The following is a 72089-nucleotide window of genomic DNA, read 5'->3' on the forward strand; positions in this document are numbered from 1 at the left end:
GGTTGACTGACATTCGGATAATTGACGCTCTACTGTATTTTGGAACACTCGTCAGCTCATAGTGGTAAACTCTTTTAGCAAGTTTCCATTTGTGGTGTCTATCAACTCTACCATGTCACATAGCACCATTCAAACATTGTCCTCCATATTTTGCATAGAAGGTTTGCCAGAAGCACTTGTGTCAGACAATGGACCACAGTTCACTTCACATGAATTTGAATAGTGTTGTGAATAAAATGGCATTCGTCATCGAACAGATGCTCCATTTCATCCCCAGTCCAATGGAGAAGCAGAACACTTTGTACACACTTTTACACAACAGATGGCCAAGCTTCACACCACCCACACATGGCAACAGGCACTGCAACCCTTTCTCACCTCCAGTCACTCCAAACCACAGGATGGACAATCACCAGCCGAACTTCTGCATGGCTGCCGCCATCGGATGCTGCTCTACTTGCTACACCCACCACAGCATCCGGCTCTTTTATATACTTGATTCCAGGTCCCGATGGTTTACAGTGCTACTACCAGAATGAAATTTGTACATGTCATTTGACCCATGACAGTGCTGCTTTTCTTCCCTCAGATTCATGGCCTGACATGATCGCGTGGCCTTCACAGATGCTCAGTAGTGCCACCAGGGCACCCCAGGAGGAGTGGATGGTGATGTGCCCTCACCCCTACTGTTCCCACTCTCTGATCCAGTAGATGAAGACCTGTCATCGCTATCGCCATTGTCATCCCAGGACATGCCCTGAGGTCTGGATGAGTGTACTGCCAGCAGTTTTCTGAGGGATGTTCCTGTTGCCTCATAAGCCTGATGGCGAGGTACAGTTGGGAGTACGCCATCCTCCACAGTCATGGCTCCCAGCTTGTTCCTTCCTCCTTCCCTTTTGTCATTTGCATTTTTCCTACATGACAATGGTGTGGCATTTCAGGGGGAGCCGCCAGCACACCAGTCAGCAAAGACTTAGGAACTGGATCAAGTGTGCCTATCATGAGAGAGGCCAGAGACTCACTGATAAACAACACACACCAAGCCCTTTCGGCAGCAAGTATTTATGCTGCCACCACTGACCGGAGGACCTCACTGACTTACTCGGTCATCCAGTTGGCATCTGGCAGTTACTTGCAGATTACGACAGTATATTGCAATCAGATTAGTGAGTATAATAGGAAGATTCCCAATAGTGTCTGCAAGAGGACTATTACTGAAGAGCTTTTACCACAACACATGGACTCTATTCAAGATAAGTAATTGTGCAAGTTCTTGTAAATAAAAAACCATATTAATCTACATGTGCATTTATATTGTAGAAAGAGTATACCATCCACACAACAACCTTCTCTCCCTTGCTTCCTTGGTACAAGACACTATAATAACGAGTTTTTTTTTTTTTCCTTAAAAAATGTGGAATGTTATGTTGACAGCAGACAACAATGGATTATTTGTTTTTTATAGACAGCCCTTTATTAATTTTTTTCTTATTCTGCATTTTGGCATTTCTGTTGGCAATGTATACAGGCCATTTGACTTTTTTTATATTGAAGCAGTTGTTACAGGATCTATCTTAATTATGGAAATTTGTATTGTGCCCATCTGATCATAAGTAATTTCTATCAACAGTAAATTTTTGTTCCAATGAGAGATGAATTATGTATATTGTGTAGACTTCTTCAGTTTCTTCTGTTACAGTATATTGCCATTTGTACTATTTGTATATATTATTATACTACATTATTATCAATAATTCATAGCAGAATGCTGTGTTGGTGACAGACAGCTATGAATAATTCATGTTTTGTGGGTGGTCCTTTATTAATTTTCTACTTCTGTTGCATTTTGGAGTTTTTGTTATCGATCTACATAGGCAGTTTGGCAATTTTATGTTGAAGTTATATGAGGTATGTCTAAATTATGGACGTTTTTGTTTTGTGACATTCTGATCAGAAGCAAATTGTGTAACATAGTTAATTTTGGTTGTGATGACAGTTGAATTATATGTGTTGTCTACACACTTTCTATACTTTACAGCATATTGGTGTTTTTATTATGATCTGCAGCCTAGTGACGTCTAGATTAAGTAAGAATACAACAGTTCGACAGTGAGCTGGAAAAGTCCATGAATGTCAAAGCGGAAAAAACTGGATGTCGTGACAAACTGACCTGTAGTGTAGCCTGAGGGCTAGTCCAGGTTGGAAGGCAACAGTTTTGTTGTTAGGTGGCAAAGCCAACAAATGTGAAGACTAGAAAACTGTTTATGTTATCAGACTGATGTCTGGCATAGCCCAGGATCTATGTAAGAGTGATGTCTCACAACATTTAACAGTATTGGCAGTGACAAATAGGTACTAATGTGAGTTCCATTACAAGTTTTTCAGTGTAGCAGAGATTCTTCTGATCAGACCACATTGAAAGCAGGTGTGTTTCCATACTCGGCATTGCTTAACCCTAACCCAAAGAAAAACTTTACTCAAGTGTATTTATTTTCAGAGATAATTTTCTGACCTGAGTTGTTTGTCTCTAATCACCTTAATAAGACAACCATGGATATTAATGCTACGTTTGGTGTTCTTGTAAGTAGCCAATGAGATAATGAAACAGATGGCTTCAGCCTCTATTGAGCAGACAATTTGATTTGCTCAATGCGTTTACAACTGTGGCCCCCAAACAAGTTCATTACAGAGTCCCTGTCCTTATGGAACATGAAGTTAATGTAGTTAACAGGTGTATATCACATGGTTTTATAGCCAGTAATGGAAAGTGTCTGAAGTGTGGTGGGGATATGAGCCTTATTTCTTGTACAAAAGATACGTATGGGGTGCTGTGGATCTGCAAAAAGGCTACAACAGAGAGAGCTGCAGCATTAGAAAAAGTTCATAGTTCGAGGGAAGCAAGCTAAGCATCACAAAAATTCTACCATTAAGTTGTCTCTGGGTCAAAAGGTGCAGAAACGTTTTTTTAAATCACCCGTGAATTACAGTTACCTGAGAAAACAGTAGTGAACTGGAAAAGCTTCTCCAGAGTATTATGTACTGAAATGTGCTTCATCAAAAGTAATAATCTTGGTGGCAGTAGTAGGACGAAGTATGTCCTTGGACAGATAATTTATTCAAAATGACAGATGGCCTGGAAGCAGCCTCCAGCATGTCCAGACATGCAGCACTACCAGCAGCTGCAGAGACCACCAGCTTGATAGAACCTGCATCACCAGTGGTAGTGGCAACAGACCCTGTAGCAGAAGTAATCAGCATGTTGGAGCAGGACAATGAGTTGCTTTTATCCATCCCACTCATTGATTTGTGTAACAAAGATACCCAGACAGTTCGCAACCCCCAGAAGAAGTGTGCTGGGGGTCTGGTCTCTGACATACGCACCATCCAAGAACATTCCAGTGATACTGCAATGACATGGCATAGATGTTGTGGATCAGAAGGTTCAGATTCCTCCCAGCGCACAACTGCTTTTCAACTCAACATATAATTTAACTCCTAGTGGCCCAAACGGCATAAATATTGTCATAGAAACAGCAACAAATAGTGACTAATACGTGTTGATGGAGATTGAAAATGTCACGAAGAGTGTTAAAGCGCAATTTATGGAGATGCAATCAGAAGAACTGTTATGTTATACTATACATCAATGTGCATAAGACAGCTGAGTATTACCCATCTTGTTCATCCCCTGATATCCATTGTACTGATCTGACACTATCCGCTACAACAATGTGAGTGACACTGTGCTCTGGGTGAAATTAGGAGACCTGTCCATTTATTTACACACGCCTCTGTTATGAACTTATATAGACTAAATATGGTGTCCATCCCTTGTGCTGAAGAGACAAATGCTGGCTGCCATGTATTCAAGCTGTGTGTAACGATGTGAACTACTTCAGGTGCATAGTGTACATGTAGATGGTTTACCACTGTGCTCAATTCATGTATCAAATCAGTGCCAAAGTAGACTCTGATAAACATAGAAACCATCAATGCTAATTCTGCTGCTAGACTATGTGAGTATTATGATGCATTCATTGCTTTGAGGGAAATACATGTAGAATTCTGTGCATACAAGAAACCATTATTTACTAAATACTGCACAAGTATGAAGATAGTGTGTGTGTGTATGTGTGTGTGTGTGTGTGTGTGTGTGTGTGTGTGTGTGTGTGTGTGTGTGTGTGTGTCACATTACAGGCAACATTATCTTCTTCACAACAGTAGAAACTTTCAGGTGTTTCTAAATAAAGATATGAGTGGGTAAATTTCTGATTAGAATGTAGCCATTGTAGCTCAGAAAGCGACTGCACCATAATGCCTACAAATATTATCTATAATTGCCCATTGCATGCCAATAACTGATGTAGATGGTACCATAGCAGGATGGTTGAAGCATCCTTGATATAAAGACTTTGGTAAAAGTGAGTGGTCCAATGATGATGTGGAAAAAGACTGGAGGAAGAAGAAGAAGAAGAAGAAAAAGAAGAGGAAGAAGAATGGGTTATTCCTTCCTGATAATATATGAGGTATAGTTGTAGGTCCATACAGTTACTGACTGAATCTCTTGGGGAACTCTCGGTGAAACTGCACGATGACAACAATGATGCTACAGCTAATTTCATTAACAATCACAGTCCTTGTATGGTATTGCTAACTACTTCCAACTGCCATGGACACATTGAATTCAACACAAGATCCCTTGATTTTTAAATTGGAAAGCTTGCATTCCTCTCTCATCTTCCCTTGGAATATAAACCTCCAGCAAAAGAAAGCCAATGCCCATTCTATCCATTCAAAAACTTATGGTAAATTTGTAAGATGTTTCCAAACACAGCAATGCAATCAGAAACCATAGTTAAGTGGCAGTATTGCAAGGAATAAACTTTGTTTCTACTGTGTACTATTTAGAACTTGTGTTGTGTATATAGTTCCGCGTAGTCAGCACGTACACAACTTTCCCACTAGAGCGCGCCCCGCTAAGCACAACAGCGAAGGCGCAGCACTCGTCCGTCTCCGCACTATGAGATGGCGCTGTCTTAGAGCCGGACCAAATTCTGCTTCCGCCGATCCACATATTAATATGTAACGCAGCCAATGAGATTGCTGCTAATGTAGAACCTTTTCTCCTCACGGATCACACTCGCGCAGTGATACCTGAACACGCGAGATATTATAACTAGTGTACAGACCTCCGATAGGTCAGTCTGCATTTGTCTGCACCAGTCTGCGCCTAATAAGATTATCATATTCCTGTACATAGCCAAAAAGATAAATTTACAGACACTTTGTCAAGTATCAGAGATATGTGAGAATAAGATTAACGTACCAAGACCAAAGGAACTTCAGATTGTCAATTGTAAATAGCATCCAGAAATAAGTTAAGTAATGTTTATGCTGGTTAATAAATGTGTGTGAAAATTAATCAAGTTCTGTTTAAAGCTGGTCACCATCAATCTGCTACTCTAAGCATGCAAGTGGCATTTCTATCATCTGACCTAACGGCAGAAGATAAACACACCACAATAAGACCACGAGACATATGGGTGACACTCGCCTACTGCGTTAGATCGACAAGTCAAATAATCTGATGGTGTGTGTACCGAAGGTCTTACAGTACGCACACCACAACTGGTAATGGCAGTTTTGAAAGGTGCAAGTGTGATTAGGTAAAGAGACTTCAAAATTTCCTTTCTAAACTAGAAGCATGAATGTTCCATTTCACACATCACAGCAGTTGATAAACATCATCACCTAGGTGCACTAAGAATTGACCATGCTCTTTCGGAAGCAACACACTTGGCAGCAATGAAACATATTGAGAATGTTGAGTGTAACAAACATATAACAAAGACACTATTTTGATAAGCGTTTTCTTTTTTTTTTTTTTTTTTTTTTTTTTCTTTTTTTTTTTTTTTTTTTTTTTTTTTTTTTTTTTTTTTTTTTTAAAAAAACATAGCAAGAGTTAGCTCTTCAAGGCCATGATGAACCTGAGGTGTCAGTAAATAAAGGAAATTATTTAGATCTTTTGGATTTCTTGGCAGGAGAAGAACCATACTTGAAAGATTATTTAGCATCCAATGGAATACTTAAAGACACTTCCTCTGACATACAGGATGATTTAATGGCTTCTATTATGGATGCTGTTAAAGACCAAATTTCAAAGTGGAACTGGAAATTGTACTTTGGCAGCAGTACAAGCCAATGATGCAATGGACATCTCAACTGGAACTAAATGTATGAATTTTTCTATTTGTATAAGAAAAAATTCATTGATTGCGTAACAAATCAGGAGAAGAAAAAGAGAAATTACATGGGTTTTATGACATATTCAAAGACTGGAGTGCACAAGACATAGCCACCATTTTTTTGAGCATGCTATGCAGTTAGAATATTGGTAGAAACAAATTTGCATCACAAACGTACAATGGCCACAGTGCAGTAACACAGAAGAATTTTGGCATCCATTCTATTGTGAAACAAGCACATCCTTGTGCTCATGAGTTATACTTAGGCTTCCTCTATCGTTCTAAAAAAAAAAAAAAAATTATACAAGTACAGATTTTTTCCGGCAAATCCATCAGGATTTCATGCATTTTTAGCCATTCCAGAGAAAAAGAAATGAACTCCTGAGGGAAAGGGTGTTTGAACTACCAAGTGCTTATGAAACAAGGTTGAATTCTAATTCATGGGTTGTACAAATCATCATTCTTCACTATATACCGGTAGGCCTGAAAGCAGCATTTAACAATGCGATAAACAATGATGTGTAGGATGATAATGCCTTACATCAAGCAATCTAGTTAAATAATACTCTGGATGATTAGATTTTTCTTTTTCAACTGCTGCTATACAGTTCCATTTTACAGCATACAAGTACCTTGTTTGACATCCTGCAACAGAAAACTGTGGATGTAAGACATTAGCTCAAAACTGGAAGCTACATTAAGGCTGTTCAAAGACTGAGGTGTGAGAAAGATTCTGAAATGCTTAGTGGAAGCTAAGAGCCTTACAAATTCAGCGGGAGTATCTGTAATTAATTTAGTGAAACAGAAACAAGTACTCAGAAATTAAGAAGGCTAGCATTCCAAATAATTGACACAGTAACAGTAAACATGGAAATTACGTTCGAGGGCTTTTAAGAAACAATCTTTACAGAACTTGTTAATGGGCAAAAGTTGTCAGGTTACAGTAGGCCAAACAATGTCCCAACATGTTAAGTTGTATATATGCTTAAAATGTATCCCTTCTTTGACAGCGAAAACTGAAAGGAGAACTTAAGTTTACTGGCAGCAGTGAGGATAATTATCTGCAGCTTTGGGCTCTCCTTAAATCCATTGCAAAAAAGATTAAAAAAAGGTGTTCTCTGAATGTGTGAAATTGCTGTCATTGGTTCGTGCAATTCCAGTGACCATGGCTTCTTATGAAAGAAGCATAAGCATATTAAAACTTACCTTCACAACACAATGACAAATGACAGACTGTCAAACTTGGCCAGAGAGACTGGAATTGTAAAATCTTCAACCAAATAGCAGTTCATATCTCATGTTATTGATGTCTACACCCAGAAAAAGGGCTGGAGGGTAGCACTAATTTACAAAAAGATGTAACAGTGAGTTACTATGCATTATGTTTTTGCTAATGTGTAGTCATTTAATATTTTATATATTCATTTATAACAATTTCTGTAGTAGTTTAATGCAGTCTTAGCAGCAACATTTAACAAAGTCACAGTCTTTCTATTTTACAAGTTCTTGTTTTAACTTTATTTTTGTTTTTTCAAAATTCATAATTCCATGCCTACCCCACAAAAAATGCCATGCTTCACCCATGAATGTCACATACTGTGAGTGTAAAAGAATGGTTGTCAGTATTACACACAAATTACTTTGCACCGATTGATTTAAGCAATGAATAGTGGAGTACTGTGCTGACTGGACTGGTGACATACAACATGATTCTGAATATCACAGAGGCTAACAATAAACTTCATCTGGAAATTAATGGTGGAAAAGAAATTGTGGAAGTAGAACCTCGTGCATATGACAGTGATTTAAACAAAGTTTTAAAATGGTCTGGAAAAGGGATTGCACTATGTGAAAACATTGATACACTTAAATCTGAAATAAAGACATTCAATGCAATGACTGACTAACCAGGAAGATTCAATAGGAAGGCTACTGGGTTTCACAAAAGAACGAGGTTTGAAGAAGGAGCCTAATAAATTTTACAGGTCAGAACAGTCAGTGGATATACTTCCTGGCAGTACAATCCACGTCAAGTGTAGCATTGCAACAAACTCTTATCTCAACAATAGTTTAGCTTATGCGATTTACAGATTCTTCACAATAGTTGGGACAGGCTATACGATCGTTGAGATACCCACCAATGCTATTTTCCTTTCAAACACTGGACTATCTGGAGCTGCACATTGTGGTCAATGATAACCAACTCGTTGACTCTTGTGGCAAGTAAATCGTTGTACAACTACATCTAAAGTGGAACCAGCAGTGACCGCAAACATTCAGAAACCTGGAAGCAGCAGTGGTGTCCTCTGATCACCCAGGAACTGCAGGGGTTGTTCGACCAGTCCTCTCAGCAAAACCAACTTGAACTCATGGCAGCCAGCAGTATTTCCCGTGCTAGTGGTCATGTACTAAGAAAAATCAACAATGGGAATCAGATGCACAAACATGCATAGCGCACTGTGGGGCACTTCAGAACAGGTAGCAAGGTGATAACACGTGCAAACTACAAGTTTCTTAAATCACTACTTATGAAACCACACAATGATGTCATTAGACTTAGCTACCCCTGCAGAATATGACAAGCTTATTATGTGCCTGGAATACTTCTTGCATAAATCTTACACTTCCACATCATTCAACAATAATGACTAAACTAGGATTGTCATCCACCACCAGGACAATGTCTCCTACGGGAAACTTTCATACTTCTGGAAGGATCATTTACGAAAAGTGATGGTACCTCTACAGTGGCATCGAAGCTTACACATAGCGCTTTAGCATTCCTATTGCATGAGATACAATATGAACTTAATGGGGTCAAGACTGACCATACACATAATGTAGTTATAATGACACCACCTAAAACATATGTCTCTGGACCACCATCAGATTTATTTAGAAAATACAGAATGGTTTGTAGATGAAGCAGAAGGTAGAACTGTTGAAGAGTCAAGGAGATTTACTGCATGTATACTTCTAAAAATGCTTATGGGCTACTTTGAAGACATGCAGCATATTACTATGAATGATAAACAGGACCTTATCCTGGCACAGAAGGCAACAAATAACTGATACATTCAAGGAGTTGATAAAGAGAAGGAAACCACCATGAATAAAATAATATAGAAAATGCCATGCATCTCTGTACCTGATGAGCAGTGCTTAAAGTTTTTATAAGTTCCGAATGCAGGCATGTTTCTACCACAAAATTTCCTTTCACAGGGGCTTTCTGAATACCCCGTGCTTCCAACTGCAAGCAGACATACATGGGCGATTAAAACGGCTGTTCGAGTCGGGTCGCCTAAGATTCACCATACCTGTGTTTCAGACCAACAGAAGAGGGAATATAACAAATGATTCCACTATATATGACTATTGTGGATTAACTAATGCTAGATTATACCTGAACTGGGAGTTCTGCCGGTATGATCTACAGTGGGATTAAAATGTGTACAGTCTAGCATTTTACATGTACACAAGGCTCCATGCTTCTTACTATGAAGAGGAAGGGCATCTACTCTGTCCATGGGAGCTGGCACCGATCATCATAACAGACTGCTCAAAACAGAATGAGAAGTCTGGTCCTACAGATGTATGAATTGAATTGAAAGCTTCAGCAAATTTCCAAACTCCCACTGCACTGTATGCTCTAGTTCTATAGCACTGTGATCAACTATTGACCACTCACTGGTCTTGAGCAGTGAGCAGTATAAACTAACTAATGTTATGTGATACCAACAGCATTTCAAAATGGCATCTCAAGGTGTGATCATCACTACAGATGCTCAAGGTTTCTACAATGAGCATAGACAATTCATATATTAAGACATTGCTTTTATAGCATACAAAGATGATGCTGGTATAACAGACACATTCTCAGAAAATGTTGCATTGCAGAGATCTTTCAAGGATATGAAGAGTGTTGAAGCAGTTAAACACGTTTCTATTACAGAATTCATTAGGACAATCCTGGTATACCCTATAAATATATGGTGATATCATTCAGCTATCTGATGTCATCAATACCATCATCTGTGTCAAAGGCAAGGAGATCACATGGATGTGTTGAATCCTCAAGTTTGCAGCTCTTCAAGACATAGAATTCTATGTGTATCCTGCTCTCCATCGACTTGGAAGATGTGTGAGAAAAATAGTGTTGTGTCTGCTTTTGAAAGTGTAAAATTAAGTTGGATGAGAAATAAATGAACTTTTTACCACACATTCTGCATACGCTTTTTCATTATATAATTTTGTCCAGATACAAAATCTATGGTTTTCCTCAAGCACAGGTAATATAATTTTACATGTGTTTGCAATATGTGTATGGGAGTGAACAGTCTTGCCACCTGCTCCCGTAACAAAATACATGCTGCATGATAGGCATACTTCCATGCAATCATTACATGTATTTTGTTATTTTCCATATTAAACCTGACAGTGGCACTCATATTCAGAAAAACTAATGTCATTTTCAGGTCTTGCATACCATCTATATACACAATGCAATGGGGGTAGGTTTTCTGTAAACAACATTTGGTTTCAATGTTTTTTGTTCGTACAATTTGATTTTTGAGATAATTTGGCTCTTTTAGATGGACAGATACAAATGCATGTCAATGTTCAGTGATTCAATTTGGTTCTTTTCTAACACATTGGTTCCTGAGAGACAATTCACAAATAGAATTTGATTCTTTGTAATAGAGATTATAAAATAAATAAAATAAAATAAAATAAAATAAAATATTAGTTATTTTTATCTGTATGTTTGTCTCTCCTATGAGTCGTCAGGTTTTGATTATTCGGTATCAGACGCTTGACAATGGCTTTTTCGTAAAGGCAATGTTACTCGTAGTTGACCGTGAAATAAAACTGAGATAATCGGACTTCGTAATTAAATCGTTTCCAAAGACTGCTGCGGTAGGTGCGGACTCATAAACTAAATCTCAATATTACAATAATTTGCCAGCCATGCCAAAACGTCGTACAGAGGTGATTGTCTACTAAACAAAAAATTACACAGTTAGTTAAATCAGATATATTCAATGAATAAGCCCACAGTTCATAATCCTACTTACTTTTATAAATATAAATTCTTTACAGAATCGAGTGCCTAGTATGGTTGCAACTCGCAGTAATTTTCTATATCATGAAATATGGCGGTGTGCCAGACAATAAACTAAAATACGTGCTTCTCGCACCACATCAACGAGAACTCTCTTTTCTTAATCAAACATACGACTAACGAAAATGTACTTTTGTTTTATCAGCGACACAGCGCTGCAGTTGTGTGCCATAGGCTTTATTTATTTGTCACTGATTATTTATTTAATTAATATCTCGCGTTTCCGAGGAAACTCACGCTCGGCATGCAAATGTGCCTTTATATTGCCCCCTGAATTGCGAGGCGAAAGGACACACCTGCAGGCGAGCAATTCACCTAAAGGCACAAGAAAATCTAAGTTATCTACAACTATTTACATGACTTACATTATACTGTATATTATACACAAAATTTGAATGACGCGCGTGCGCCGAAAAAGTTCTTATGTTGGCAAAACAGAGTGCGCGCATGCGCAGAAGCGTCTGTGTAACTACGGCACTGCCGTTATTTCGTAAATTTAGATCACGCGGCACAGTATTGCAGTTCATATTGTTCGTGTGCGCGCGCATTTCTTAGTCGTTGCACAAAGAAAATATTCCACCAAGATTACATATGAAGACTACATTCTATGACAGGTAACTTAGTTTTAAAATTACAATATTTGTTATAATACAATACAACTTTAGATTGTTGAATGTTCTTAGTTACATAGCATTGCAATGAAATGCTTCAAAGAAAAATGTCCGTATTTTTCAGGTGCGTTGACCTATACACATGGTGTCGTTATCACAGTTCATATTCATCTGCTGCACAATAATTTTTTACAGGTTAGTATCGTCGTGGTAAAGTTTTTTTGATCACAGTAACATCGTTGTATAACAACGTGATTGATACATAAGCATGTCCATTTCCTATTTCCATTATAGTCGTTGTGATGCAGTTCGTTGTGACAAAAAGCATTGTTTATTACAGATCAGACGTGACCCGTCGAGTAATTAGTCCATATGCAGTTCGTTTTCGATATTCCGTGGAAGCTTGGTTGCAGAACCTCGGACGGCACATAGCTGGCGTCGATCCTTGGACAGTCCAGGTAAGCGTGTCCGTCACATTTCGAGAACATTTCATTCCCTGAAGTTCCAACCAAAACTCTTCCACCCGTCGTGTTGTTTTCTGGACAGGCACTTTGTGTCCATTTAATCCAGTTAACATCTTGAAGTTGGGTACTGTAGTAATGTCGCTAGACGATGCACGAATTATGCACTTCACATATTCAGTTTTTTTTTAAATATAGCTCACCTAAATGTTCGTGGTTACTCATCGAAGAAATCGTTCATCGCGTTAACAAAGGTACGATGCATCATGAATGTCATTAACAGTTTCTTTCACATAGGTTTCTGCGTAGTTGCAGACTTAGTAATGTACGTTGATGTCCGTGAATAGTGGTTCACTACGCAATTTTTTTTTTTTTTTTTTTTTTTTTTTTAAAAAAGTTTTTCACATTTTGGCACTCGTTATCGTTCAAATTTTCACACAGTAACAGTTACATTATACATCAGTTTAAAAAAAACATAAGTAATAATACATACACACGTCACATATTTTCTTAGCATAAACATAATACAGTTGCACATAAACATGTTTACATCATCATTACATAGCTATAGGTTATTACATTGTGTCATATTTGATTACATGAATTGCAGATATTTACATCCTCTTTAGCGGTTTTGCTGGGATATTATCGATGTTTTTTGTGATGTCATCTGAAATTAAGATAGGTTAGACACAACATTCATTACATCAGTAGGCAAGACCAGGCGTTTTCACTACTCAATAAATATTCAAAATAGTAAGAGAGAGAAAATGTTCGATTCCTCGCGTTTTGTGCGTGTGTGTAGTGTGTCTGTGTGGCCTTGACTACTGGTAGATGCTTTTCTTGCTGAGAGATGTGCGTCTAATCTATTTCTCGAAGTAAAAGATCGCTTCACAGATGACGTCTGTCGGTTCGTCAGGTGTCATAGCAAGTCAGTGGTACCTACAGTCACAAATATTCCGTGAAAAATTTATATATCATTCACTGCTACGTAATCATAAATTTTACTTTAATATTCAGTCTTCTCGGTGGAACCGCGGCGTTGAAAGAAAAGTTCTTCTGTCTTCAACTGCGACTCTGGAACGCTGAAATGAAAATTTCTATACTACTTATTATCTGTGTTGTAGCAACAGAGTTTTTCGAGTTGCTTAGCAATATTTTGATGGGTATGACTTTTACATTATTCAGCATGAAATGCTCTAAGATCTCGGTGTGCGTATAGCCCAATAATTTTGTTAGTTCTACGATGTTGTAACAGATACGCACCAGGGTGCGGTATGTTAACAATTATATAAGGTCCTTCATATAGCAGACGCCACTTAGCGTTGCGTCGTTTGAGTGCAACAGATTTATGATGAGTACGAAGTAGTACAAGCATTCCTACCTCGAATTTTTGTTTTCTTTTTATTATGTTTCTGTGATGTTTGTTTCGTATCTGTGCGTGATGTGTCAGCGTAGTCAATACTTCTTTTATTTTCTGTTCAGGTGTGATTTCCTTGTCTGACAACTTAGGTAATGGTTCTATCCACTGATCGTTCTGTTTGCAATTGAACATGATCTCGTTAGGTGTGTAATTTGTATCGTAAATATTTAAGTTATTGTGTACGTCTTCGAAAAGACTTAGGTAGGACACCCAATTAGTATGTTTTGATGAAATATAGGTCCTCATGAATCGATTTAATTCTCGGAAAAGTCTCTCAGTCGCGTTACATTGTGGACTAAACCTCGAAATAAATATACTTTTAATGTTATTGTCCTTCAAGAAATTTCTCCATTTGTACCCAGAGTAGTATGCTGCATTATCTGACAGAATTGCTTTAGGTTTTCCCACGTGCGTCAGGTAATCACTTGAGAATCTTCGTATTATAGCATTTGCAGTGGCGGATTTTAAAGCATAAAGTTTTACGTGTTTAGAAAATATATCGTAAAAAGCTAAGATATATTTGACGCCTCCAGAGCTTGCTGGATGCGGTCCACTAATGTCAGTACACAGAATTTCCAGTGGTCTACCAGGTAAAATAGAATGTAAATCTGTTTTTGTGGATAAATTCTGAGGTTTTGATTTTTGACATATGACACATGTTTTTAGTTCCCTGTAAATTTTTCTTCTCATATTGCTAAAATAACAGTATGTACTGAGCTTTGCCAAACACTTTTTCGTCCCATAATGACCCCAAACTAAGTGTGTGTGCCAAATTAGATTACGTTCAGACTCTTTGGGAATGCATACACACCAGTTAGTAGCATTTGGATGTCGGCGGTAAAATAACACATCATTGTGTAACTTGTAATACTGAGTCAAAGGATGGTTGTGTTTTTCTACCAGTAATGTTATTATCTTATACCAGTGAGGATCAGATTTTTGTAATTCAGCCATGTTTCTGCACATATCAATATAATATTGGTGATACTGCTTGTCTTGCATTAAGAGAATCCTGTAGTCATTTATATTTTCTAAGTCACTGTTGGTATCATTCATACCTTGTGGAAGTCTAGACAAAGTGTCTGCAATGGTGTTGTCCTTACCTCTTATGTACTTAATTTCAAAAGAGTAGTTCTGAAGTGTAACTGCCCATCGTGATAGTCTAGGATGTACAAGTTTACAAGTTAACAAAAATGTCAGGGCCTGGTGATCGGTGTAAATTACCGTATGTTTTCCAAATAAATAATAATTGAATTTCTTGAATGCCCATACTATGGAAAGTGTTTCTAACTCAGTAGTGGAGTATGTACGCTCACATTCAGTTAGAGTGCGACTCGCAAACCCAATAATTCTTATCTGTTCCTCCTCTTTATTCTTTACAACTTGAAATAAGCAACAGCCCAAGCCAGTACGTGAAGCGTCACAAGTCATACAAAAATCTAAATTGAAATCTGGATGGCTCAAAATGTTAGCATTCACTAAAGCATGTTTAATTGTATTAAAGTCATTCTGGCACTGTTCCGACCAGATCCAAACTTGATTCCTTCTGAGTAGATTTAGCAGATGTTTACTGTTCAAAAGTGGTTGTGGCAAAAAACGTCTGAAAAATGAACATAGCCCAAGGAATGATTTTAACTGCTTTTTAGTTCGAGGGCTAGGAAAGTTTCTGATAGCATCTAATTTACTGGGATCCGGACGTATGCCCTGTGAATTAATGATATGTCCTAAATACTTTATCTCACTGCAACCAAATTTTGATTTTCTTAGGTTGGCTGTGACTCCAGCTTGTGCAAATTTTTCTAAAATTCTTTGAAGTGTGTCAACGTGTTCATTCCAGGATTGTGTAGCTATCAGTATATCATCTACATAGTGTGTGACTGTCTCAACTAAATCGTCGCCAAGCACGGTATCCAGGGCTGTAATGAATACCCCAGAGCTGACATTCAGTCCGAAGGGTAGAACACAAAACTGATAGGTTCGCCCCCCGAACATAAATGCAGTATATTTCCGAGAATCAGGAGTGATACCCACCTGCCAAAACGAATTAGCGAGATCTATTGTGGAAAAATATTTTGCATCTAGAAATTTCTGTAATTGCTCTTCTAAATTTTCAGGTTTTGTGTGAACCGGTAAAATTATTTCATTAATAGCTCGTGCGTCTAACACTAACCTAATGCCTCCATTTGATTTTTTGACAACAAGTAGAGGACTACAATAAGGTGAGGTGGATGGTTCAATGACCTTCCAGTCTAACATTTGTTTTAATTCTTGCCACACAGCAGGTCGTTGAGATAACGGTACGTTATATGTCTTATGGCAGAAGATCTTGTGAGGCTTAACTTCAATCTTGTACACATACGTGTTGATAACACCTAATCGTTTGGTAAAAACTTGTAAATATTTGGATAACACTTCCTGTAGTTTTATACATTCATGTACACTGAGAGCTGTAGCTTCACTTATCTTATGATCAAGCAATGTTTTCAAGTCCATTAGCTCTCTGTCAGATGAGTGTGTTTGCATGTCTTGAATGTCTTTGTCAAGTACTAACTGTACCTTGTACCCTGTACAGTGTTTGTCATGCTTTAGAGTTCTCCTGTCCAAATCAATAATAATTACACTGCCTTTATCATTTAAAATACATTTACCTTTGGAGAAGTCTATAATGCAGTCCTTCTCGCTCATAATATCTATTCCTAATATGCAATTTGTCACAAGGTTTTGTACAACCAGGAATGGCCATTGTACGGTTCCATTACCTATTTTAACGTTTACAAAAACTTGCTTCGTAACCCTACATGACTTATTACCTAGTGCAGTAGTTATTTTACAGTTTTGGGCAGGAAACTCAGGCACAGGTTCCAATTCACACATCTTTTTATAAAAATTAAAAGATAAAACGCTCACAGCTGCACCTGTATCTAGGATAATAGTAGTTGGAATCCCACCTACTACACCAGTAGTGGATGCTAAAACAATTTCATTTGTGTTTAAACGACATTGTGTACTGTCTTGTAAAAGTTCATCTGATATATTGTTATTGTGGTTGTATCTTATAAATAAAACAGGTAGTTTTTGTTTAGAATTACTCGGCATATCATTATTCTGTTGTTCAAGTGTGGTGTCAAATAACTGATTAACATTGAAGCCGCCCCCCAAGGATTCTTCAGCCACGACCTGGGGCAAAGTAGTGACTGTTTCTAGTTTGTTGGATTATCATTTGTACTAGGTACTGACACAGATTGAGGTTGTGCATCAGGTGTCATTTCTATTATATTCACATTCGGATATTGCCTATTATGATCTCCAAACTTTTGCGGTTGTTGTTGCTGTTGCGCATTATAACTTACCTGTCGGTCGTAAGGTATGCTCCAATTTTGACCTGGTGGCTGCTGTGGTAAAGCAGAGTTTGAATGAAAGTACTGATCGTTACGAGTCCAACCTTGATGCTGTCTTGGCTCGTAGTTATTATTATTTCTATTTCTGTTTGTGTTTTTGTTATTACCTTTGTATCCGTTGTTACCGTTGCAGTTATTACCGCGGTGCCTTTTGTATGGATTGCCGCATGAAATGTTATTACTGTTGCAACTATTGTTCGTATTGGAATACGCGTGTTGATTTTGATTTCCGTACTGAGACGGCATGTGAGTTTGCTGTTTTTGTTGTACCGCGTATCCAACTGTGGGCGCGCCAGAATTGTGTTGGCAAGCCTGCATGTTTTGCATACCACTAGTGTAAACATTGTGGCTGCTGTTTTGCCGCGCGAAGCGCTGATCTTCAAGTAACATGTCAACCGAATCTAAAGCTGTTAAAAAATAATCTGAATCGTCATCCGGGATATGTAGGAGTTTTTCTTTAATGTTGAAAGGCAATTTGGCCTTCAACGCTCGGAGTATATCACGTGTTGCGACTGGTTCGTCTAAAAAATGTCCCATGTTCAAGTATTTTTCAAAATATCTGCGTAAGTTACCATTTTTACTGTTAAAACTTTCAGGTTCTAAGATTTGTCTTCTGAGTCGCTCCTGGACGGATTGCGACCAGAATTTGTTCAGAAAAGCACGCTCAAACTCACTGTACGTGGTACATACGTCAGCTTGACTGTATGCCCAGACAGCTGCATCGCCTTGGATGTAACCGACAATATATGAAATCTTTTTCCGGTCACTCCAAGTGCGTGGAAATGCGTTACTAAAAGATTTAAGAAAAATCACCGGATGAATGGTTCGTTTCTCTGGGATAAAAGCCTGAAATTGCCTGTGTTTTATTAAGCTTTCTTCTTCCTTTGCATTATGATATGGATTTGTTCCACTGTAATTACTGCAATGCTCAGCTGGCGAGTAATTACGATAATGTTGCTGTGGTTTACCATGATAATAGCTTGTGTTTGTGGTTGCACGTCGTGGTATGTGTTGTAGTCGTGGTGTGTTTTGTTCTTGTGTGTTTGTGGTGTGCGGTATGTGTGCGTCATACTCGAATGTATATTGGTTTCTGAACTGTACATTTTGACTGATATTTTCGTTACATTCAGACTGTGGTTGATCGGTGAATTGTCTCATGGGTGCAGTGACGGATTGTACTGCGTCACTAATCAGCTGTTTGTTATTAGTGATGTATTCCGCTACGGAGTCGTGCACAATTGTTGGTAAATTTTCACGTATGCATCTATCAAAATGTTTGTCTTTGTTCTCTACCCAATCATGAAATTCTTTATTAATATTTTGAAAATGAGCTGTGGCATCAGATTGTAAGATGTCAGTCAGGTGTTGTTCAACATCGTCAAATTTATTCTGCACGTCAGTAATTCGTTTTTCAAGGTTGTCGTGTACTGAAGGATATGTTTGAATTTGTTCAGTAAGAGCTTCACACGTGACATTAAGGTTTTTTAATTGTTTCTGTAAAAGTGCTACGTCATTTGTAGTCTTTTCTTGTCTCGTATTAAGCTTGGAAAATTTCGTACTGAGTTCAGTCATCTGTTCGGTCAGTGTGGCGTCTATAAGTTCCACACGTTTACACAAAGTGTCATTACATGCCTTGATTGCTATGAGATCAGATTTAATTTCGTCATTTTGTGTCTTTAACTGTTCATTTTGTGTCTTTAAGGTTGCCATGTTTTCCGCGTTCTGCATCCTTAAGGTTGCCATATTTTCTGCGTTTTGTTTCATTAGCATTTGTAACATGTTGGCAATGTTTACTGTTTGCAAGGTCTCTGCCCCCGCCGCGTCATTAGACGTGACGTCATGTATTAACATGGGCTCTGACTGAGACTTTGAAATTTTTGTGGTGGACGGCCTATTGTCAAAATTTCCGTTGACACTTGCGTCAATATTTGATGTATCGTCACTACCGGTTGCTGTCGTAAAGTCATTTTCTAACATTTGTCTCTCGTCCGAGTCGGATTGCGTCTGAATAGTACGTCTTTGCTGTTCCATTTTTGCGTATTGTTTTCTAGTTATTACCATGCCACACGTGCTATATATTTCAAGAAATTAATGTTTGACACTGGTTTTAAAATAAAATGCAGTTGAGCATGAATCGGTCGTAGCAACAATGGCTGTCTGTTAATTTAAAAATATAAACTGAATTTGAGATTATTGGTAATGGCTGCTGGCCATGTTACATGATATCGTACAGAAGTCGGCCATATTGTACACTCGTGTATTGGTATTGTTGCATACGTTATTGTTTAAGGAAAAATACTGAGAATGGAATTTATCACTGAAACTGTTATGCGGAAAAGAAACACTACAGAATTTTACTGAAAAGCTAATACACTGAATTATACGTCTGGTCAAGCCTGCTAATGCAAAGATGCTGCGTCTTACCTTATTTTGCTGGAAGCTTCTTTGCGTCTTCCCGCAAAATTTTATAATTGGCAAATATCTTCTGATTTTTTTTTTATTTCTCATATAGTCAAGTCCAGGACCAGAAGGTTGATTTTTCACATGAAACAAAGAGAACAATGTAACAAATGACAAAATAACAAGTCCTGTCACAGTCGCCAATATAAAATAAATAAAATAAAATAAAATAAAATAAAATATTAGTTATTTTTATCTGTATGTTTGTCTCTCCTATGAGTCGTCAGGTTTTGATTATTCGGTATCAGACGCTTGACAATGGCTTTTTCGTAAAGGCAATGTTACTCGTAGTTGACCGTGAAATAAAACTGAGATAATCGGACTTCGTAATTAAATCGTTTCCAAAGACTGCTGCGGTAGGTGCGGACTCATAAACTAAATCTCAATATTACAATAATTTGCCAGCCATGCCAAAACGTCGTACAGAGGTGATTGTCTACTAAACAAAAAATTACACAGTTAGTTAAATCAGATATATTCAATGAATAAGCCCACAGTTCATAATCCTACTTACTTTTATAAATATAAATTCTTTACAGAATCGAGTGCCTAGTATGGTTGCAACTCGCAGTAATTTTCTATATCATGAAATATGGCGGTGTGCCAGACAATAAACTAAAATACGTGCTTCTCGCACCACATCAACGAGAACTCTCTTTTCTTAATCAAACATACGACTAACGAAAATGTACTTTTGTTTTATCAGCGACACAGCGCTGCAGTTGTGTGCCATAGGCTTTATTTATTTGTCACTGATTATTTATTTAATTAATATCTCGCGTTTCCGAGGAAACTCACGCTCGGCATGCAAATGTGCCTTTATATTGCCCCCTGAATTGCGAGGCGAAAGGACACACCTGCAGGCGAGCAATTCACCTAAAGGCACAAGAAAATCTAAGTTATCTACAACTATTTACATGACTTACATTATACTGTATATTATACACAAAATTTGAATGACGCGCGTGCGCCGAAAAAGTTCTTATGTTGGCAAAACAGAGTGCGCGCATGCGCAGAAGCGTCTGTGTAACTACGGCACTGCCGTTATTTCGTAAATTTAGATCACGCGGCACAGTATTGCAGTTCATATTGTTCGTGTGCGCGCGCATTTCTTAGTCGTTGCACAAAGAAAATATTCCACCAAGATTACATATGAAGACTACATTCTATGACAGGTAACTTAGTTTTAAAATTACAATATTTGTTATAATACAATACAACTTTAGATTGTTGAATGTTCTTAGTTACATAGCATTGCAATGAAATGCTTCAAAGAAAAATGTCCGTATTTTTCAGGTGCGTTGACCTATACACATGGTGTCGTTATCACAGTTCATATTCATCTGCTGCACAATAATTTTTTACAGGTTAGTATCGTCGTGGTAAAGTTTTTTTGATCACAGTAACATCGTTGTATAACAACGTGATTGATACATAAGCATGTCCATTTCCTATTTCCATTATAGTCGTTGTGATGCAGTTCGTTGTGACAAAAAGCATTGTTTATTACAGATCAGACGTGACCCGTCGAGTAATTAGTCCATATGCAGTTCGTTTTCGATATTCCGTGGAAGCTTGGTTGCAGAACCTCGGACGGCACATAGCTGGCGTCGATCCTTGGACAGTCCAGGTAAGCGTGTCCGTCACATTTCGAGAACATTTCATTCCCTGAAGTTCCAACCAAAACTCTTCCACCCGTCGTGTTGTTTTCTGGACAGGCACTTTGTGTCCATTTAATCCAGTTAACATCTTGAAGTTGGGTACTGTAGTAATGTCGCTAGACGATGCACGAATTATGCACTTCACATATTCAGTTTTTTTTTAAATATAGCTCACCTAAATGTTCGTGGTTACTCATCGAAGAAATCGTTCATCGCGTTAACAAAGGTACGATGCATCATGAATGTCATTAACAGTTTCTTTCACATAGGTTTCTGCGTAGTTGCAGACTTAGTAATGTACGTTGATGTCCGTGAATAGTGGTTCACTACGCAATTTTTTTTTTTTTTTTTTTTTTTTTTTTAAAAAAGTTTTTCACATTTTGGCACTCGTTATCGTTCAAATTTTCACACAGTAACAGTTACATTATACATCAGTTTAAAAAAAACATAAGTAATAATACATACACACGTCACATATTTTCTTAGCATAAACATAATACAGTTGCACATAAACATGTTTACATCATCATTACATAGCTATAGGTTATTACATTGTGTCATATTTGATTACATGAATTGCAGATATTTACATCCTCTTTAGCGGTTTTGCTGGGATATTATCGATGTTTTTTGTGATGTCATCTGAAATTAAGATAGGTTAGACACAACATTCATTACATCAGTAGGCAAGACCAGGCGTTTTCACTACTCAATAAATATTCAAAATAGTAAGAGAGAGAAAATGTTCGATTCCTCGCGTTTTGTGCGTGTGTGTAGTGTGTCTGTGTGGCCTTGACTACTGGTAGATGCTTTTCTTGCTGAGAGATGTGCGTCTAATCTATTTCTCGAAGTAAAAGATCGCTTCACAGATGACGTCTGTCGGTTCGTCAGGTGTCATAGCAAGTCAGTGGTACCTACAGTCACAAATATTCCGTGAAAAATTTATATATCATTCACTGCTACGTAATCATAAATTTTACTTTAATATTCAGTCTTCTCGGTGGAACCGCGGCGTTGAAAGAAAAGTTCTTCTGTCTTCAACTGCGACTCTGGAACGCTGAAATGAAAATTTCTATACTACTTATTATCTGTGTTGTAGCAACAGAGTTTTTCGAGTTGCTTAGCAATATTTTGATGGGTATGACTTTTACATTATTCAGCATGAAATGCTCTAAGATCTCGGTGTGCGTATAGCCCAATAATTTTGTTAGTTCTACGATGTTGTAACAGATACGCACCAGGGTGCGGTATGTTAACAATTATATAAGGTCCTTCATATAGCAGACGCCACTTAGCGTTGCGTCGTTTGAGTGCAACAGATTTATGATGAGTACGAAGTAGTACAAGCATTCCTACCTCGAATTTTTGTTTTCTTTTTATTATGTTTCTGTGATGTTTGTTTCGTATCTGTGCGTGATGTGTCAGCGTAGTCAATACTTCTTTTATTTTCTGTTCAGGTGTGATTTCCTTGTCTGACAACTTAGGTAATGGTTCTATCCACTGATCGTTCTGTTTGCAATTGAACATGATCTCGTTAGGTGTGTAATTTGTATCGTAAATATTTAAGTTATTGTGTACGTCTTCGAAAAGACTTAGGTAGGACACCCAATTAGTATGTTTTGATGAAATATAGGTCCTCATGAATCGATTTAATTCTCGGAAAAGTCTCTCAGTCGCGTTACATTGTGGACTAAACCTCGAAATAAATATACTTTTAATGTTATTGTCCTTCAAGAAATTTCTCCATTTGTACCCAGAGTAGTATGCTGCATTATCTGACAGAATTGCTTTAGGTTTTCCCACGTGCGTCAGGTAATCACTTGAGAATCTTCGTATTATAGCATTTGCAGTGGCGGATTTTAAAGCATAAAGTTTTACGTGTTTAGAAAATATATCGTAAAAAGCTAAGATATATTTGACGCCTCCAGAGCTTGCTGGATGCGGTCCACTAATGTCAGTACACAGAATTTCCAGTGGTCTACCAGGTAAAATAGAATGTAAATCTGTTTTTGTGGATAAATTCTGAGGTTTTGATTTTTGACATATGACACATGTTTTTAGTTCCCTGTAAATTTTTCTTCTCATATTGCTAAAATAACAGTATGTACTGAGCTTTGCCAAACACTTTTTCGTCCCATAATGACCCCAAACTAAGTGTGTGTGCCAAATTAGATTACGTTCAGACTCTTTGGGAATGCATACACACCAGTTAGTAGCATTTGGATGTCGGCGGTAAAATAACACATCATTGTGTAACTTGTAATACTGAGTCAAAGGATGGTTGTGTTTTTCTACCAGTAATGTTATTATCTTATACCAGTGAGGATCAGATTTTTGTAATTCAGCCATGTTTCTGCACATATCAATATAATATTGGTGATACTGCTTGTCTTGCATTAAGAGAATCCTGTAGTCATTTATATTTTCTAAGTCACTGTTGGTATCATTCATACCTTGTGGAAGTCTAGACAAAGTGTCTGCAATGGTGTTGTCCTTACCTCTTATGTACTTAATTTCAAAAGAGTAGTTCTGAAGTGTAACTGCCCATCGTGATAGTCTAGGATGTACAAGTTTACAAGTTAACAAAAATGTCAGGGCCTGGTGATCGGTGTAAATTACCGTATGTTTTCCAAATAAATAATAATTGAATTTCTTGAATGCCCATACTATGGAAAGTGTTTCTAACTCAGTAGTGGAGTATGTACGCTCACATTCAGTTAGAGTGCGACTCGCAAACCCAATAATTCTTATCTGTTCCTCCTCTTTATTCTTTACAACTTGAAATAAGCAACAGCCCAAGCCAGTACGTGAAGCGTCACAAGTCATACAAAAATCTAAATTGAAATCTGGATGGCTCAAAATGTTAGCATTCACTAAAGCATGTTTAATTGTATTAAAGTCATTCTGGCACTGTTCCGACCAGATCCAAACTTGATTCCTTCTGAGTAGATTTAGCAGATGTTTACTGTTCAAAAGTGGTTGTGGCAAAAAACGTCTGAAAAATGAACATAGCCCAAGGAATGATTTTAACTGCTTTTTAGTTCGAGGGCTAGGAAAGTTTCTGATAGCATCTAATTTACTGGGATCCGGACGTATGCCCTGTGAATTAATGATATGTCCTAAATACTTTATCTCACTGCAACCAAATTTTGATTTTCTTAGGTTGGCTGTGACTCCAGCTTGTGCAAATTTTTCTAAAATTCTTTGAAGTGTGTCAACGTGTTCATTCCAGGATTGTGTAGCTATCAGTATATCATCTACATAGTGTGTGACTGTCTCAACTAAATCGTCGCCAAGCACGGTATCCAGGGCTGTAATGAATACCCCAGAGCTGACATTCAGTCCGAAGGGTAGAACACAAAACTGATAGGTTCGCCCCCCGAACATAAATGCAGTATATTTCCGAGAATCAGGAGTGATACCCACCTGCCAAAACGAATTAGCGAGATCTATTGTGGAAAAATATTTTGCATCTAGAAATTTCTGTAATTGCTCTTCTAAATTTTCAGGTTTTGTGTGAACCGGTAAAATTATTTCATTAATAGCTCGTGCGTCTAACACTAACCTAATGCCTCCATTTGATTTTTTGACAACAAGTAGAGGACTACAATAAGGTGAGGTGGATGGTTCAATGACCTTCCAGTCTAACATTTGTTTTAATTCTTGCCACACAGCAGGTCGTTGAGATAACGGTACGTTATATGTCTTATGGCAGAAGATCTTGTGAGGCTTAACTTCAATCTTGTACACATACGTGTTGATAACACCTAATCGTTTGGTAAAAACTTGTAAATATTTGGATAACACTTCCTGTAGTTTTATACATTCATGTACACTGAGAGCTGTAGCTTCACTTATCTTATGATCAAGCAATGTTTTCAAGTCCATTAGCTCTCTGTCAGATGAGTGTGTTTGCATGTCTTGAATGTCTTTGTCAAGTACTAACTGTACCTTGTACCCTGTACAGTGTTTGTCATGCTTTAGAGTTCTCCTGTCCAAATCAATAATAATTACACTGCCTTTATCATTTAAAATACATTTACCTTTGGAGAAGTCTATAATGCAGTCCTTCTCGCTCATAATATCTATTCCTAATATGCAATTTGTCACAAGGTTTTGTACAACCAGGAATGGCCATTGTACGGTTCCATTACCTATTTTAACGTTTACAAAAACTTGCTTCGTAACCCTACATGACTTATTACCTAGTGCAGTAGTTATTTTACAGTTTTGGGCAGGAAACTCAGGCACAGGTTCCAATTCACACATCTTTTTATAAAAATTAAAAGATAAAACGCTCACAGCTGCACCTGTATCTAGGATAATAGTAGTTGGAATCCCACCTACTACACCAGTAGTGGATGCTAAAACAATTTCATTTGTGTTTAAACGACATTGTGTACTGTCTTGTAAAAGTTCATCTGATATATTGTTATTGTGGTTGTATCTTATAAATAAAACAGGTAGTTTTTGTTTAGAATTACTCGGCATATCATTATTCTGTTGTTCAAGTGTGGTGTCAAATAACTGATTAACATTGAAGCCGCCCCCCAAGGATTCTTCAGCCACGACCTGGGGCAAAGTAGTGACTGTTTCTAGTTTGTTGGATTATCATTTGTACTAGGTACTGACACAGATTGAGGTTGTGCATCAGGTGTCATTTCTATTATATTCACATTCGGATATTGCCTATTATGATCTCCAAACTTTTGCGGTTGTTGTTGCTGTTGCGCATTATAACTTACCTGTCGGTCGTAAGGTATGCTCCAATTTTGACCTGGTGGCTGCTGTGGTAAAGCAGAGTTTGAATGAAAGTACTGATCGTTACGAGTCCAACCTTGATGCTGTCTTGGCTCGTAGTTATTATTATTTCTATTTCTGTTTGTGTTTTTGTTATTACCTTTGTATCCGTTGTTACCGTTGCAGTTATTACCGCGGTGCCTTTTGTATGGATTGCCGCATGAAATGTTATTACTGTTGCAACTATTGTTCGTATTGGAATACGCGTGTTGATTTTGATTTCCGTACTGAGACGGCATGTGAGTTTGCTGTTTTTGTTGTACCGCGTATCCAACTGTGGGCGCGCCAGAATTGTGTTGGCAAGCCTGCATGTTTTGCATACCACTAGTGTAAACATTGTGGCTGCTGTTTTGCCGCGCGAAGCGCTGATCTTCAAGTAACATGTCAACCGAATCTAAAGCTGTTAAAAAATAATCTGAATCGTCATCCGGGATATGTAGGAGTTTTTCTTTAATGTTGAAAGGCAATTTGGCCTTCAACGCTCGGAGTATATCACGTGTTGCGACTGGTTCGTCTAAAAAATGTCCCATGTTCAAGTATTTTTCAAAATATCTGCGTAAGTTACCATTTTTACTGTTAAAACTTTCAGGTTCTAAGATTTGTCTTCTGAGTCGCTCCTGGACGGATTGCGACCAGAATTTGTTCAGAAAAGCACGCTCAAACTCACTGTACGTGGTACATACGTCAGCTTGACTGTATGCCCAGACAGCTGCATCGCCTTGGATGTAACCGACAATATATGAAATCTTTTTCCGGTCACTCCAAGTGCGTGGAAATGCGTTACTAAAAGATTTAAGAAAAATCACCGGATGAATGGTTCGTTTCTCTGGGATAAAAGCCTGAAATTGCCTGTGTTTTATTAAGCTTTCTTCTTCCTTTGCATTATGATATGGATTTGTTCCACTGTAATTACTGCAATGCTCAGCTGGCGAGTAATTACGATAATGTTGCTGTGGTTTACCATGATAATAGCTTGTGTTTGTGGTTGCACGTCGTGGTATGTGTTGTAGTCGTGGTGTGTTTTGTTCTTGTGTGTTTGTGGTGTGCGGTATGTGTGCGTCATACTCGAATGTATATTGGTTTCTGAACTGTACATTTTGACTGATATTTTCGTTACATTCAGACTGTGGTTGATCGGTGAATTGTCTCATGGGTGCAGTGACGGATTGTACTGCGTCACTAATCAGCTGTTTGTTATTAGTGATGTATTCCGCTACGGAGTCGTGCACAATTGTTGGTAAATTTTCACGTATGCATCTATCAAAATGTTTGTCTTTGTTCTCTACCCAATCATGAAATTCTTTATTAATATTTTGAAAATGAGCTGTGGCATCAGATTGTAAGATGTCAGTCAGGTGTTGTTCAACATCGTCAAATTTATTCTGCACGTCAGTAATTCGTTTTTCAAGGTTGTCGTGTACTGAAGGATATGTTTGAATTTGTTCAGTAAGAGCTTCACACGTGACATTAAGGTTTTTTAATTGTTTCTGTAAAAGTGCTACGTCATTTGTAGTCTTTTCTTGTCTCGTATTAAGCTTGGAAAATTTCGTACTGAGTTCAGTCATCTGTTCGGTCAGTGTGGCGTCTATAAGTTCCACACGTTTACACAAAGTGTCATTACATGCCTTGATTGCTATGAGATCAGATTTAATTTCGTCATTTTGTGTCTTTAACTGTTCATTTTGTGTCTTTAAGGTTGCCATGTTTTCCGCGTTCTGCATCCTTAAGGTTGCCATATTTTCTGCGTTTTGTTTCATTAGCATTTGTAACATGTTGGCAATGTTTACTGTTTGCAAGGTCTCTGCCCCCGCCGCGTCATTAGACGTGACGTCATGTATTAACATGGGCTCTGACTGAGACTTTGAAATTTTTGTGGTGGACGGCCTATTGTCAAAATTTCCGTTGACACTTGCGTCAATATTTGATGTATCGTCACTACCGGTTGCTGTCGTAAAGTCATTTTCTAACATTTGTCTCTCGTCCGAGTCGGATTGCGTCTGAATAGTACGTCTTTGCTGTTCCATTTTTGCGTATTGTTTTCTAGTTATTACCATGCCACACGTGCTATATATTTCAAGAAATTAATGTTTGACACTGGTTTTAAAATAAAATGCAGTTGAGCATGAATCGGTCGTAGCAACAATGGCTGTCTGTTAATTTAAAAATATAAACTGAATTTGAGATTATTGGTAATGGCTGCTGGCCATGTTACATGATATCGTACAGAAGTCGGCCATATTGTACACTCGTGTATTGGTATTGTTGCATACGTTATTGTTTAAGGAAAAATACTGAGAATGGAATTTATCACTGAAACTGTTATGCGGAAAAGAAACACTACAGAATTTTACTGAAAAGCTAATACACTGAATTATACGTCTGGTCAAGCCTGCTAATGCAAAGATGCTGCGTCTTACCTTATTTTGCTGGAAGCTTCTTTGCGTCTTCCCGCAAAATTTTATAATTGGCAAATATCTTCTGATTTTTTTTTTATTTCTCATATAGTCAAGTCCAGGACCAGAAGGTTGATTTTTCACATGAAACAAAGAGAACAATGTAACAAATGACAAAATAACAAGTCCTGTCACAGTCGCCAATATAAAATAAATAAAATAAAATAAAATAAAATAAAATATTAGTTATTTTTATCTGTATGTTTGTCTCTCCTATGAGTCGTCAGGTTTTGATTATTCGGTATCAGACGCTTGACAATGGCTTTTTCGTAAAGGCAATGTTACTCGTAGTTGACCGTGAAATAAAACTGAGATAATCGGACTTCGTAATTAAATCGTTTCCAAAGACTGCTGCGGTAGGTGCGGACTCATAAACTAAATCTCAATATTACAATAATTTGCCAGCCATGCCAAAACGTCGTACAGAGGTGATTGTCTACTAAACAAAAAATTACACAGTTAGTTAAATCAGATATATTCAATGAATAAGCCCACAGTTCATAATCCTACTTACTTTTATAAATATAAATTCTTTACAGAATCGAGTGCCTAGTATGGTTGCAACTCGCAGTAATTTTCTATATCATGAAATATGGCGGTGTGCCAGACAATAAACTAAAATACGTGCTTCTCGCACCACATCAACGAGAACTCTCTTTTCTTAATCAAACATACGACTAACGAAAATGTACTTTTGTTTTATCAGCGACACAGCGCTGCAGTTGTGTGCCATAGGCTTTATTTATTTGTCACTGATTATTTATTTAATTAATATCTCGCGTTTCCGAGGAAACTCACGCTCGGCATGCAAATGTGCCTTTATAAGATGTATATGAAAATTCAGTGATACAGATTGGTTCTGAATACAATTTGGTTCTTTTCAATAAACAGCTATAATACAATAGTAGTACTGGACATATCCGAAATATCTACAAGTTGCACTGGACTGGAGAAAGAATACTCCACACCCCAAAACTATATAATACGGGGCACACATGGTGTGCAGACAAAGTGTGGCATGAAACTCAAATATTTACGTAATGTGGTGTGCATGGAGATACTATTTACACTATGGCACACAGTGTGCAAACTACTGTTTACACAATGGTAAACAGGTCGCACTTTCCACATACATTCATTCCTCTTACACCTTGATTCACACTCTTATCATTCCCTCCACCCATATCATGACATGAATAGTGTGAGTATGGGCGAGTTTAAATCCCATCCTCACAAATGACCCACTTAACAAGAGACGACAGGCCCAGGCCCATTTTAAACTGTACCACATTGTACACCTAAAGGTGTGATTCCGAACACAACCCCAGACTGCACCGACTGGCTGCAGGTGGCACCACTGGTTGCCATTGTTTGCAATGTGAGGCGTGCTGAACGCGGTGGCAGTGTCGTGTCTGCCGCCGTATACCTGCTTTGGCGGCAGACCGCACATCCGGTCAAGGACCAGTAGTGCCGCTGCCGCCGAACCGCATAGCGACCGGAGACTGCTTTTACTGGCCGAGTATACCCACATTTGTGCCTAGCAAACATTTTGGTGGAGGTGTATTAAACTCCTTTGCGGCCATTTCTTGCCCATGGCCGATTCCTGAAACATACCGTTATCAGACTCTTTTCCGTAAGTGCCGACATCAACGCTAATGAATTTACAATTTGCGTCCACAATACCCAGCCCTACAATTGAAAAAAAATCTTTGTAATTAAAGAACAGAGATCCAAAATTCGTCTTCAATACATCTGAAATCTGATTCAGTGGAAGGTGGCATCAACATGGGCAGCAGCCTTTTTCTTAATATCTTCAAAACATTTTTAAAAACTCTCGATACGTAAGAGGTTGATATATCATAGGCAAATGATAAAGACCGGTTACTTTCACCTGTGGCCAAGAAACTGAAACAAACGAAAACATACAGCTAATATAATTTCCATTTACAGGTGACGATTGTAAGAAGAAGTAGAAATTTTTAAGGAACGGTTACCAGAGGTTCAAGAAGAAAAGCAAATTAGGAATGGGCTCTGCTGCCTCAAAAAATTCAAAAACAAAAAGACACAAACAGCTATCGTTCCTTGACAGTGTTGCACAACATAGATCTGGAGGAACAAATATTACATTGACATCATCACAGACAACAATACAAGAAAGCCAAGAAGACAGTGGAGATCGAACTCGTCAACTGGACCTTTCGGCATCACAGGAAGAAGATACGGCAGAAACACGTACAATAGGAAATAGTGGTGAAACATCTGTGGTAACCAATGATGGACGATATGTGCCAGCACGAAAAAGAAAATGCAGTAAAGTTCATAGTAATGATGATACAATATTACAAATGTTGAAAGAAAGGGACAAAATTAGGCAAAATTTACTAAAAACGTTTATGGAATGCAAAGATGATGATATTGACTTATTTTTTCCGTCACATCAGCACAGTTGTAAGGAGTTTACCTCCAGTTTATAAGGCAGAATCCAAAAGAAAAATTAGTATCGTCGTTTCTGATTATGAAATAATGGCTGCACAGTGCAACACACATCAGCCAAGTGATAACAGCAGCCCTTCAACCTCCACAACTCTCTCACAAAGTCTTTGAACTGCAGTACAATCTAATAATGTATAACATTTTGTGGCCTTGCCTCAGCGTCAAATACAATTTTTCTTCTGGACTTATTGTGTTTCTTAGGCACTGTGGCACTATGTCATCTTTAATAAAACTGAGCACGAAATTAAACTGTCTTTTATTTAAACGACAGTAGGTCCTGAAGATGTTTTCATCACCTAACAAATGTCCTTTTATCAGTGCTGTGTAACTACCATCTGCAGGTCTACTTTTATATAAAGGCATTACCAGCTTTCATCTTTTCCTGGAATGCAACAATAAAATGGCATCATCTTCCTCTTCCAACAACAGCGCAATAACAGTGGTGGTGTTAACAGACGTCTCACCTCACGCAGTTTTTCCCGGCAACTGCATAGCTTGTCTGTCGCTGCGTTTTGCAACGCACTGACTGCAGGCGGCAGCGTTGCCATCTGTCTTCTGCAGCCGCAGTCGGTCACTGTCACCGTGTTCGGAATAGCACCTTAATGCCCTCACAATTGAATAATGGTTTGCTGCACCATATATCACCGTTGTGGCGGAGCAACATGGCCACCACCATTCAGGCACTTCAAGTAATCTTCAATCAGAAGGTCCCTTGATGCAACATGAAGCACAGCCTTAGCCTACCTCTGGGTGGCACCTCCAAGTGTGTGATAAGCACACATCTTCGATCTTAAATCTACGAACTCCACAATCGGTAATCCATTCGACTCATCTTCCATTAGACCGATAACCATCTTGTTCTGCATAACAACACTAAGAATTATTGACCGTGTTTGAGGTTGTGCTGAATTCATTACCATAGTACCTAATTACTTCACATGGACCACAGTTCTTCACCAGTAGATGAAGCTGTCTCTGTCCATGTAAAGTAACTTCTGACTACCGTAATGAGATTTTGTGAACTCATACTGGAAGTAGTACATGTGGAGTTAGGATATGCAGATCCCCACATAGGTACATCTCGTGAACTTTACTGCAACCTTCATAATCTCCACAGTGACAAAGTTCTCACTGAATATGGTGACCCATAAATTTGGTTTGGCAAAGATTTTTCCTTACACCATAATGCCCGTCGCATTCTGTTCTAATTAGAATATCACGGTGGCTTCTTAAATTCTATATAGTTTTACCAAAAACTAAATTATTCATTAATTTAAAAAAATCTTTTTCACAATCATACATCACGGACCCCCTTTGCAGTATTTAAATCAATATGGTTGAAGAAGATAGCACGCCTAATTCCAACCAGAACCATCACTAACCAAAGAAACTGCTGGAGGTTACAGTAATGAATAATATACCTCCATTTGTCCCCAGTGTTATCAGCTTTTGGATGGGACCTGTTAAGAGACCTTCTGTTACATCCATGAAGCAAGCTGAGTCTGACAGTAAAATGTTGAGAAGGAACCAGGGAAAGTAGTAACCTGGGCAGCAGCAAAGACAAAGGTGTAGTCACAGTGCCAGAAGCCGGGCGGTCATGTTCCAGGAAGACAGGAAGCTGCGTGTGACAATAAGCTACAAGATCAACACACAGAATGAGGACTTGTGTATTCTAACACAGACTGCAATTAAAAATAACGAAGACAGCACTTCTAACTAAAGATAAGAGCATGGGACAAGAGGGAGAAAGAAAGATAGCCTTCTGCTGGGGACAGCACTGTATCATCTAAAGCCAATGAAGGGCTCAGGATGCAGTGTGTGACCTGCTCCCTCCACCCAGCCTCTGAAAAACTGCTGAACAATAGTGCACAAATACAGCCAATAGCAGTGAGTGGCCTTCAACACTACATCATGACAGGCACAGGTAAGGTCAAGCAGGAAAATTTAACAAAACTCAGGAGTAGGGCACTCTGCACGGGATATGTGAGAGGACAGAAGTGGTAGTAGGCAGGAGCTGCAGACATGCAGCGGGTGGAGCTGGTCAGAGATCGTTGCAGAGTTAGCAACAGGAACTAATGGACATACAGACAGTAGCCATGGGACTCTTGTTTATTTGTGTGGTCACATTTGTTAGAACAGACGGAACGGTATTTGCCAGTCACCATCTCTGTATCAGACTTGGCCACTTAGTGGAAGCATCTCAGACAGAGCAGTTAGGATTTACTTGCTTCATTTCTGAATAAATCTTAGGTTGTTAAGCTTTTTTGGAGAGTTAACTCCATTACCTCCCAATCTTTAGTCTTTCACAACAGAGAATGTAACATCTTAGCCGGTTCAAAGTCTCCCTCCCATCGCAGCCATCCAGCTAATCCTTTGTTACGAAATGTGTCACTCAACCTCAAGCAAAACCCACATCTGGAACAAGACAATTTTTTTTGCCAGGTGTGGGGTACCAAAAAGGCACTTACACATTTGGGAGATGGGATCCATTGAGGGAAATCAGTAGGCATTGCTACAATGACTGCGGCAAACTGTAGGAAGCTGTGTTGATTCAACTTTCAGTACTTAGCCTCATAAGAGCAGAGTCCAAGAAGAAGTTTTAAAGGTGCAAACTGATTACTACTAGAACTAATCAAAAGTGATAGGGGTGATGGTTTAGGACACTGGTGCAGAGTGCCAAACCACTGGCTTGGCCAGAATGAGCAACTAAGTCGAGGGGAAGCTGGCTGCAGGTTGTCGTGCCGCTGTTTCTCTGGCCGGTGGTGGTGGGCTGGCTCCTGATGCATACAAAGGTTTTTGAGCAGGCTGCTTACGTCGCACACACACAGGGAACATGTGCAGAGGTAGTCTGCTGCCAGAACTGCTGGTTGACTGGCTGTAGAAGGAAAAAAAGTACATTAATTAAAGACACGAATCAAACAGATGCTTGACTATAGAGGGACGGACAAAACTACATTGATTAAAAACATGGATACCACAAAGAGAGAGAGAAAATGTGTGAATATAATAACAATAATTTTACAAGAGATCAGCAGTGCCACTAATGTCATCATTCTGGTGCCAGGAGGCAGTAATTTCTCCAAGTCCTCAGACATTGCATTGGCCCATTCAGGTAGGGGTAATTCGAACCCTGATGCCCTTGGCTTGTAGGTAACCCTGACATCTCAGAATCTGGGCTGTCCAGCAACCATCAGTTTAATTAGTAAAATCTTGGGCTGAAACAACATACTGATTTGTAAAAAAAAGAGAGAGAGAGAGAGAGAGAGAAATTGCATAATGACCACTGACCACTATAGAATTACTACTACTACTACTACTACTACTACTATTACTACTACTGTTACTTTTAACTACACATACATGACTGATGTGTTGGAGAGTTCACAGCTGGAGGCTGTTCCACAGCATGTTGCTGCTGCTGTTATTGTTTTTCAGTCTCTAGCTCAGCCAGCATTCCTGGCATGTAAGATGTAACAAAAACAAGCAAGAAATAAAATTTTGAACATCTAACCACCACCACCACCACCACCACTACTACTACTACTACTACTACTACTACTACTACTTCTATTACAACAAGGTGGTTGGTTGGTTGGTTTGGGGAAGGAGACCAGACAGCGTGGTCATCGGTCTCATCGGATTGGGGAAGGATTGGGAAGGAAGTCAGCCGTGCCCTTTCAGAGGAACCATCCCGGCATTGGCCTGGAGTGATTTAGGGAAATCACAGAAAACCTAAATCAGGATGGCCGGACGCAGGATTGAACCGTCGTCCTCCCGAATGCGAGTCCAGTGTCTAACCACTGCGCCACCCCGCTCGGTCTACTTCTACTACAACAAGACCAAATTACTGAACATTTTTATACTTACAAGGCAATCCTGGCACTGGGTTTTCCACAGGAGGCTGGACCTCAACGTGAAGAGACTGGAGAGTTCGTCATGATCCAGCCTCCTCCTCTTCCCATCTTCTCCCGTTACAGAGTGAAATCCTGGAGCTGTGCTGTAACAACAGAAAATAAACAGAATTACCAACAAGAAATTTACTATAGAATTTAACACACAAAAATTATTTTTGATCACAGGTCCAGAAAAAAAAGAATATTTTTATAGGTGGTAGTTTGTCTTCTGCAAATCTACGGCACCTGCCACTGGTGTTGAAGTTGTTGCTGCTACTTTTCATCTTACACAGAGACAGACAAAACAGCCAGAGAACTACAGCCACCAGGACAGGAGCAGGATGAGGAAGATGGGCAGAGGATTTATATACACTCAGCTCAACATATCTGAAGGCTTCATTTTGAAGGGGCATCCCCTCAGCAAGTTCAGCTTATGGAAAGTTCCACAATATCGCAGCTGCCTTTGTTCGAGACAGGCTTACTGTTCAAGTGATGGGTGGCATACTGCTATGGGACTGATATCGAGAACAGCTGCATAAATAGTATAATATTCTGGCAAATCACGTGAAAATACATGATATTCTGGAAATTATCATATGCTACTCAATGACTTCAGTGTGAAAGTGGCACAAATTTCATAGTTTTTGGTATTTTAAATCAGATATTGCAGCTGAAATCCATTTCAAGATTGGTAAATTAATTCTTGATTGATGAAATATATCTCACCTCAGAAAGTAAACATTCTTGCTATCTCAGAGCTGAAACCATGGCCCCAAGCAGAGCTGGCTGGAAACAGTACCATTAGAGGACACTTTTGTGCCAGAAGAACCAGCCCAGCCTTTGTTCACCAGTTCAGAGAGTAGCTGCTGTCCATGAAGGGTGCCCCAATCATGCATCAGGTCAGCACACACATGGTTGGTAGCCTCGTGACTATTGGGCCACGATGGATGACTGACCTCACAAGATATACCTAGCACTGCAACTATGTAGGGTGCAAGTGCTTCTGTTTTTTGGGATCTGTATGCTTGTGGTATATGTGGGACTGTCTGACAGTCAACAGTTACAAGCCGGACATGGAAGTGATGATTTTGTATGGTGCAGGATGCAAATTGTGATTACTATAGCCACGTAGTGATATGGTATGGTGGTACAATTGTTTGTGGTGATACAGCCTGGTTAGAAATCACTTTCACACCAAAAAATTCAAGGTTTTCTCAAACAGTAGCAGAGCAATGTAATTGACTACATGTTTTTGGCAATAGTTTCGCATTTCATGATCTGTAGACCACTTTTGCAGAATTTAACTGTCAGTGCAATCTGACTTACGTGTATAATTTCAATCTGTACAAAATGGTGAAATTTTCATAATCTATCCATCTGTAAAAATTGGCAGACAGCGCTCCCACACCAGCAGCAGCACTTTGGTGGGTAAATACAGTAAGAACAAATCAGGATCCAAAATTCACAGGAAGTCCCATGACATCAGAGAGTCACAAGACATCATTGGTGGGAGGCACAGGACTCTACAGACTGGTTTGAATGGGACAGGGGAAGAACAAGGCACTTATGGATAGTTTGGTGTTGTCAGAGGGCTACATGATGTCTTCTTTGCTCAAGTGTTCAGAGACAAGTTCACACAGACCAGCCTCCTCTTGTTCGGACAGGTGGTATACTGTTACCCAACTGCCATTGTGGATTTAGGGCATCTCCAGACCAGCAGTTCTTGTACAAGCCTCTTTCTTGTTCATAGGACAGTGTTTCAAATTCCTGGAGAATCTTCTATACATCAGATCTGGTATGTCTTCTTTTTTTGCGATATCTCTTAGGGTTCGAAAAATGTCATGAACTTGTAGATACCTAATTGTTCAGATTTTCCTGTCTGTGCTTAGATACCAGTGTGTGTTTCCCATTGTAGAACTGTGCTTCAAAAAGTAAGAAAAATAAAATAACTGCCTTATCATCCCTGACACCAGCAGTGAAAATCACCCAGTGTTTCAGAAGAGTGAAGAACGCCGCCATTACTGTATGGCTGATGGCTGACATTTTTCTGACAGCACCTCCAAATGAGCAGCTGAAACTGTAAAAGCGGGGACAGGGGGCAGCAGAAAGTAAAGGTTGGGGAGGGGGGGGGGGGCGGGGGGGGGGGGGGGGGGTAGTGGAGTACACAGAAAATGAACAACATGCAATAACATAACCTTTCTCTCCTGCAGTTGAGCATAGTCTGTTTCCCACCATTTCAGGGACAACGTCATGATGGAGGGGGCGAGTGACATCATGGATGGGAAAGACACTTCCAAGTTGTGGTGGGGTGATACAATGGGGTGAGATATGGTGGTGTTGGGGGAAGGGGGGGGGGGGGCGGCATCCACCATTTTGAGTAAATTATCTGTCCCCGGACGTACTTTGCTCAACTACCAATGGTGATGGCATCACTGTTGAGATTAATGAGACAATGCTCGGGAGAAGAAAATGCAGCAGAGGGAACAAACTAACTGGAAGGTTGGTTTTCGGAGGAATACGCAAAGGAGTCCACAAGTATTTTTTCACAGTTGTTCCCAGACATACAAAGAAGGTGCTGTTCATTACTATCAAGGAGTACATCCTTCAAGGAACAACTGTCATTTCCCCTCTATTTTAGGTTGGAAAAAGGCCTTAATGATTAACAGTTCAAGCATTTTCCTGTTGACCATAATGTGACATTTTAGAATCCCAAAATGTGAGCACACACTGGTTGACTATAAGGAGATCTCTTCACAATACCAGACAGTGCAAAAAAATTTTAACAGTTACTTGTTTGAGAATATGTGGCACAGAAAGTACTCTCAAAAGCAGGATTTAATTATGCATTTCACTAAGAGTGCAGCAACAGCGTACATGCCCTAGTCTGATGTGTTGGTTTCATTAAAATCCTGGTGTTATTTTTTTATGTTTTCTGGAATTCCTTCATTGTGTCTATATTTTTATTTTCTTGTAGATGTGGTCCATTTATGTGAACCGTGCAGGCTTTGCCTTCTATCAATTTCGCCCCTTGTTGACAATCTTTGTCTGGATAACTTCATAGGTACACTTCTGGCACCAGTCTGGAAACAAAAGCTGTGAAGCAGGAAGGTTCTGGGGGTGAGTGTGTGGTGTGCAGAGCAAGTTGGCCATGTGTGCAATATGTTTGGAGTTCTGTATGGTATACGAGAAAAAGAATCGCCTCCTTCGAAGGCGCTGCGCCTGGTTTTGACTGTCTTATCACCTGCCCTGCAAAGCAGTTTTTGTGAGTGGCCATATTTTGCAAAACACTCGAGCAACTTGGGCGTTATTTGGCTGGTTTGATGCCAGTGAAGACGGTCTGGTCTCTTGCAGGCTTCAGGAGTGGAAGGATGGCGGTGTATCTTCCTGGTATGTCCTTGCCTCTTGCAATTTCTGCCCTATCCCAGTGGGAATTATAGAGCCACCATTCAAAATTAACAGCAGCTGGGCATTTGCTTAAAATCTGATCAGTGAATTTCGGCTAACAGTAGCTGCTTATTCAGTGACTTCTTTTTTCTGTATTTTACTTTCTACTGAAAGCGTGGGTTCACAATTCATGGCAGCTGTTTCAAGGTCATTTATTTTAAAAAACTGCCCAGTGAATTTTGCTAATGTAGTTAACCATTTTTAGAATTATGTACTTTTGGTGTAAAGTTAATGGCTGGGTGTCTCATAATTAGTGGCAGCTAATTTTTCTTAAAGTCTGCTCAGTCAATTTTACTGTTGATTGTTTCGAAAACTTGTTGGATATTAATAAAGCCGAGTTATGAATTAAAGATGGTGTACATTGAAGCAGTTTTATGCGTGTGTGTGTTGGGGGGGGGGGGGGGGGATAGGGGGTAGGGGAGGCCAGGAGTTCCTCCGTCAGGGTGACCCAATCCCAAATCTTTCTGCCCAAATATCTAATTACCACCTGGTAATCTGGAGTGTGTTTATTTTCCTTTTTCTACGAAGATGTGGGGATGGGGAGTGGCTATCCTTTCCCATCTTGCAACAGTGCTCTCAGTTACTACCTTGCTCTTGTTAACTGTAACCTGTATTTGGTTACTTACGTACCGTATTGTTTTACAGGTAGAAATCATTAGCATGGAAGGCAGGCCGTGCCCAGGGATAGGCTACCTCAAGGAAGACCACCTTCTGTACGAGTTACAATTAGGCAGCAATTGGGTGACAGTGCAGTGCCTGAATTGGCTGCTCATTTGCATGGTGCTGTGCAGAAAGCATTGGACCTCAGCCTCGGCTCTAATGATGAGGTAGATGATATGGTCAGTGATGGTTCGGCGTGTTGGCAGGACCGTGGGAAAATGTGAATTTCTTATAGAACAGTCAGCCTATGCACAAACAAGTGTATAGGATTCAAGCACATGCCACACATTGGATGAATCGTCTTGGCATTTTCAAAGCAGGCATCTCTGAAGCCCGACGAAAGTGCTGCCATTGATATCTTAATTAGTGAATTTATGGAGATACAGGTAGATCTGAGTCTTCTAGCATTAGATGACCTAACTAGTGGAAGAAAAAGAGATGGTGTAGGTGATAATCCACACTGTCAGGACAGTGGGCAGGAAACAGTGGAACCAGGAAATGTGATCTCTAATGCTTTTGATAGTTGCCAAATGCCATTTTGCATCTACTGCAAGGGATTAATGAACTTTCTATCAAGCAGCTTGAACACACTGAATTTGTGTTATGGTCAATGTTACAGTTTGAATTTCAAACTGATGCACTGTGAATTTCACATTCCACTGTTCTTCAGTTTCTTTATCCACTAACCACAGGGTTTTACGCAAGCCCGCAGGGTTTTAAGCTACATTTTCTTTGAAATTATGCAGAGTGAAGGATCACTCCATGATTGGAGACAGCAGATTATTCAGCTGAACCCGGATCAGGCACGAGTTGGAGCACTAACATTTTTGGCACGTGCAGTAATAGCACGAGACCTTGTCTCAATGCACTGATGAAATCAGCACTGCTGTGCTAGCTCTGGGGTTGCAAGTAATTGAAGGTGACATGGTCAAGACCATGTTAGAGGGCATGAAACCTGAGAACCGGTTACGTGTGGCTGTTTCCAGGAAATCTACCACCTTCATGGAATTAGTTACCTCGGCTGCCAAAATGGAAGGGTCACAATTCGCTGAAGAGCAATGGGAGGCAGGCCACACAAGTCACTCAATCTGAGGGTAAATAACCAGCAGGGGGCAGTGGGCTTTGCATTGGTAAGGTTAAACCTAAGGTTTGTTTCAGGTATGACAGACATTTTGTGCAGACATGTGTGATGAAGTGGGACACATATCCCAACATCTGATGCTTCCTGTTAAGAATTGCTCCCACATGAGTAGTGCAAAATGTTATGCTTCCTTATGTGTGTGTCCACTTGAATAGCGAGCTTTTATGGGGCCTTTTGAATTCTGGGAGTTCCGTTTCACTAACTGATTGTAATTGGTACTTCAAATTTGGGAATTAATGTACAATGCCTCCTCTATGCCCAATTTCAGAGATGTCATGTGGATAATGGACAGGAGTTACCCCTAGTATGGAATTTTGAGGCAAGTAAAGTGTACAGAACTTTTCATGGCCTGTCAACTTTGTTGCTGATGAGAATTTGTCAGTTAACTTGATACTAGGCTGTGATTTCATTGGATGTACTGGTCTGGTTCTTGATTATCAAGCTCACGCATTTTACTTAAAATTTTTCCCTAATGAAAGGATAACATTGTGTTTGCGCCGGCACTCTCACCTGATTAGTAATGTGCAGTAGGGGTTGTCTGACTTTGCCACTGATCATCTGGAACCTGGCAAGGCTAAGCAACTGTTGAGCATGTGGTGTCACCACCAGACACCACACTTGCTAGGTGATAGCCTTTAAATCGGCCGCGGTCCGTTAGTATACGTCGGACCCGCGTGTCGCCACTATCAGTGATTGCAAACCGAGCACCGCCACACGGCAGGTCTAGAGAGACTTCCTATCACTCACCCCAGTTGTACAACCGACTTTGCTAGTGATGGTTCACTGACAAAATACGCTCTCATTTGCTGAGACGATAGTTAGCATATCCTTCAGCTACGTCATTTGCTACGACGTAGCAAGGCGCCATTACCAGTTACTATTAATACTGAATAATGTACTGTCAAGAGCTATGTTCACCATTAATGGATTAAAGTTAAGTATTCCACCAGCTACATCCATTTTTTCTAAATTCTAATTTCCTTGTCCTGTTCCAGACCTCACGCCAGCCTGCGTGAGCTAAAACGCGTGCCTTTCGGCTTCCTCTAGTAACACGGTGTTGGCTCTCCTGCCAACCACAACAGAGCATCTTATCCAAGTTTCCCAATGTCCTCACTAATAAATCAGACATCACTAGTAAGATCTGATGCACGATTCACTTTGTTGATGATACTCCTGTTCATCAGACACCTTAAAGGTTAGCCCACCTGAGATAAAGATTTTGCACAGGCCAATTAATTGAGGATGTTGGTTGCAAGTGCTACTCTGAGATGAAGAGGATGGCACAGGAGAGGAATTTGTGACAGGCTGCATCAAACCAACAAGAAGACTGATGACTCAAAGAAACGTGCTCTGGTATGATTTCCCAAGGCCTTCAACTTCTCCCCACACTTCACCCACTTTTCTTGTTCCTGAAGGACAGAGTGGCAATTATCGGCCAGTCAACAAGGTCATCTTAGAATTACTTCCAATACCCATCCTTCATAAAATTTGCTTCCCCTGGTTTGTGGGTGCCCATTACCTCTCCATACTGGACCTCAATTAAGCCTACCATCAGATACTCTTGACTGAAGTTTCCAAACCAGCAACTATCTTTAGTACAGACTAGAATCTTTAAAAGTTTAATCAGGTTCCTTTTGGACTGTCAATGGGCATAGCCACGTTGTCTGGTCTTTTAGACCATGTCTTGGGAGATCTTTTAAGTTCAAATCCATTTGTAACTACCTTGAGGAAGTGGTGGTTTAACAATGCCATGTTTGTGGAGCATTTGGATCATCTTGAAGTTTTGTTATGTGTTAGGGAGGCTGGTCTTACTGTCAAGCCCTCTAAGATTAACCCGTGTACCCATTTACATCTGTTTTTTGTCACCTGGTTTCAGCTCAAGGGGTCACCATTCATAATGGGTGGACAGGTTCCTTGCATGACTCCCGAGAGCAGGAAGGGAGTGGCCAGATTTCATAATTTTGCCCGATTGGCAACACCCTTCAATAACTTGTACAAGAAAGGTGAGTCCTTCCTATGGGGGAGGGGGAGAGTCATCTAGCTTCCTTGGAAGCAATTGAAAGCCATCCTTAGCAACCCTCCTATGTTAGTTATCCCAGATTTCAGCAAGTCTTTTATCGTCCAGGCTGACACAACCAATTCTGGTGTTGCAACAGTACTCCTTCAAGAACATCAAGGGGAGCGGCATCCATTGCCTATACACTGCACTGCTTATCTACCACTGAATTAAAACATTCAGTGCATATGTGGGAAGCTTTAGCAGCTCTCTTTGCCTTTGAGAAGTTGAACCTATAGCATAAGGAATTTATTCTCAAGACTGTTAATCAGGTGTTGAGTTAGGTATTGGCCCATCCCAGAAAAACAGGTCGGGTTCCTCCTTGGGCAGTCTGCATCTTCGCACTTACTATTAAATTTCATATCAGGGGTTCAGGCAACAGTGTGGCCAATGCTTTAAGTCACATGTATGAAGACTGTAACTCTGTGCAATATGCGTGCCAAATTGCCCTGGGCAACACTGTGTTGACTGAAGTTCCTGAACTCTTTTGGATTCTGAAGGGATGACAGGAAGAAGATTCCCATATTTTCCAAATAAAAAGAAGGCTTTAAAATGGTGAGCACATAGAGGGGTATGTTCTTAGTAAAGGTACTATGCGTCAAAAAGGGGAGGGTGGCCGCACATTCAAAATTTGTTTACCTTTGCCATAGGTACTGGTGTGTGGTGTGTTTATAGGTGGCTTACTGTTGCGGTTGGTGGTTCTCTTTGGTTGTGTGTTTATAGGTAGCATGTTATATGGCATATGGGGTTCATTTGCATGGTAGCATTGCATGTGTGTGGTATCAGTGGTGACTGTGCTTTCAGTGGAATATTTTTTGGTGACAACAATTTTGGTTTTGTTATGTCGACATTTTTGTAGTTTTTTTTTCTGTTCGTCGTGCGTAAATTTTGGTGAATTGCTTTGATTAGGTGTTTGGTATGTATGGATATGACTGACAAGGTTAACAGTTTTTGGTTGTTGGCGATGATGGGGGTCAGTGCGTCGTCTCTAATAAAATTTCTTCTACTGTTCGGATTTTTGGATGAAGTCGTGAAGTGTTCAGTGTATCGTGAAGAAACGAGGCTTAAAAGTTCCAGAGTTTTGGACCAGGGAGCTATATGTGGAGATGTCTTAAGGATAACCGGTCAAGAGAAGTGTTCGATTCCAATTTTGTTGGTTTGTTGTGTTTTTGAGGTAGTTATGATTGTGGACGTGGTTGTAGTTTTGGGTTTTATGATTTGGTATCGGCAGTTTCCGTTGATCTTTATAGGACAAGGAAAGTGTCCAATTCCAGAGGATATTGTGTTTAGTAGAATTTGGGGGGCTCCGTGATGTCTGTTTTTTTCATCGTTTTGTGTGGTTTGGTATGGTTGTGTGTGTCTAAATTTCTTTATATTTACTTTGTCCCCACCCAAAAAACCCCCAATTTTCCACACTTGTCCCATTAGTTTCATTAGGTTTCTTGTGGAATGTGTGTATGTTGGTTTTTCAGTGTATTTTCGTGTTTGTGGTCATGTTTACATAATGAAGTCATAGGCGACATATTGGAGTCTTAGTGTATGGTCGTTTCTGCCATATTTGTGACGTCATGGGCCAAAGCAGACAGGTGGAATCTGACGCTTCTGTATTTCCCTGATGATTCTGCCAGCGATATATCTAGCAATTTGTATGTAGTAAGAAAATGTTAAATGATGTGGAAGCTTCCATGTCATATGAAATAATGCTGTTACCTAAAATCATACTGTAGAAATTTTTCTAAGGAGTTATGCATTTCTGCTACTGCTTCACAATATATTAGTTTCCTTGGGTAGTTTGCTGTACACAATCTGCAGTAATTCAAACAGAACAATGATGAAAATATTTATAGTACCATTACTCACCATTAAGACTGTGTTTAGCACAAAAAGGGGTACACAATTCAGCAGTCAAAATTTTGATCTCTGACTCAGTGACATAAAATGACTGACAGACAGCAGAGTTAAATTTGAAAACAAACTGAAAAGTTTCTCACTGACAACTCTTCCTATTCCATGATACAAGACTTTATATTATTGTAAAAGGTGGTGGGTAGGAATGTGAAACAGACTTACTTAAACCAAACAAATACCATTCGCAAGATAAACTTTGAATACTAACACTTGCACCCCTGTTTTTAGTTTGGAAATTATTGTTCATGCTATTGAGGACGTTATATTACACATTATGGAATTTCAATGTGTGCACTTACTGCAGCAATGAAAGGAATAATGAACAAAGTAGGTAGGCCTTTCGTATTCTCCAGTGACAAACAACAGTAACTGGCAGGGTGTGTGAGGGTAGCTGGAAATTGGAGATTCACAGTGTCTGTCTTTGATACCAGGTTTGTCAAGGCCTACCTTGTAAAAAGAGGAAGGAATGCATCATAATTTAAAGACAATATGCCAGGCATTGATTTTGTTGAAGAATTCATAAAGAGAGACAATAGTGCCTTCAGTTATCAGTTGCGCCTAAATATTAAGAGAAGTAGGGCAGCTGCAAGCAAAGAAAACTAAACAATTATTTCAATGAACACTCAGTCTCACTAATGGACATTGACCCATGCAGGACAGCGAATTATGATGAATCAAACATTACAGATGACGCATGTAAAAAAAAGTTGTAGTAAGATGCATACACCATCCTAAACACATTGCTGGTTCCTCAAAGTCAAGCACATCTGTCATATTTTCATGTAGTGTTCATGGAACCTACTTCCCCTTGTATCACCTTTAAGGCAGGAAATCTGTATGACACTTGTTACGTACACTATAAAACTATTTTTTGTCAATATTTTTATCACAACATTTGTTTCAATCAATTGGTCTGACTAATGTAGGACAGTGTATGGTTTTTGCTTCCATAATCTCGTCTAACTTTAACTAAACATTTATTTCTAACTACTGGCCTTTGTTACCCCATATTATGGGATAACTAAAGCCACTATGTTTGCAGTTTGCAGCTACAGAAAGACATGTTTCAGAATATTTTCTCAAATGTAAATATGAACTAGAGTAACATACCCATTTTTTAGTTCATTCAGTTGCTGTCTAACAAAGCATTTTTGAACAGCAGATATTTAAACTTCAAACGTGGTTATGTAGCCCTGTTTCATAGTACTAACACACTTCTGTATGATCAAATGGTTCAAATGGCTCTAAGCACTATGGGACTTAACATTTGAGGTCCTCAGTCCCCTAGACTTAGAATTACTTGAACCTAACTAACCTAAGGACTGCACACATCAATGCCCGAGGCAAGATTCGAACCTGGAACCATAATAGCCACGTGGTTCCAGACTGAAGCGCCTAGAACTGCTCTGCCACAGAGGCTGGCTGTATGATTAAAAAAACAAAAAATCCTATTTATGGTCACCATTTACCCAGATTTACAAATTTATTTGAATGTAAAGTGGCTCGTTCCATACCATTTTGATCTGTCACTCAAATGATCCATGGGAGATGAACCTAACTATGAAGGAATAAATTGGGAGCTACAACCACAACTACAACTGTGAAAAGCATCAACTTCTAGTTTCTTGTTCATCTTTAACAAGAATACCTAAAAGTATTGCAATGGCCAATTTATGACAAGCAGCCTAATGGGCCAAAATATTGTATGTCCTACTGATTAAACTACTGAATTTGAACAGATAATACAGTTCTTTACACTATCACAATTCAGTAGCAATTGATGGTATGACTAGGAGTTAAAAGTTATTGAAGTTGTAAACGCTATCTTTCTACATTACCTGTTTTATGGTGGCATAGAAACAAGTATAAAACACAAATACAATAAAAATTTCTTCTATATGCCAACTATTTCCCTTACATTTGCATATCTGATGTTTTTAATGTCTTATTCTGGGTTCAACTCTTTTTCCCTGTAATGATATACTAAACGCGAGTAAACAAATGAGAAAAGCATGCTTCAGAAACTGCTTCCTACGAATTAAAAAGAGTATCTACTTTGTTGGCTTCTGAACTACAGTACGAAAATAAAAACATTGTTACATCAATAACATTAGGCCTAAGCAGAAATCCTCATCACAAATTTGTTCAAGTTAAAATACTTCAGGTCTTCGCTACATCACTGAATCTTAACTCTTATAAATTATGTTGACACATGAAAGTTGTACTTACTGCATACCGTCAGCCTTCTCTTGTGAACTGTTTGTTCTTTGGGATGTTTATCAGCCAGATCCTGCTCCTCACAGCATCTCTCCCTACGAGAGGGCAGCTAATAAGTTTCCCACTCTTCTGGAATAGACAATTACAGTGTACTGTAAAGCATAACACTGTGACATTAGTCACCTCGAAATTAGCTGCAATACACAACAGTTCCTATTTTTAAACAAGCAGCAGCAATGTATACAACCAATTTGCTGGCTGGCTACAAATACCGTGGGAATGCCGAATTGCAGGTGGCTACAGACGGAGATTAAAAAGAGTTGCTGATTTTCCAAGGCTGCGTGTGGAACTGACATCTATTGGCAACACCATGGAACTATGGAGCACCCATTGAGCTGTACATATTAATTTGCAGTAAAAAGTTTGGCAGAAAAATATTGAAGGTAAGAAACATGTTCTTTTGAGAGGAAAACATTTCGTGCCCACTAACGTTATTGGTATGGCAGGCTCAGGGTTTAAATGTTTCACGCTGATAGACCGAACATAAGCAAATGTATGCCCAATGTAAGATATTACATGTCAGTTAACCATGATCTTAGTTACAACGATAGAATTTCCCTGCATGTACGTCATTACCTTGCGGCTTTTGCGTGGTGTTGAATGGCAATAAAATACTTTTAGGATCGAAGTGACATTTATTTCATCACTTGATACAGCGAATACAGCAATCTAACTGTCTAGTGTGTATTACCAAACATCTAGCACTGGAACACAAAAAGTGAAAGAGTCTCTCTTTCAAAAGTTTCAAAGAGAGACGAAAGAAGCAAAACCAAATATCATCGTCAAAGAACTGTCGTTTAGTCGGAGACACCACAACTTCCTTTTCTTACTTCTTCGAATGCCCCAAGGAACTTCAGTTACCTGTCCCTCCCACCTCCAATATGTACATTTCCTTTACAGCTGTAATTACGTATACGAGTCCAGCCGATCTGCTCAGTCTTCCCCAGTAACTCCCAAGATGCATATCCATATTGTACTCAGACTACCCTTCAACTTTTTCAATAGTTCTCACATTTAAAGCCCACCTGCATACTTCGTTACTAAAAGTAAAAACTGCTTGTTACAGTATTTGTAAATTTCTCCTTCTGGAGGAATCGGAAGCTTAGTTTTGGAAGCCCTATCATCTTTACCAAAAAGCTGCCCAGATCGTCTTTACTCTCCTCTGTAACTCTTTCTCTGCCTTCCGGTATTTTATCTTCAGGTACCACAAATACAAAAACTCTTCCTTAGCTTCTACGATTTTCATCTATTTGTTGCTTGCATGTTGCTTTAGTCTTGTAATTAAATATCAAACTTACTATCTTAGGGTCTTACCTCGACTGTCCATTTTTTTTAATGCTAGATGCAAATGGCACAATGTCGTCAATCAAATGGAGGCTTTTTTTTACCCCCCTTATTGAGTTTTTTTCATTCCCCCCCTCCACTGAAGGGCAGCAGCTTAGTGGTCACTCTTCAGCCTACAGAATTTGTTTTAAAAAATTGAAAAATTGAAGATAATAAAAGCAGGCGATAAAATTGATGACGTAAATGGTAAAATGGTGGGAAATTGTGGAACTTAAAACATAAAACAAAGGGTTGGTGATGCTAAGAAAATACACAGGAAGCAGACAGTTAAAATAATCGACAGACAATTAAAAAGCATCGTGACAGCATGATTTCCGTTCGCAACACTTTGGAAAGACGCACAACACTGAACACTCACATGAACACTGCATTAAAAAGTTGGCACAAATATTACACACCACAGCCGAGGGCAGACAGGGGGAACCGGGACAGATGATGGGAAGGAAAAGGGGGGAAGGAGAGGAAAAATGAAGTGGGGGAGAGGAGGGGAAGGAGACAGTGGAGGACGAGGACTCATAAGGGGGGGGAGGGGCTGGACAGACGTGAGAGGGAGTGTGGAAAGGCAGAGGAGGGGAATGCAAAAGGATGCAGGGGGAAGGGGGACAGAGAGAGGGTTGGCGGGGACAAAACAGGAAGGGGGGGGGGGGAAGGGAGCATGAGGAATGGACAGAGAAAAGGAGGGGCAGATGAGGATCAGAGTTGATAGGAGGGATAAATGGAGGGAGAGAGGGCATCACCCAGGAGGGGGAGTTGACGGAAGCCACCTTGAGAATGGAGATGAAGGGTGTAGAGATGGAGGGTAGGGGGGACACAACAGTGAAGGTGCAGCAGAGGGTGGTGTTGGAGAGGAGAGGAGCAACCAGGGATGAGGGGGATCAAGATGGCGGGAAGTGTAGGGTACGCAGATATGTTCGAGGAATAGCAACAGATGGGGGAAAGGAATCAGGCCAATGAGGATCCGCGTTGGGGATGGGAGGCATACATGGAAGGTGAGGCAGAGTGCATGGTGCTCGAGGGTCTGGAGGGACATAGAATTTGGGGGGGGGGCGGTGAGGAGGATATCCAGGTGGGACTGACATAACAGAGGATGGGACGAATTGAGAGGAGATTGGAGAGGACAAAGGTGTGGGTGGCAGGTGTGCCAGGGGTGGGGGTCAGGATCATGTTCATGGGGGTGGATGGGTCACGGGGATCAGGGGTTTTTCTTTGTGGAGATTGCAGAGGAAGGGTCAACATTAGGGCGTTTGGTAGGCTTTATAGGTGTGGAGGATGGTAGAGGGGTTCAACCCCCATGTCTGGCCAGAGAGGTGTTTGAGGAGTCAGAGGCAGTTGTGGGCTTTGGATTGGATGGAGCGGAGATGAGGGAGCCAAGTGAGGTGACGGTCAATAGTGAGGCCAAGGTAGGTGCGGATGGGGGAGAGGTGGACAGGACGGGCGCAGATGGCAAGGGAGAAATCCAGGGGCCGGAAGGAGTGAGTGGTATGACCTATGATGATTGCCTGGGTCTTGGAAGGATTGATCTTCAGGAGCCACTGGTTACACCATGTGGCAAAAAGGTCAAGGTGATTCAGCAGAAGGCATTGGGACTGTTGGAGGGGAGGAGTGAGGGCAAGGAATGCGGTGTCATAGGTATATTGCAGGTGGTGTACTGGAGGGGGGGTTGAGGCATATCTGCCGTGTACAGGAGGTAGAGGAGAGGGGAGTGGACAGAGCCCTGGGGCACACCTGCAGAGGGGCAGAGGATGGTAACATAAGAGGGGTGGTGGAAGAGGAAGGAGGCAATCAGACAGACATAGTTGACAGGAAGGGCATAGGTCTGGAGTTTAAATAAGAGACCAGGATGCCAGACATGGTAGTAGGCCTTTTTGAGCTCGAGGGAGACAAAAATGGCCAAGCGATGGGAGTTAATGAGGCATAGGAGTTGGCCATCAGCAGAGAAAGAAGGTCAAAAGCCACATTGGGTGATGGGGAGGAGGTGGTTTCGGTGGAGGTGGTGATGGATGCGGTGGGTAAGGATGGATTCCAAAAGCTTGCTGAACACCGAGGTGAGACGTATAGTATGACAGGAAGAGGCATCGGATGGAGGCTTGTTGGGTTTGGAGAACATCAGGATATGGGAGGTTTTCCATAGGTTGTTGTAGAAGCCGGCGGCTAGGATGACATTGTAGAGGGTGGCAAGGACTGCAAGGAAGGAGGGAGGGCAGTGTTTGAGGTGGTTTTGATGTTGGGCTGGGAGTTGAGTTCTGCCAAGACCTCAGCCTCCATGACCATGGGGCTAAGCTTCGTGATCACGGTGGTGAAGGTTGGCAGACATTGAGGGGCTTGAGGCTGACGGGGAGAGGATGGGGTGTGGGAGGGGGTGAGGGTGGCTCGTTGGTCAAATTGGATGCATGGGATTTGGGAGAGGAGATCAGTGTGAAAGCATTGGGGGATTTAATGAGAGCTGAGTCCTTGTGAGGAATAAGAAGGGAGATGGGGGCATTGGGGAAGTATTTATGGATGGCCATGGTGAGGGTGTAGGCATCAAGGAATTGAGGGTCAGATTGGAGAGGACAAAGGTGTGGGTGGCAGGTGTGCCAGGGGTGGGGGTCAGGATCATGTTCATGGGGGTGGGTGGGTCACGGGGATCAGGGGTTTTTCTTATGGAGATTGCGGAAGTAGGGTCAACATTAGGGCGTTTGGTAGGTTTCATGGACAGGACAGGGTGGAGAAGGGGCTGGGGGATGGGTTGCAAAATGGTGGAGGAAAGTTCCCCCTGAGGGGCGGATGACGCAGAGGGAGGGGGCGCGGGTGACACAGAGACCGTGGAGTGGTGAGCCAAAATCCGTGCTGGCTTAGAGCCTGACAGAGTTGGTGCAGGGAGTGGCGGGAAGTCTGCAGATGGTGATGGGACAACAACGACAGGGGAGCAGGGGTAGTTACAGCCGGAATCAGGGCAGGAGTGTGGTGGACAGGGAGGGAAGGAAGGACGGGAATGGGGTGGTGGATGAACTCCATGTGATGGTGGTTGGAGCAGCGGAGGGGGAGGTGAAAATGATAGACGTAGTGGGGTGGGACATGGTGGTGGCGTGTGAGAGGGGGGAAAGACAGTGATGGAGGTGACTGTGACAGTGACAGTGTTGATGACGATGGCAGTGGCAGCAAAGGGCGGCAGCGGTGGCAGCGGTGGCAGCGGCAGCGGGAAAGGGCAGCGGTGGCAGTGAAGGAGCCAGTAGAGAGAAGGGGTTGGCAGCCCCTTCAGCAGGTGATGAAAGCGGACCGGTGAATTCTCTCCGGGCACTGGCTGGATGATGTTGGCAAGAAGGTAGTGGCCCAGGATCCTCCGGCAGTGGCAGCAGTGAACAGGCAGGCGGACAGATGGACAGATGGACGGATGGACAGCTACAGCAGCGAGCATCGAGCAGCAGCGCCAGCAGGTGGATGTACAGACAGAAACACCAACAGCAACAGCAACAAAGCTTCAAAGATGGAGATTCCACCCTGAGGGTAGCCCAGGCTCTGCAATCTGTCATTTTCGTAGGAGGGGATCCAACCCTCGAATGACGCCAAAGGGAGCTGCGTCACGTGAATTTATTGCACTTGTTTCATCTTGTCCAGTGAATCTTGCAATGCCAATGAGTGGCTTATGATGGCAAGTGATGGTTTAAAGCCGTGAATTTCTATTTTCTTACTAACTGGTTTGGGGTCAGTCTTACCCCGTTCCAGCACTGAAACGATGATTAAAGAGAAAAAAGTAGGCATCATGTCATGTCAGAAGGTTCCGTGGTGCTGAAAGAAGATTGCAGTGCAGGTGGTGTAAGGTCAGGGATAATACATTCGACCGGCTCTATGTAGTGTAGGGGAGTGGCGCAAGAGCAGCAGCTGACGGCAGTGAAGTGAGCAGCCAGTCTGGAAGGTGCGATCTGTAAAGCAGACACCTTTCTGCCTTCAGGGGGTTCCTGCTCAGTGCTCACCCTGCCCCTCCACTAAGGAACGAACCTGGAGAGGAGCGATCGGACAAGCAAGAAGCTCACACAGAAGCAGTTCTGTTCTTTCCATTAATAAACACATAAAATGCTGGCTGGTATAACAAACAAACTATGTATGACTTAGCTCCATGCCACACACAATTTCTAATTGTATTTTTAATCCAATTATTTAAGTTTTTAACTGCAATAAACTGTTTGTAGATATTGTAGCTGAAGAAAGGCAGCTCTCTCCCCTCCCCTGGGAGTGTGGAAAAAGGAAAGAAACATTTTGAGATAGAGATAGTTCATTAGGAGTGGATATTTTCCTTGGATTTAAGTACTTTCTGCCTGGTGCTCGTGACAGTAATATACTGACTTTATTTATTGTTAGTAGCTGTAACTGCTTACCATGAACAACTTTATTTTAACTCTTTATTAAGAATGAATAATGTGCCATGCATAAGAAACAGTTACATTTTTTTTTACAAACATTACATGATACAGAAGGGCCATAACTCTGAGAAACAGGTTCCTTCAAATTCAGTGCAAACAATTGCCACCCCTAATAGCAAATTTTCACAACCATAAATGCCATTCAGGAATTAGGCCTTAGGCCTGTTCCAATTGGTCAACTGCTGCCTACAATGCAATATGGTGAGGGATCTATGATTGTTGAACATGCAATCTGCATGCTACCAATCCCTCAATCCCTTATTGCCAGTAGATGAATCCTGGTGGTGCCACTTGTTGTTTATTCGAGCAGCTTCTCATTTGGCCTCACAAGGCTGAATGGGCCCCAGTTCCAGGCATTCCCACTTCATAAAAATTCGAGGAAGTTCTAGGTGTACAACCTGGGAGCTTACACACCAAAGAAACTGCCACCAACCATTCAGCTACGCATTTACACATATTTGCATGTTATATCTGCAATTATTGATACAATGATATACTTAGGGTTAATACGTTGAGTCATTTTATGCTGAACTGTAAAATTCACAATCAAATTCCAAAAATAAAATAATTTTCATTCAGAGTGTTAGGACTTACTTGGGTCAGTATTGGGCTATCTATGACTCTAACTGAGATTGTGGCTCACTGATGTTGTTGGGTCAAACTGTGTGGTGTCACCGCCAGACACCACACTTGCTAGGTGGTAGCCTTTAAATCGGCCGCGGTCCGGTAGTATATGTCGGACCCACGTGTCGCCACTGTCAGTGATTGCAGACCAAGCGCCGCCACACGGCAGGTCTAGAGAGACTTCCTAGCACTCGCCCCAGTTGTACAGCAGACTTGCTAGCGATGTTACACTGACAATTAAGCTCTCATTTGCCGAGACGATAGTTAGCATAGCCTTCAGCTACGTCATTTGCTACGACCTAGCAAGGCGCCAATACCAGTTTATATTGAGAAATATTATTAATGTATCAACAAGAGCGATGTTCTCCAATTATGGATTAAAGTTAAGTATTCAAGCCACTACGTTCTTTATTTATTAGACTCAACTCCTTTAATTGTTCCAGACCTCACGCCAGTCTGCGTGAGCTTAAGCGCGTGTATTTCGGCCTCCTCTAGCAACACGGTGTTGGCTCTTCTGCCAACACTACAAACTGTATATTGATACATGTGCTTTGTGCCCAGTAGCTTAGGTATCTAAATTTCTGTACTAAATTATGGTCTTGTGGTCCAACAAATTAAGCACAGCTAAGTTATATGAATTAATTAATAATGATAAATTGCAGTTACAAGCTGCGATGGTAAATGATAAATTTAGGAAATTTTTGAAAATTAATGTAGGCAGTACCATAAGTTTAAAGTTGCACAAGCCTGATAATTTATTCAGAACTAAAGTAATGTTATGCAGAAATCCTGCTCCTACAAAAACCACTGAAACAAGCTTACAGGATAAAAACTAACAGAAGCTTATATTTTGTAAAATGTAGCATGAAAGGTAGCAGAGTCCCCAATAATTAAACATACCATTGTGTAACGTTACGAGTATGTGGGTGAGTTATTCGCCCACCTAGGGTTGGTACTGAGGAAAATTGAATTTGCTCTCTTGGCTGGGTGCGGGTCAGTGGGATGGGGATGTCAAATGGTTGCCCCAATTGAGCTCAGTTGAAGAGACAAGGAATGTGTCACCAAACATGGGAAAAATTCAAATCTGTAACCTTGAACAGCCGTAGATCACATGGCTTTTGTGGAGGAAACAGGCCAAAACTGGTCGAGTGTCAGACAAGCTGAAAGATGGTACCTTACAGCTCCTTGAGAATCTATTATACACTGAAGAGCCAAAGAAATTGGTACACCTACCTAATATCACGTAGAGCACCCTCAAGCAGACAGAAGTGCCGCAACACAATGTGGCATGGACTCAACTAATGTCTGAAATAGTTCTGAAGGGAATTGACACTATGAATGCTTCAGGGCTGTCCATAAATCCATAAAAGTACAAAGGGGTGGAGATCTCTTCTGGACATAACATTGCAAGTTATCCCAAATATGCTCAATAATGTTCATGTCTAGGGAGTTTGCTGGATAGTGGAAGCGTTTAAACTCAGATGAGTTTTCCTGGAGTCTCTCTGTAGCAATTTGGGACATGTGGGATGTCGCACTGTCCTGCTGGGATTGCCCAAATATGTCGGAGTGCTCAATGGACGTGAATGGGTGCAGGTGATCAGACAGGATGCTTATGTATGTGTCACCTGTCAGAGTCATATTTAGACATATCAGGGGTCACATATAACATGCCCCACTCCATTATAGAGCCTCCAACAGCTTGAAAAGTCCCCTGCTGACATGCAGGGTCCGTGGAGTCGTTAGTTTGTCTCCATACCCGTACACATCCATCCGCTTGATGCAATCTGAAAAAAGACTCGTCCAATCAGGCAACATGTTACCAGTCATCAACAGACCAATGTTGGTGTTTAAGGGCCCTGGTGAGGCATAAAGCTTTGTGTTGTGTAGTCATTGAGCCTACATGAGTGGGCCTTCTGCTCCAAAAGCCCATATCGAGATGTTTCATTGAATGGTTCACACAGTGACACTTGTTGAATGCCCAGCACTGAAAACTACTGCAATTTGTGGAAGGGTTGCACTTCTTGAACAATACTCTTGAATTGTCATTGGTCCCATTCATGCTGGATCTTTATCCAGCTACACTGATGTCAGAATTTGATATTTTACTGGGTTCCTGATATTCACGGTACACTCGTGAAATGGTCATTGGGAAAATCTCCCACTTCATCGCTGCCTCGAAATGCTGTATCCCATTGCTCACGTACCAACTATAATGCTATGTTCAAACTCACTTAAACCTTGTTAACTTGCCATTGTAGCAGCAGTAACTGATCTAATAACTGTGCCAGAAAATTATTATCTTATATAGGCATTGCCGAGCAAAGCATCGTATTCTGCCTGTTTACATATCTCTGTACTCGAATACACATGCCTGTACCAGGTTCTTTGGTGCTACAGTGTAATTCACAGTCAAGCATAAAAAGCAAATTGGCATACATCTGCAATCTAAACAAAATGATGTGCATCTGTTGACATGATAATATTTCAATATATTTAAAGCTACAGAAGCTGATATTTCACAGAGAACAAGCCTTTTCATAATGAACCTCCGAATTAACGATTTTTAAATGCTTCATGTGATTTGAACAAATGATATCTCAGATAATAGCACTGTATGATATCTTTCTTCCCTGAAGGCTACTCAACTGTATCTGTTTCATTTATTGACTTGTGTCTTTTTTTATATCTGTTTTATTACACAAATGTTTGTCACATCATGTTCTCCACAATTACACAGCAAATAAATACAGTGTTCATACCTCACACACGATCATACTTCTGAAGTTATTTAGTGGACAATTTACTTTCTGTCACTAACTGTATTTACTTTAAATATATTTGCAATTGTGAATATGAACTACCATCAGGTGTAGAATGGAATAATGGCAATGAAAATTTGTGCTGGACCAGGACTCGAACCCAGATTTCTTGCTTATCACATGCAGATAAGCCATTTGGCTATCTGTGAATGAGTCAAGGCCAGTCACAAACTTCCATATGTCATCAACCATGTGATTACAACCTGTACTTGTACATACATTATGTATATTCCTGTACATGTGAGAACTGCTACTGGAAAGTCACTTGTCCCGTGTCAGCTGATAAATACGATACTCAATGCCTGTGTTATTCTGAATTCCAATGGGAATTCCCTTTGAATATACAAGCATATTGTATTTATCCACCTACACCAGGCAAATGACTTTCAAATAAAATGTCTCAAACTGTATAGGAATACACGTAATGGAGCCAAGAGTCATGCATGGATAGGCAAATAGTAAGGTGACTTCTGGCAGTAAGCAGGAAATTTGCATTCAAGTCCCATTCCAGCACAAATTTTAACTGTCATCATTCCATTCTACAGCTGATGGTTCTTCATATTAGCAATTATTAATAAATTTAACATATTTCATAATGGCTGTAGTCACCGCAATGCCTGTTCTTTTGGATATGCATGTCCAAAGGGACTTTGCATCGTAACTCAGAGTAACACCAACATTGCAATAACATAACTTTATTTAAATGTTGATTACAAGTGCTACGCAAAAACTGTGCTAATTTAGAAGTGGTCAAATGCGTCTATCAGTGGATACCACAATCGAAAGAGAACCAAAAGATGCTTGTGACAAAAAGACACAAAGGATTGTTTAAATATAATTTAATGATAATCTGATGTCATTTATCATGAGCAAAAAAATAGCTGCTTATTCATTTATTGACAAACCTTTATTTGTAATTCATTGTTAATGAATTGAGTGTGATAAAATGTTTATAACACATCTTTTGTTTAGATATTGTGCAGTAGATTAGTTTGGTCTGGGAAGTGGTCATGTTGTGTCAAATCAGGTCTGTAGAGCTTGAAGAACTATGTATTTTTGGGGGGGGGGGCGTTGGGGGGGGGGGGGGGGGGGGAGTGGCCTTCAGCCAATGGAAAACCAGACAGTAGCAGAGCACTACAGGAGTCAAATGGTGGCTGGGTCTTTTCACATGAAGAGCTCAAGGAAGTGATTCTGGGCACTTGGATGTTCGTTCTGGAAGAAGGCAGATTTACCCGTGCTATTGTGTGATTTTCGATCGTGCAGGTGATTGATTCTGGGCAATGAATGGCTGCTATCATACTTTAAGTTCTGAATGGACTTTATATTTCAAGAGGCCTGAGTGTCCTGTAGTGTAGGACTTTAAACTTTTTCTGATTGTACTCTGGAACTGAGGATACATACAATATGAGTTACAATTCTGCATATTGTGTGTATTAATTTGTGAATCATGATGATGAACTCTGAACTGTTTTTGCATATCATTGATGACGATTTAGTTTGGTGATTTTGCTGCTGTTCTCGTAATGCTCTCAACATGACTGTACTAATTTGATAAGGGTATTTTCCAGATGCAGCTGGTGCTCATTTTTGTTGGTGGCCCTCGGAAAAAAGTCAATAGCTTTATAATGGATTTACCGTGAATTGTTTCATAACCTGCATTTATGTCTTACTGCTTAAAAAGCACTAGAAGAATAGTAAATATGGTAATTATACACATATACTGTAGCTAAAAATATAGTATATACAGAAATAAACAACTTTTTTTGCATTTTGTGCATAATATTGTAGTTGGCTGATGTGCACCTAACCTCTTGTTTTCTAGCTTCTCATCCATACTTAATAAGTTAAAGAACATTTTTAGCAGACAATTAAGTTTATTCATTGTAACAGCACAGTAAGAATACTTGAGTTTCAATTACACTGCTGCAGAATATGGAACACTAATGAGGAATGGGACAGTTTGCAACATTCCCCTTTGTTGAATGGCAGTAGGTGTGGGGGGAGGATGTTGGAATGCAGGACTGAACATGTCACTTACCACAACAGTGCATGTAATTCATACAGCTGCTGCCTACTCAGTTAGCTCATAACAACAATGGTGTTTTTGCTGATAATTCACTATGATATTGTAGGTTGGCCACTGGATGTTGAAGCACATAATATGCCATTTAATGGTAGGTTCCTTTTTTGCCAATTTCAGCCAGCTCAGGATTGGAGTGAAATTATTTAAGCTAGGCTGCTTCAAAATATATGATGGAATAATAAGGGAACAATAAATGTATCTGATAAAACATATCATTTCATCTCACTTTAATTTCCTGCCAGGAAAATATTCATTGAGAGCTCTGTATCTTATTTTGAGACATATTCTGCAGATTATATAAATATGTAACACTCAGCCAACTGGTTGCACACAACTTTTTTGAAAAATACAATAACCAGGTTCCAGTAGCTCTAAGACTATCTTCATCAGAATGATAAAAGTTACATGGAATCACATGGCAGCTTTTAAATTTTCAGCAACAGTGCTATTGTCAAATATCATGTTTTTGTTCCATGATTCAAGAATATAGGTCATAACAGAAAAGACAGAAGTTATTACAAAGTAACAAAATTATAGTTGCAAGCGGTGGCACAAATTAACTGCTTTAGCCAGCTAAGACCAGCACATATACAATGCAAGAGTCATCAGACTAAATGGCAAGTAAGCCGACACTGCTATGAGATGGACATGAGGATTACTAATGCCACCCAATACAGGCAACATGAAAATTTTCAAAAATAGTAAATCAGCCTTTTTACAGGTAGAAAACTGACAATATTGTCAGTCTTTTTACACTTTCATCTTTTTGTTTTCTGTTTTTTGTGTGCAACCGGTTGGCTGATTGTTACGTTTTATGTAACTGCATACACAGTTGCTGTGTGCACAACCACAAAATGTTTAAAATATCAATATAGAGCAGACTTTGGTGTCAAATATAACAAAAACATTGATACAAGGAAGATGCTTTCAAATTCAAGCAGAAAGAGTTGATAAAGAGCATTAACACTTATTTCCATTTGGCTGTTTTGAATTTTTTTTTCCATTGTGTGTGTTATGAGATGCTTAAATGAGGGTCACTCCAAAAGACATGCACACTATTTTTGTAAAAATATGGTTTTCATTCTGCATGTGTGAAAGTCTTCCAGTGTGTAAATACATCCTTCCTGCTTGTTTTCAAACTTAGTTGAACCTGTCCCCATGAGTGGCACCATCACAGCATGTCTTCAAGATGGCTGCTACACTTGATGTTCAACAGAAGCAATGTGCTGTCCTAAAATTCCTGTCCTGTGTAAACGAGACAGTGGGAAACATCCACAAGAGGTTGAAAAAGGTATATGGAGATGCTGCTGTCGATCGCAGTACAGTTAGTCAGTGGGCAAGCAGGTTACATGATAAAAGTGGGCACGGCAATATTGAGGATTGTCCTCACTCCAGCAGGCCTCGTATTGCACACACTCCAGACAATGTGCAGAGAGTTAACAAACAGGTGACTACTGACAGACGCATCACAGTGAATGAATTGTCACACTACTTTGGAATAGGGGAAGGAAGTGTTCGCAGAATACTGAAAGTGTTGGTGTTAAAAATTGTTTGTGCCACATGGGTTCTCAGGATGTCAACAATGGCTCACAAAGAAACAAGAAAAACTGTATGCAGCAAACTTTTGGAACAGTACGAGAATGGTGGAGATGAATTTCTTGGAAGAATTGTGACAGGTGATGAAGCATGGCTCCATCAGTTTTCACCAGAGACGAAGAGGCTATCAATGGAGTGGCATCATGCAAATTCACACAAGGAAAAAAATTCAAAACCACACCTTCTGCTGGAAAAGTTATGGCTACAGTGTTTCTTGATTCCGAAGGACTCTTGCTTGTGGACATCATGCCAAAATAAATGCAAAGCAGCCTGGACTGTTATCAAGACCCATCTGGGTAGAAATAAAGATGTTAACAAAAATAATTCATGCGATGCTCGTATCATACTGGATGATTTCAACACCTTCTTCATTAATGCTGCCAGTATGAATAACAGTGCTGCAAATGAACATATCCATAAATGTGACAACAACCATATCTCAAATAATAGAAATTCATTTCTACAAAATTTTGAGGATATGGTTCCTGTGTTTAAATGGAAAGAAGTAAAAGTAACAGATATTAAAACTGCTATAGCAAAAGTAAGTTACTCAAAATCAAAAGACCTTTATGGTCTCTCCAATTTTATGAACCAGATGATTGTCAGTGGCTGTTTCCCTTCATCCTTAAAAATGGCAGTCGTTACTCCACTGCACAAGAAAAGTGACAAGTCTTGTCCTAATAATTACCGTCCAATCTTCCTTGTACTCATCATATCAAAAGTAGTGGAACATTGCATACAGTTCCAAATCAGTCAACATCCGTCTGTGAATAATATTCTTAGTGACTCTCAGTATTGCTTCAGGTCCAGCCTGTCAATGGCAAAAGCAGTTGAAGATGTTGTTTCATATATATTGTCATCATTTGAATCAGGATTATCAGTTAATGCCACTCTTGTGGACCCCAGCAAGGCATTTGACTCTGTCAATCACAGGATACTACTAGAAAAACTGCACTGGTATGGTATTAGGGGCTCAGAACTATCTCTGATCAGATCCTATCTGAGCAACAGAAAACAAATTGTGCATTTTAACAATATGAGGTCAAATGTCTTGGATATCATGCAGGGTGTACCACAAGGCTGTGTTTGGACCTTTACTTTTTATAATATATGTAAATGACTTGCCCAGCACCATGTTGTGTAAATCCACACTCTATGCGGATGATAGAACTTTTGTTACAGCAGTGAAAGACTTAGGAAAATTAAATGAGGAAAGTGAGGCTCATCTCAGAGCAGCCATCAAGTGGTTCCAACTCAATGACTTGCATATAAATCATGATAAAACTGTAAATATTATCTTTAGCTTGTGTGTTAAGAGTGATAAGATTGATTGTGTCTCAGCTAAACTACTTGGGATCCATCTTGAGTCAAAATTAATGTGGAAGAGTCATACTGATTATATTTGTACTAAGTTAGCACGTGTGACATATTTGTTAGGTAAACTAAGGTCATGTGTTAGTGGTAAGTTATTACTCAATGCATACTATGCCTTATTCCACACCCATTTAACATTTACCACTTTGTTGTGGGGAAACTCACCTGGAACAAAACAAGTTTTCATTTGGAAAAAGAATGCAGTCAGATGCATCCACGGAGTCAGGAATAACGAGTCTTGTAGACTATATTTCAAAAATCTAAAAATACTAACAGTTGAAGCTCTCTTTATACTAAGTTGTCTGATACACACAAAAGGAAACCAACACAGTCACAAACTACGACAGTCTATCCATCACCATGACACACGTATAAAACAGCAAACTGACATCCCAGTTGTTAGACTAAAGAAATCTCAAGATAGTTACAGGTACATGGGAATAAAACTATTCAACATGTTGCCAATAGAGGCACATAATGTCTCACTGAATGAGTTTAAAAGTGTCACAAAGAAATGGCCTAGAGAAAAAGCTTTTTATACAATAGAAGAGTTTATAATGTGCACTAAAGATGATCTTAAGTACTGGTACTAATATAGTTTCACTTAGATTAAACTTATACATGTAAATATAATGCAAATACCTTGTGCAGCATCAAGGACAAATTTTTGTATCTTATTAGACAATAATGATCTACAATATATTACACCATTTCTGTTAGTTATGTAAACTGTATATGTACACAAATGACGACATCAATTGCATTTTTTAATGCCTAAAGATGGATAATAAAATAAAAAAAGTGGAACCACCATAAATTCTGATGCATATGTGATGACACTGAAGAAACTTCAAGCTCGACTGAGTCGTGTTCAACCACATCGGCAAAAGCAGGATGTTTTGCTGTTGCATGACAATGCATGGCCACATGTCAGTCAAAAAACCATGGAAGCAGTCACAAAACTCGGATGGACAACAGTGAAACACCCTCATTACAGTCCTGACTTGGCTCCATGTGACTTTAATCTCTTTGGGAAACTGAAAGACTCTCTTCGTGGGACAAGGTTTGAAGATGATGACTCCCTTGTGCACACTGCCAAACAGTAGTTCCAACAGGTTGGTCCAGAATTTTACCGTGTGGGTATACAGGTGTTGGTTCCAAGATGGTGTAAGGCAGTTGAGAGGGATGGAAATTATGTGAAGAAGTGAAAATATTGTTCCTAAAGTATGTATCTACACACTGTAAAACTTTCAAACATGTAGAATAAAAGATGGATTAAAAAAAAAATAGTGCACATTTCTTTTCGAGTGACCCTCATACAAACATCAAAATACTGTTTAGGATATTTATGGCATTTACCATGCATTTTCAGCAAATTAAAGCTGATAAAAAACTACTTACAGTTGATTGTAGGTGACACAGCTTTTCAAGTTCACTTATCTTGTTAATGGAATATAGCTCAACAGCTAAATTTTACTCTCGTGCCATTATCAATGAATTTTTCCAGCTCAAAGTGAGGAAACAGAAAGTAAAATTATAATAAGAACATAATTCTTTGAAAGAAATGTGTTCTTAATACATAATTATACACCTTTTTTCATTATTTCCTGTTAATTACTCATAATTAACTGTTAATAATTTAATAGGAGCAAACTGAAACTGTTCTTTATTATACATCAGGATAAAATCAATGTACCATAGCTGCCATATATAATAAGATATAGATTTTGTTTTACTTTAAATTCTCTTAGAAACTATGGAAAATTTGTGATTTATTTACAACAATGATACATTTAATTTACTGTGTGCAATATTTTTCACCTATACAGCCCATTTAAATAATATTCTTCAATGTAGCTTCATTTTTATCAAACCTACTTTACAAATGTCTTATATCTGGATAGAAAAAATTGCAGAAAGATAGCTCTACATGGAGATGTTGGGGTGGCACAGGGGGGCGGGGGGATTGCATAGATTTGGCAGTTCTCCCAGGGGTGCAGGATAACCTTGGTTCAGCTCTGGCTCTGGGCCCTAGCTGCCGGGCCCCAAACACTGTGTATGTCAGAAGGAAGGAGGGAAAGGAGGGGAGTGTAGCAGCAGGTTCCACTGGGGTGCTGGGAAAGGTGGCTATGCACGAGCTGGTCCATCCTGGGGTCCCACCCAAGCTGGCCTAAGCTATGCTTTGGCAGGCGATGAAGTGGAGAAAAGGAAATTACTTGGTCATGTCCCTCTGACTGCAGTTATATGATCAGAGCATATGGAGGGGGTATGGGCCATCTGCTGCTGACCCCTGGCACTTGTTGAACAGCCTGGCAACCAACAGCTTAAAGTAAAACTTCCTGGCAGATTAAAACTGTGTGCTGGACTGAGACTCGAAATCAGGACCTTTGCCTTTCATGGGCAAGTGCTCTACCATCTGAGCTACCCACGCACGACTCATGCCCCGTCCTCACAGCTTTACTTCTGCCAGTATGTCATCTCCTACACAGAACAGGATAGGAGATACTTGTGGAAGTAAAGCTGTGAGGATGGGGCGTGACTCGTGCTTGGGTAGCTCAGGTGGTAGAGCACTTGCCCACAAAAGGCAAAGGTCCCGAGTTCGAGTCTCAGTCCGGCACACAGTTTTAATCAGACAGGAAGTTTCATATCAGCACACACTCCACTGCAGAGAGAAAATCTCATTCTGGAAACATCCCCCAGGCTGTGGCTAAGCCATGTCTCCACAATATCCTTTCTACCGGGAGTGCTAGTTCTGCAAGGTTTGCAGGAGAGCTTCTGTGTAGGAGATGACATACTGGCAGAAGTATAGCTGTGAGGATGGGGCGTGAGTTGTGCTTGGGTACCTTAGGTGGCAGAGCACTTGCCGCGAAAGGCAAAAGTCCCAAGTTTGAGTCACAGTCTGGCACACGGTTTTAATCACACAGGAAGTTTCATGTCAGCACGCACTCCACTGCAGAGTGAAAATCTCATTCTGGAAACATCCCCCAGGCTGTGGCTAAGCCATGTGTCCACAGTATCCTTTCTTCCAGGAGTGTTAGTTCTGCAAGGTTCGCAGGAGAGCTTCTGTGTAGGAGATGAGATACTGGCAGAAGTAAATCTGAGAGGATGGGGCGTGAGTCGTGCTTGGGTAGCTCAGGTGATAGAGCACTTGCCTGCGAAAGGCAAAGGTCCCGAGTTTGAGTCTCAGTCCAGCACACAGTTTTAATCTGCCAGGAAGTTTCATATCAGCGAACACTCCACTGTAGAGTGAAAATCTTCTGGAAGCTTACAGTAACATCTTATGTCTGCAATAGAGCAGTGGAACCTGGGCCTGATTATTTCTGGTATTTGTCAGTCATACTACATTGAAGCCATGACAAACTCAGACAGTATAATATAGTACTGAAAATATACATGGAATAAAATTATATCGCAACATTTGTGGACCATAAGAACAAGCTGCCACTGCTATTTTCTGTCTGTGTTTTAATTAAATATTGTAGGGCCAGTTCCTGTTTATGTGAGATCTCCTTTCTTGAAGAAACATTACTTAACATAATTTCCTGTTGTCTACATCATTTACAGATGTTAGAACAGAACCCTTGCTATTAGATTATCCATTTAAGTTTTATTTTGTATTTCTATATTTTTATTAACTCAGAATTCTAGTCAATAAGTAGGCTATTTGACTACAAGACCGCAGCTACCAATTTTAATTTGTAGCAAATTAGCTGCAGGTCATGAAAGCAGACTTGCACTGCTAGACCCTATAACTACATCCAGCTCTTCTTTTTAACAGGAACAACTACACTGACAGTAACCATTAGGTATCTTAACATTAAAGTAGAACTTTGCTACTGCCTCCTCCAATGACCTGGACAGAAGTGTTTTCTTCACTTCTCTGTTGTGCACAAGAACCCTTCCACTTTCCAACATTCTTCAGCAACCTATTGCTCCTGCCAATCAGGACTTGAGATATGGTACTGTCATCAAAAGCATGACTTTCTTATAATGTTGTAAAATGCACAGAACGAACTACCATTTTAATACTAAAAAGCCTACAAATTAGACATATATTTTAAATAGAAGCTTGTTTACTAATGATTCCAGTGATACAAACACATTATTCTTGAAATCAGTGTTTCAACTTAAAAAGACTTAAATAAATAGGCCTACCCCCATTTTCATATCTTCTGTGGTTAAATGGTCCATTGTTTTCTTCCCATGATCTGTTCCTGTTTTAATAAATTCTTGTTCTCATCCCTATTTCTATCATTCAATTGCGGCTCTCTTCTCTCACCTCTTCATTGATAGTGATTCCTATAATTTCCTTTCTCTTTCTGTTCATAATTATCTCTATTCCTGTAGTTTTAACTCCATGCCCTGTGCTGACTCGCACAATATCCATTCTGATTAAAACTATAGCTTTCATTTCTCTCTAACTCTGTCTAGTTTATCTACATATTTTTTAAAAACTGCTCACTCAAATTGTCAGACTCATAAACTAAACCCCATTGTACTTTCCCTGGTAATCTCCTATTTAATGTATCTATTTGTACAAGGTCAAAAATGGTTTTCCTAGATGAACTGGTCATCTCTGTTGCTTCTCAAAGAAATTTTTCAAACTCCCATTACCTTCTCTGTAATGTGTTCCATTTAAGAGTTCATTTTTGATCCTAGTTTCATCAATTTCTGATCAAAATTTATTCAGAAAGCTTTTCTCAAAATCACAATTCTCAGTATTAGTACACTGGTTTGCCCATGATAGTGCTTCCCCATCCAAAAAAATTTTTCACAAGCTTTATCTTAAGCTTACCAGTTATACCCCAGAAAAAATTATCATGATAATGTTGTAAAAAATCACATGGGTAAAATTTATTATCCCCCAGAAAATTTTTTGTTAGTACATTGGCTCACATCCCACTGCATTTACTATTAAACTTTTAGCTGCAAGACTTTCTTCCAGTTCAGCTAGATTTCTACAAAAAGTACCTACATTACAATTATTTATTTATTTATTTATTTATTTAGTCCTTCAAATCCTATATGTATAGAATATATACAAGGATATTGGACATGGTTAGGTATTTACAAGATAAAATACAGTTTGTATTGCAATCCTAAGGACTAGATATTGAAGTAATTTAGCACAGATTCATAAATACAACAAACATTACAGGCAACATACAAATTAGAATATTAATAATGCATCTTTATTTTTGTTGTTTGGCTTTTATATATTCTGTCAGACTGTAAAAGCAATGATCAATTAAATATGCCTTTGCTTCAGCCTTAAAACTACAGAGTTTACCTATTGATTTAATATGTTTAGGTAGATTATTGAAAATCTTTATCCCAGTATGTAGTGTGCCTTTTTGGCACAATGATGTTCTCACCCGTTTCACATGAAGATCAGATTTTTGCCTTGTATTGTGTGCATGTATATCTCAATTTTTTAATAAGATATCTGGGTGTCTATTGATATATTGTTTGATGAAAACTGATGTTTCATAGATAAAAATGCAAGGAAGAGAAAGAACTGACAGTTTTTTGAATATGGGTCTGCACGATTTCGTATTGTTTACCCCTTCAATAATTCTTAGTATTCTCTTTTGCATCCTGAAAAGTTTAATATTTGTTGTTGTATTGCCCCAGAAGATTATGCCATATTTAATTACAGAATGCACATAGGAGTAGTATACATTTAACAGGCTGGCTTTGCTGCAACAAGTTTTTAAGATCTGTATCATGTAACAGGTTTTGCTTAGTTTTCTTTGCAAATATTCAATATGTACCGCCCATTTTGTGTTGTTCTGGAGCCAGAGTCCCAGAAATTTAGTGCTGTCAACACTTTCAAGAACTCTGTCCCTAAGTTCTATTTCTATGTTTGGGTGGTGTCTTCCTTTTACATTATAGAAATTCAGTGCTACTGTCTTTTCTTTGTTTATAATTAGCTTGTTGTAGCTGAACCACTGTTCTACACTGTTCATTGTTTGGATAGCAGAGTCTTTCAGTTTTTCTTCTGTTTTACCACTAATAAGGAAGCTTGTATCGTCTGCAAATTGGAGTGTAGTTTGGCAATACTTGTTGTACATAAGATCATTGACATAGAGGAGAAACAGAATGGGTCCTAATACTGATCCTTGAGGGACACCATATTTCACATTTTCATATCCTGAATAGTAGTAGCTGATTTTGTTATGGTCAGTATATTGCACTTCAACCACCTGCTTGCGACCACATAGGTATGTCTTGAGCCACTCATTGGATATACCTCTAATTCCTAACTGGTGAAGCTTCTGCAGTAGGGCACTATGGTCAATGACGTCAAAAGCTTTAGATAAATCAAGACATATGCCTGTCACAAACTCACCTGCATCCAGTTTAGTATAGATTTCATTAAGAAATTCAAATATTGCACTTTCAGTTGAATAGCCTTTCCTGAAGCCATGCTGTGAAGGAGAGAGAATCTTATTTTTATTTAGGAAATCAGACAATCTCTTATAAAAAACTTTTTCTAAAATTTTAGAAAATACAGGCAGTAGGGCTATTGGTCTATAATTTGAAACAAATTCTGGATTTCCTTTTTTGAACAGTGGTTTCAGCTTTGCTGTTTTTAAGCATGAAGGGAAGCTTCCTGATGCCAGTGAGCTGTTGCACAAATGTGTCAAGGGTTCAGCTAAGGCAAGACAGCATTTTTTAATAATTGCATCTGGTATTCCATCAATTCCACATGAGTAGCCTGTTTTCAAGGTTTTTATAACTGATAAAATTTCTTCACAATTTGTGGGTGAAAGGAACATAGATGTAGACACATTTCTCACACTATTGCATGTTGGAGGTGATATTTTGTTGTGTTCTTCCAGTCCACTCACCAACTGTTCACTTACGTTTGCAAAATATTTGTTGAAGGTCCCTGCAATTTCTGTTGGGCAAGAAATCATTTGTCCTTCATAACATAAGTTCACATTTTTATATTGTTTGGTTTCACTTGTTGTTTGATTTTTTATAACTTCTCATATAGCTTTAGATTTGTTTTTTGAGTTTTCAATGTATTTGTCATTTGCCATTGTTTTAGCTTTCCTTACAACATTTTTGAGGATCCTCTTGTAATTCTTCAGGTACAAATGAAATTCATGAGGCATGTTCTGTGTCTTTGCTATATCGTGTAATCTTCTTTTCTCTGCACAAGATATTCTAATACCTATTGTAATCCATTTGTTCTTTTTGAAGTTAGGTTGACATTTTTGCTTTTTTAATGGAAACGCAGCTTCAAAATATGACATGAAGATTTCCATGAATTTTTCAAACTTTTTGTTAGTATTTTCACAGGTATACACTTCATACCAAGTTTCTTCACTTAGTCTCTGTACAAAAAGGTTTATTTGTTTGTTAGTGAATTTCCTTGCTTCTTTTACAAGTTCCTCTTTCTCAGTTGTTTCACTTGGGGTGTGCAAAGCAATAAACTGTGCATAGTGATCACTGAAGCCAGTATTAAGATTTCCGGCACATAAATTGTGATTTACATTTGTGTTTATTAATATCTGATCAATTGTTGAGCTAGTTGTTGGTGTAACTCTTGTAGGAGAGTCTATGGTGGCTTTTATGTTATATGTTTCCAGTAGGGTCATCAAGCTTTGCTGGTCTTTTGAGATTTCTTGAAAATCAATATTAAAATCTCCACATATGATCACCGTTTTGTTGAAGTTTTTTATAGTATTTAAAGCTGCTTCTAGTTGGTGACAGAAATCATTTAAGTTCCCATCAGGGCTCCTATATACACAGATGATTATTAATTTTAATGCAGAGAGTTCAACTGCGGATACTTCAAAAATTCTCTCTTCAGCTAACAGTTCAATGCATTTTATGTTACAATAATCCATGCCACTTTTAACAAATATACATGACCCTCCATGACTGGATGTAATTCTAGAAAATGATGAAGAAAGGTTAAAGTCTGCAAGTTTTGTGACTGACATTGCATCTTTAGGCAGCCAGTGTTCAGTTATACACACTACAGAAACGTTTTTCAGCTCATCAGTACACAAAATTTCAACTTCACTTAATTTGTTTAGCAATGATTGGACATTTTGATGAATCAGCATGAAATTAAAGGGTTTGTTAGGCTTTGGCATATTGTTAGACTTTGGCATATTTAATTGATCACTTACCTTTACCTTGTCAATAAAAAATCATTCAGGTGTGCTGGAAGTACTGCTTTTCTTTTCCCGACTGCACCTATTCTTCTATTATCATCTGCAGCAGCATTTTCTTCTGTGTCTGGCTCCCCTGGTAGTTGTTCAGCTGTTGCACCTGCTGTTGATAATATTGCTGCTGGTGTTTGAGCTGGGTCTGCAATTGGTAGAGCTGTTACTGCATTCATTGTGCCTGAATATTGGAGGCACCTAGTTCCTTCTTTTGTTGTTGATGTTGGTGAGTGAGGTCTTGCTGGCGTTGTTTCCTTCGAATATTTGGGGGGCCAATCCAGGATGATTTTACTTTTGAGTGTTTGATGCCTCTTGGTGATAATTTCTTCAATTTTTCCAACGAGCAGTTTTTTCCCCATGTTGTTAACGTGCAATCCATGTAATGTGTGGAATCTGCGCCCAATATTATTAACATTTACGAGTTCTACATTTCTGAAATGTTTGCAAAGTAATGAAATTTGTTGGTTGGCATTGATTATTTCTTTATTTACGCATGACCAATATGGTAAGTCAGGCCGATGTGGAATGTTCAGCACAAAAACATTTGTGTGTGTCAGCTGTCCTAAGCACCTTTTTAGTTCTTGTTTTGCTTTGTGGGTTTCGTTTTTATATACGTCATTTGACCCACCAATTAAGTCAGCAATGTCTGTGGATCGTACATGATTGCAAACTTCTGACATGGAAGCACCAGGCTTTATGTAAGCGATTGTTTGTAAACTGGACTGTCCGTTCAGAAGGCGAGCAAATCCACGACCATGACTGTCTGCCATCAAAACTACTTTTCTTTGTTTAGGTTTCTCTGCCTGTTTAGAAGGTCCACCGTCATTATGGCCAAACAATTTAGTATCAGCGCTGGACATATACTTCATATTTGGGTCACGCAAGTGTTCAGGTCTTTCAGTTTCATTTCCTTTCATAACAGTAGTTGAGTTGTTAGGCATTCTTTTGGATGTATCACTCCACGTATTTGTAGTTTCATATTCAGCTCGGAAGTTAGTTTTATCACATGCACAATGTTTCTTACCTTGCACGGTTGATTGCACACTGTACCTGCTTGTAAACATGGTATTAGGGTCATACAATAACCTTTGTTGAGAATGAGGCACTTTGTTTTTCACTTTGCCTGGAATTTCGTGGTTATTGTGAGGCAAGTTTGATGTAGGTTCACACTTTCTGGTCGTAAGTTTTTTTAGTTCGCTCATTAGAGTATTAATGGTTAATTGCAGACTACTTAAACTATCATTTAACTTTCTGATTTCATCACTACAATTCGTGCACACGCTGTTTTTATCGGTGTAATTTTCACTTTTTTCCGCATGAAAACTATGCATATCAACACTAGCCGCCAACTTGCATCCACATCATTAGTAACAACTTCATTCACCTCAACAACCATTTTCTAGTTACCAAGATTTGGTTTTGTGTTGTACTTTCAAATTATTGATTTACATTCAAGATCATGATTACTTTGACTCATTTCTGATCTTAATACATGATTTTCTTGTTTTATTACTTTGTGCATTATCTCAATACTTTTACCAATTTTCTCAACTTTTTCAGAAAAATTTGTGTAATTTAAGTTGCTTTGCTTTCCACAGTACCAACCTATGATTCAGTACATTTTTTTCTGACTCTACAACTAATTTATATTTGTTGAAATACTCACTTATTTCAGCAACTTGAATATTACCATTTAAAATTTCATTGCTGAACCCTTTTGACTCGGCATTTTACTACTTAAATCAGTTTGTGATGCTCCAGTTCTGCTGTCCAAGCCTTTATTTAGTTCACTTTCTGATACTTCAATTCTACTAACCAGGTCCTTATTTAGTTCACTTTTTCACCTTCAATTCTACCACCCACATCTTAATCTGATTGCCAAACTGTTCCATCATAAATACCTTAGCTGTTCGAAAAGGTTGATACTGGGCACTAAAAGTTACCTGTTATCAAAAACCCAGAATGGGCTGCAAACACTACTAACATTTCTGCCTAATGCTGTCTTATCATGACTTTGCTTAAGTCAGCCTCATTCTGCCAACGGCCTTGTCAAAGAGGGCGGAGGAGCAGATAGAAGTTCAGTGCACTCTCTTGTCCTAGGGGTGGGAAATTGCCCCTAAAGGTGGAAGAATCAGCAATGATCAACGACATGAGGATGCAGAAGGCAATGGAAACCACTGCATTAAAGACACGTAACGTGTATCCACAGGTCATGTGGCCTGTATTTGAAGAAGTGTCATGATGATCTCTCCATTGGCAAAAGATTCCGGAACAGCCCCCATTTGGATCTCCGGGAGGGGACTGCCAAGGGGGAGGTAACCATGAGAAAAAGATTGGATAATCAACGAAAGGATAACATTCTACGAGTCGGGGCGTGGAATGTCAGAAGCTTGAACGTGGTAGGGAAACTAGAAAGTCTGAAAAGGGAAATGCAAAGGCTCAATCTAGATATAGTAGGGGTCAGTGAAGTGAAGTGGAAGGAAGACAAGGATTACTGGTCAGATGAGTATCGGGTAATATCAACAGCAACAGAAAATGGTATAACAGGTGTAGGATTCATTATGAATAGGAAGGTAGGGCAGAGGGTGTGTTACTGTGAACAGTTCAGTGACCGGGTTGTTCTAATCAGAATCGACAGCAGACCAACACCGACAACGATAGTTCAGGTATACATGCCGACGTCGCAAGCCGAAGATGAACAGATAGAGAAAGTGTATGAGGATATTGAAAGCGTAATGCAGTGTGTAAAGGGGGACAAAAATCTAATAGTCATGGGCGACTGGAATGCAGATGTAGGGGAAGGAATAGAAGAAAAGGTTACAGGAGAACATGGGCTTGGGACGAGGAATGAAAGAGGAGAAAGACTAATTGAGTTCTGGAACAGGTTTCAGCTAGTAATAGCGAATACCCTGTTAGAGAATCACAAGAGGGGGAGGTATACTTGGAAAAGGCCTGGAGATACGGGAATATTTCAATTAGATTACATCATGGTCAGACAGAGATTCCGAAATCAGATACTGGATTGTAAGGTGTACCCAGAAGCAGATATAGACTCAGATCACAATATAGTAGTGATGAAGAGTAGGCTGAAGTTCAAGACATTAGTCAGGAAGAATCAATATGCAAAGAAGTGGGATACGGAAGTACTAAGGAATGA

This window comes from Schistocerca piceifrons, chromosome 8 (genome assembly GCF_021461385.2).
Source record: "Schistocerca piceifrons isolate TAMUIC-IGC-003096 chromosome 8, iqSchPice1.1, whole genome shotgun sequence".
Classification (NCBI taxonomy): Eukaryota; Metazoa; Arthropoda; class Insecta; order Orthoptera; family Acrididae; genus Schistocerca; species Schistocerca piceifrons.